General features: G+C 37.3%; 1 protein-coding gene and 2 pseudogenes across 1 annotated transcript; all 3 read left to right on the top strand.

Annotated features, from left to right (window-relative positions):
* Positions 1–32,680: 32,680 nt before the first annotated feature.
* LOC107824093 (IAA-amino acid hydrolase ILR1-like 6) lies at positions 32,681–40,258 on the top strand. The gene is made up of 5 exons (XM_016650818.2): positions 32,681–33,364; positions 34,052–34,177; positions 37,597–37,911; positions 38,397–38,525; positions 39,759–40,258. Exons 1-5 carry the CDS (start codon positions 32,849–32,851, stop codon positions 40,125–40,127), a joined length of 1,455 nt encoding a protein of 484 aa, XP_016506304.1. The 5' UTR covers positions 32,681–32,848; the 3' UTR covers positions 40,128–40,258.
* A 148-nt stretch (positions 40,259–40,406) lies between these two features.
* Positions 40,407–44,625, top strand: LOC107824094 (protein HYPER-SENSITIVITY-RELATED 4-like; annotated as a pseudogene).
* Positions 44,626–45,137: 512 nt separating this feature from the next.
* LOC107824092 (putative metal-nicotianamine transporter YSL7) lies at positions 45,138–51,903 on the top strand (annotated as a pseudogene).
* Positions 51,904–72,089: the final 20,186 nt, after the last annotated feature.

Here is a 72,089-nt window from a genome sequence, read left to right as displayed (position 1 = left end):
TACTGTTGCTATAGGGCGAGCATAGGTCGTCCTACATATGGGAGGGACAGTTACTGGCCCAGACGTTCCGCGCCAGGAGAGTCGACGATATGTGGGACTTTCTTAGGGCCCACTCTCTCCATCCCCGTATAGTTAGACGCCTCCAGGGTACGGATTTTTATAGGATTGTGGAGATCGGCCGGCTGCAGTTGGATTGGTTGTTGATCACGACCCTGATAGAGAGGTGGCGACCGGATACACACACATTCTATTTGTCCATTGGCGAGGCCATTATCAAGCTTCAGGACATAGAGGTCCTGTATGGGCTGCCCGTTGATGGACACCCTGTTGCTTTGCCGAATGCCATCAGAGAGTATACGGGTTTGCAGTACTTGGAGATGTTGCAGCGGCTCACCGATTTCCAGCCACCGGATGAGACTGCATTGATTGGGGCTAATCGTCTGCAGTTGACGCCCGTCCGGCAGCATTTGGAGACGATGCACGCTGACATCACAGATGATACACCGGAGCTTCATATTCACCGGTACACGAGGTTATTGTTGCTGCTTATGTTTGGAGGGGTTTTGTTCCTGAACACTTCGGGGAACCTAGTTAGCTTGAGATTTCTTCATTATCTTTAGCGGCTAGATGATTTACATCATTACTTGTACATGCAGATGTGTCGGGCGAGCATGGGCACCCAGCTAGATGTTGCAAGATTTTTGCCGCTGCAGCAGGTGAAAACATAGTCGAATACTCTCTTCATTATAACATACCTAGTAAAAATATACATTAAATTTTACATCCACGTTATATATTAGGTTTGGTCCTGGGGGCGGTTCCTGCAGTTGCATCCACCTTTACCACCCTTAGTCATATGGATGGGTGTATGAGGCTCGACATAATCTCCCATATTGTAGGGATTTGTTGGATTTGCTAGAGGGCGCACAAGTAAATGTATACCTAAGTTTACTTGGCCTGGCTTTATATGTGTTGGATATACTCACGTTTTCTGTTTTTACTTAATAGTTCATTTGGAGGCCATACAACGACGAGCTAATAGATGGTTTAGCCGATTATTGCTCGATCGGCCGAATTATGTGGATCTCTTCCATATTGTCAAGCATCATGCCACCGAGCGAGTACTTCGCCATTTTGGTCGCCCGCAACTTGTACCACCACCGCCCGCTTAGCATATGACACATTACCAGCGGGATGATCGTTCCAGGGTTGACCAGACATATGTGGCATGGCTAGAGGCACAAATCGAAATTTGGGACCAACGGTATGACATAATTCGGCCACCTCCTCCACCTGACCGTACGGATGGTGAGCATGCGTATATGGGCTGGTACCGCAGCATTACCTGACTTTTCTTTGGGAAACCCATTTAGCGCGCTAGCGGTCAGTACGTTCCATACGCTGGGAGGCACGAGGCACTGGTATGTTATTTGGTATACTTACTTGTAACGTTAACATAGCGTTCTGTAATTTTTATTTTACATGTTGTGCAGGCTATTGGCCTACATCTGTTCCACCAGTTGAGACTGCAGATGCAGTAGCATATCGGTGAGGGAGCAGCCGTTTTGCACGAGTATGGCCAGCAGGTTACCGATCAGGCTTCCCGGATATTGAGGCGAGCTTGAGATGATGAGCGCTTAGGATACGAGGTTAAGTATGTGGCGCCAGAGCAGTACCATCGTGGGCCACCAGTGGAGCCGGAACGTGGTCAACGTGGCAGGTGTGCCTAGAGAGGTAGGGATGTCCTACGGGGTCGTGGGGGTCGTTGAGGAGGTGGTCCCCAGCAAGGGGTCGTTTAGGCACCTGTTGAGGATGTTGGAGTTGATCAGTTGAGTGATCACCATGAGCCAGACCATGCTCCTAGAGATATGTCGTCTTCAGCCTTCAGCTTACTCTAGGGACTTCGCATATGACCCCTGTCAGCTCCATTGTTGATCGCGGGCACGACCATTACGCGATAGGAGTGGGATCAGTATTTTCCTGACCCATCCACCGTTGCTGATGATTGTCCAACACGAGATGTGGATAGTGGGCGCTGGCTGAGTTATGGCTTATCATCGAGGGATTCTGAGGATCTTTCAGAGGCGCAGGTTTGTTTGTATTACTATTATTTATATTTGTTTTTATCTCATTGATTAGTCATAAATATCTAAATGTTTTTTTAATGCTTCATCCTCTCCCGTCACGGAGGCCACCTTGTGCGATATTGACATGGCTGTGACGAATGATTATATTAAGGAGCCTCGCGAGACCATGGTAAGACAATTTAAATTTTTGTGACTTAACACGTACATTACTAATACATATTTCATATACTAAAATATGTTAGTCATATGTAGGTTACTGCTACGCCGACGGCCCCTTCTACCGAGCCTGCCAGCCTAACTGACGATCATGCTGCAGCACATCCTCCGGTAAAGAGGCGACGTGATGGGGATGATCCTGATAGTGTAGCTGGGTGGGATGGGATGCGCCTCAGGCCAACGGCTGCTTCAAAGCATACAGGATGTGGGACACATTTATTTTTATTTTATTTTATGTACTTATGACATTCAGTAAATAATAGCAATAATTTTTATTGTTTATATTATATGAGCATTATGTTTTTATTTCTCCGGTTTTTCGTTATTTAATACTACAACACAAATACAACAACTTAACATAATTTAAATTCAGTACGCTAGGTGACGGGCGTGAGGGCGTGCACCGAGGGGATTGTGACTTGGTCTGTCCCGTGAAACTATAAAGTTGAATAACTTGTTGTTAGCTATATGCTCTTTATGTGTTAAAGAAATTTGACTGTAAATCATGCTTAGGCTATGTGATACTATTGTTGGGACCCGCAGAGGTCTCGTACTTGTTGAATTATTTGCTAATTGATGTCTTGTACTCAGTCATGATTTTACTTGCGTATCATATCTCAGTCTTTCTTGATTTTTGTTGATAAACTATATTATCTTTGTTTGGGATGATCTTTGTGATTTCCGAGAGCCCGAGAGACTAGAGAGGTTGATGACTGAATAAGGTCGAGGGCCTATCGGTGAGGTATGGATATTATAGCACGTGCGTTGTCCGTGCAGCATGTGAGTTGTCCGTGCGGAATATTATGGCACGTGAGTTGTCTGTGCAGCACGTGAGTTGTCCGTGCGGATTATATCACTTGGGCTGTAGGAGCCCCTACAGAGTCTGTACATTCCCAGTAAGTGCGGGTACCCATTGAGTGTGAGTGCTGAGGGCTGAGAGCCGAGTGGTTGAGATGTTGTGACGAGTTGAGTGATTGTTCCCCTGAGAGGCTGTACTTACTTTTCATTATCGTTGCAGTTAGTTGATATATGTCATTGTTGTGAAATTCTCTGAAAGATTTTATATCCGGATTACATGAACTTGAACTGTATAAAATGGATTTGACTTAAACTGTTGGATTTGGAAGCATATTTATTCTTTGCTGGAATTACTGAAAGTGAACTATAACTGTGTAGCTCGTCACTATATTCAGTTCCTTATTTATTATTGTTACTTGCTGAGTTGGTTGTACTCATACTACACAGTGCACTTCATGTGCAGATCCAGGTGTTACCGGACATAGCAGGTTTTGATTCTTTCGCACGATTGACTTTTCGGAGATTCAGAGGTAGCTGTCGTGTTTCGTAGACCTTGCCTCTCCTTCCCTATCTCCTTGTTTACTGTATTTGATCTCAAACTATTATAGGCCGTATTTTCTAGACTTGTATTCAAATTAGATGCTCATGTACTCAGTGACACCAGGTTATGGGAGTATTTATATTTGTATTTGCGAGATTTCCTCCGCTGAATTTAATCATCATGTTTTAACTTAAAAGATATGGGAGTTTATTGAGATTGTCAGCTTGCGTAGTATTGAGATAGGTGCCATCACGACGGGTGAGATTTTGGGTTGTGAAAACCGCCTATTATTCTCTGCTCCAACCACTTAAATTTCTCCTCCATCCTATATTTTTCTTCTTCTGCCTCTTTTAGTTTCTCCTGCACTACCGCAACTTCTTGTTGTATTTCAGAGATCTGGCATTGGTATTCACCGTTCATATTCCAAACATACTGCAAACATGATTTGTAGTATTCCTAGTTAATGGATTCATCATACCATTCCTCAAACATATATTGATTTTCGTCATTGCGTCCAAACAATTGTTGACATATCCAATATCTGTGCCTAACATTACCATCTGACCAACATGCCTTCAAAATCGCACATTTGCCACAATAGCACCTTGGTTGGTCATTGCGTCCAGACATTTGTTAATGCAAGAAAAATAAAAAATTTATGGAATATTTTGCTATTGTTTTTGGTTAAGCGTAGATAATAACTAAAATGCTCTAGTTATTTATAGGCAACATAACACACATAACGTAGTAATTTTCCACGCTATGCTTCACGTGTTAAAGATTCTTTCGGGTACAAAACAGCTTTTCCAGAAGATAGCTTTTGATGGAGAGCAGATTTTTAGGTCGACAAGACAACACACATAACATAGTATTTCACCGTGCTATGCTTCGCGTGTTAAAGATTCTTTCGGGTATAATACATCTTTTCCAGAAGGTAGCTTTTGCAGACGAGCAGCTTTTCATGTCGACAAGACAACACACATAACATAATATTTCACCACGCTATGCTTCACGTGTTAAATATTCTTTTGGGTACAATACATCTTTTCCAGCAGATAGATTTTGCACGCGAGCATCTTTTCAGGTCGACAAGACAATTGTTTTTTATTAAATGGGTTTATGGTAGATTGTTATACTGAAGTATTAATGTTAAATATCAATAAGATTTAACAGCAATGGAAAAATAATTTTATTTCATACATTCTACAAGATAAATAAGTACATACACTTATTACAACCACATTACGAAAACAAAATACTACGTGTATCCTTGATAGTTGGGCACATTAGATGAACTTCCACCAGGAGCTGGATTACCACCACCACCCAAACCAGCTAAAGGACATTTACGATAGTCGTGTCCTATTTGCGAGCATATGCCACATTTGCGTGCATAAATAGTATCACCAACATCCATTTAGTTTCGTATACGTGTTCTTTTTTCCACTTGTCATTGACGTACATAGTCCTTATTACATACCATTTTAAATGGTTCCGGCGGCCAATAATGCTCAGCACCCACTAGCTGCAACTGCCCACTATAAGTGTTTAAGCATGCAGCAATACTATATTCTTTATCAACATAGTTGGTTGCCCTTAAACCTGTATGTTGAAAGCATTTGATAGCATATGAGCACGACATATGGTATATGGACTATTTCCCACAAGAGCATAACCTTCTGGCATCATTTACGGTGTGTGTATTATTCCCTTGATTTTGATGGATAGCGGTGCGAACTTCAAAAGTATTTCGCTCGTTGCAATACTGTAAATATGAATGCCAATGTGCTCGCCGCCTGTATTTCTCAAATCTTTTCATTGGTATTGGCATAAATTCAACACCCCTTTACATCAATGACGATGCACCTCCAGCCCTTTCAACAAACCTCTCCGCCATCTACTTGAATGACATCCACACCATGGCAGTGGTAGTCAATCCACGTGCAACCTTCAATAACCCGTTGAAAGACTCTGACACATTTTTAGTCAGAATTCCACATCTTCTTCCACTATCCGCATGCAAAGTCCACCTGTCAAGCTCATGTCGCATCAACCAACGATAGGATCCCTCATTTTCCTGCCTGATAGATTCCATGCGCCTCCTGAATTTACACTCTTGGTGATCTGTTGCAGCCATCCATATTAAATCATGCAAATCTTTGTTGGGATATGCCTTCTGGAAATTGGCCTTCAGGTGCCTCACATAGTAACGGTGGTAGGCATACGGTTCCTGCTATGCATGCAAATTCTGTACATAACTTAAAATACTACCATGCCGATCAGATATTAGACAAATACCTGAACGTTGTTTGATAACGTGCTCTTTCAAGTGGTTCAAAAATAGTGTCCACGTCTCTTGGATTTCATTGGTACAAATAACAAAAGCTAAGGGAAATATACTTCCATTAGCATCTACAGCAACGACGATCAACAACTAAATATCATACTTTCCATAGACATGAGTGTCGTCTATAGATATTACCGGTCGCCAATGCAGAAAATCATTAATTGCTGATTTAAATGCCCAGAACACATATTTAAATATATATTCTGGTATTTCCGGACTCCGCTCAAGCTTCCATTCAACAACAGTCCCGGGGTTAAAGTGTTGCAATCCAGCCATGTACCTGGGTAGAGATGCAAAGGACTTATCCCAGTTACCATAAACAATTTCAAATGCACGTTTGCACCAGAGAAATGCCTTTCTTTTGTTAATGGTGCACCAATATTCCTGGTGGACGGATGTTATACACTCTTTAATCTTTTACCTTATGGATGCTTCAATGTGTGGAATCAAGACCAGAGAAATCAAGTCAGCATTCAAGTTAAAATGATTCCCATTGAATGTGTCCATTTCACAATTTTAGGTGCCAATGTATTTACCCACAACCCATATATTTGTTTTCTTCTTCCTCACATGAAGCATCCAATTACAACCCATAAATCATCTACGACAGACTACCTTGTATACATCTGGAGATGACTTGCGTAATGTGATCTCACGACACTCTTTTACACTGTACATTTGCACCGCCCTGCTTAGGCGCACTTTATCAGGAAAAAGCATGCCCTTTGACAGCAATGTTGCTCTATATTCATCCCACATTGTTGTCCGAATTTCGTCAATATCCCTTGTGAGGGCATCCACATCCGGCATACTTGGCAAATGATCAAGGTAGGGAATCTCCCTTGAATGAAACGGCACGTGGGACTCGTACACTCTTGGTCTAACGGGGGTGAAGCATTCTCCCTCGTCAAATCAGGTCCAGCATTCTCTTCCTCATCATCATCACCCTCATCATGGAAGGGTGTGTCATCTCCAGACTCATCGGCATTGTTGTCATAATCACTATTCTCTTCCTGACTTTGTGCATCTGCCAAATCCCAATTAAATATGTCATCTTCGGGCAATTGAGTAAGGATATGACCTTCAGGATGCTCGTTTTCATTGCACAATCAACAAAATAATGAGTTACTCAAATTGATAAATACTTTACATAGAGATGTGTCACTTCACTTACAAATCGTAATGTGTTGATATCCCATGATGGACATTATCCTATTGGTGATGACTCCCGGATGGACCACCATGATCCAACACACCAGAACTAGGCATATTCTAACTGGGTGTTGGTTCATAACTTGTAAAATTTATATCTAGCCGATACCCCTATGGAATATATGAGTATTAATACAAATTCAATACAGCAAAAATAAACATGGTAACACAAAGGAAAACTGAAGTTTACCATGCATCTTGTGGATTATGTAAACTAGGAGAGAAATTATTTCCTCGCTCCTCATTCGCCCGTGGAGATAGGTTTAGATCAGGCCAAACTCTTTCAGTCGGAACCTGTTCGGCTAAAACTGCTCCAAAATAACAACCCGATGACTGAGGGATATCCCTACTTTGCGCAACCTCATTATTGCCAACGTCTTCAACCTTGATGTACATTTCAAACATTTTTATCATAAGAAATTCCCGGTATTCATTCGGAGTCCTCAAAAAATATCTCAAAGTTTCATCGTCCTAGATGTTAAACTCAGCATAACAAGCAAACACTTGCAGAGTGACAGAATACGGATATATTCCGGTTACTTTAAGGTTCACCAAACGTTTGCTCACACTTATTTTTTTGGATAACAACGATACTAATGTATGGTACTCTATTGTAAGTGGCAACATAACATGACACTGTGGAGATAAACAATAGGTTACTGAGTTATTCGTCACCACAACTTCACCTCCCCCCCCCCAATATAATGAAACCCTTATTCTTCGCTCTTCAGACATTATGACAAAATACAAAACAACTTAACAAAGAAAAATTTCAGAAAATTGTGAATGGATTTTTAGAAAATTCTTAACCTCTTTAAATAAGGCAAAAACCAATCCGGGGTACAATTTTTTTAAATATAGCGCTTTAAATAAGGGCGCTATACCCAGTTGAATTATTGTTATGTCAGTTAAGCCTAAAAGAATTATTAGTGGGATCACAAAATATGTATAGCGCGGTAAAGAAAGGCGTTATATATATAGCGCCCTTTAATAGGGCGTTATATATATTTTGGTCACTATATTTGTTTTTCACACATTTTGGTTCTTTGAGTTCAAAAGAACCATATTTTGGTTTCGGACTCGTTTAACTCCAATAGAAGCAAAAACAACACTAGCTAACCTTACACCATCGTTATTAAAAAGTGCACGCTAACTCATATTTTCTTAAAAGTGAGAGTTATGTGGTTTTCGAAGTAATAAAAACTAGTATTTTAAAAGGCGTGGGCATAAGGCGAGGCATTTTACATATGCCTCGGTAAGGCGTAAGCCCCGAGGCACGAGGCGTAAGCCCCATAGGTATTTAATTTTTAATATTTTATAAAATAATATAATGATAGTAAATATATATAAACAGGTAAAATTGCATAAAAATTAAAGAAAACTATAAATATGTGCGCTCTATCCCAAATAAACATTAGTCAAAACAATTTATTATACGCTGCTTACAAGCACAAGTAACTTGAGACTAAAAGAATAAAGATTTCTACATGGAGGAACAAAAGGATGATTAACCTGCAATTTGACCTTTGAACTTGTTGTTATGAAGGAGAGTGGAGTTCTCTTTGTATTTATAAAAACAAATTGAATATTTGTTGCTTTTGGGAGATATTAGCAGACTAGCAAAAAAGATAAAGAATTAGGAAAGACCATGAATTAGGGCTTCACTCAATAAAAAAGGTCTTGACTTTTAAATTTAATACTTTTGAGTAAACCTTTTGATATCACGACCCGAAACTCCCACAAGTGCACGAGCTTCTAGATTAATACATACAAGGGTCTGAAATAAATACAAAGTTATCTAAATGAAAATACACAGCTAAATAAAAATAAAGACGAGGACTTCAGGAGTTGCGGGCGCTGAGCAGTTGTACCTCAAATCTCCGCAGGTTGTCCAATATGAGCTCTCTAGTAGCTACTGTTAGGATCGACTCCAAAATCTACACAGTGTGCAGAGTGTAGTATCAATACAACCGACCCCATAAACTGGTAAGTGCCGATCCTAACCTCGACGAAGTAGTGACGAGGTTAAAGAGGGTCACCTACGCTACCACCTGAACACAGTATATGATAATGACAGAAAATGGGAATACTGAACAGAATTAAACAGCCAACTGAAAATAATAACCACAGCCTCAAGAATAAACCAATGTTGTCCAGAATTACCAATCTTTAATAATTCAGATACAAATACCGAAAACAAAACCAACACAGCTCAAGGAATGGAAACATATAGGTTGTTGCGGCGCGCGACCCGATCCCACCAGACAACACAAAATCTTCCCTTATTTCACCGTAATATTATCAACAATTGCAAATATATATATATATATATATATATATATATATATATATATATATATATATATATATCATGGGAACCGGAGTCTCCCATATGTCAATATCAGTGTCATTATTTACCCTTATTTCACCATGTCAATCCACCCTTATTCCACTTGTTGCGGCGTGCAACCCGAGCCCACCGTATAGTACAAATTCACCCTTATTCCACCACATTAATCCACCCTTATTACACATGTTTCGGCGTGCAGCCCGATCCCACCATATCAGTACCATGTACTCAATGCACAGTCAAATCAACAGTTCAGACCACAATAACCCTTACGATCAGTAAATACCAACTGAACCAAATGGAAACCTAGTACAATATTGAAATCTACACGAGTAGTACTTCACAGCGAGACCAATTCAGTAATTGACAATTAGAAGGTGCAAGTAAGTCAATTTAAGAAAATAGCAGGGAATCATGAAACTATGGAAGAACTAACGTCGTGAACATGAGAAGATTTTGAATAATAAGTAGCAGTTAAGCATGGAAAGGCATTTAGAGCAGATAACAATTAAGACAGGAAAGGAAATAATTAAGGAAAATGGTAAATCAAAGAAACAGATAATTCAGCGGCGTATAAGCACTCGTCACCTCGCATATACACCGCTCACATGGGAATCACATAGCACATAGTTCTAGGGTTCCTAATTCCCTCAAGTCAAGGTTAGACACAACACTTACCTCGCTCCAAAGACCACTCAAAGCTCAACCACAGCTTTACATTTCAAACCAACCTCCGAACCAACAATATCTAGCAAATTACCAACCAAACCGATTCAAAATAAGCCTTAGGATTCACCCACGATTGCAAAAGATTCAATTTAGGTCATTATTAAAGAAGTCAACAAAAGTCAACAACTGGGCCCGCTTGGTCCAAATTCGAAATTCGGACTAACACCCGATTACCCATTCACCCTCGAGCCCGATTATGTAATTTGTTTTGGAATCCGACCTCAATTTGAAGTCTAAATCGCCATTTTACCAAATCCCAAATTTCTACCCAAAAATCCCCAATTCCACCATGGAAACGTTAGATATTTGGTTGAAATCTTAGAAAAAGTTGTGAAAGATTGAAAGGAAATAAGTTAGAATCACTTACCAACGATTTGGGGAAGACAGAGTCTTGGAAAATTCGCCTCTAAGGTTTTAGGTTTTGGAAATTTCAAGAATGAACCAAAATCCCCGTCTAAGTCATATTTGATCAGTTGCAGATATCGCATTTGCGACTTGGGGTTCGCAAATGCGAGCCCAGCAAATGCTAAGAATTTATCATAAATGCGAGAATCATCACACCTCTTCTTTCTTTGCAAATGCAGAGAATAGTTCGCAAATGCGAACTCTGGCTTAATCGCAAATGCGACCTAGTGATCGCAAATGCGAAGAAGCGCCCTCCCAGCTCCCATCGCAAATGTGAAACATTGTTCGCAAATGTGAACTCTGGCCTCCCCATATACTCTTCGCAAATACAATGAATAGATCGCAAATGCGAACCCAACAGTGGTCGCAATTGTGAGATCTGAGGCCTGCAACAAACACTGAAGCACACCAGCAATGTTTTAAGCCTAAATTCACTTCGTAGCCTATCTGAAATTCACTCGAGCCCTCGGGACTCCAAACCAAACATGCACACAAGTCCTAAAATATCATATGAACTTGCTCGCGTGATCAAATAGCCAAAATAACATCTCGAACTACGAATTGAACACCAAATCAAATGAAGGTTTCAAGAAAACTTTGAAACTACTATTTTCACAACCGAACATCCGAATCACATCAAACCACCTCCGTTTCTCTCCAAATTTCACAAACAAGTCATAAATATGGTATTGGACCTATACCGGGCTCTGAAACCAAAATACGGATCTGATATCTAAAAAGTCAACTATAGGTCAAACATTTCAAATTCATTAAGCCTTTAGGTTTCATATTTCAACAAAGTCCGATATATCAGGGTAGGGACTTTCAAATTCGATTCCGAGCATACGCCCAAGTCCCAAATCACGATACGGACCCACTAGGGCCGTCAAACACGAATCTGGATCTGTTTGCTTAAAGCGTTGACCAAAGTCAACTCAAATGATTTTCAAAGCAAAATTTCATATTTTTTTTTACAGTTTTAACATAAAAGCTTTTCGAAAATACGCCCGAATTAGGCACACAAATCGAGGAGAGTAAAAATGAGATTTCTAAGGCTTCGAATCACAGAATTAGGTTTTAAAACATAAGATGACTTACCGGGTCATCATATTCTCCACCTCTAAAATAACCGTTCGTCCTCGAACGGACATAGAAAAGTATCTGAACTGATGAAAAGGTGGGGATATCTATTTCGTATGTCTGACTCGGACTCCCAAGTAAATGTCTCGACGGGCTGACCTCTCCACTGCACTCTGACTGAAAAGTAACTCTTCAACCTCAACTGATAAACCTGTCCGGCTAGAATAGCCACCGGTTCCTCCTCATAAGTCAAATCCTTGTCCAACTGGATAGAGCTGAAATCTAACACATAGGACGGATCGCCGTGATATTTCCGAAGCATGGACACTTGGAACACCGGATGAACTGATGATAACTCGGGTGGCAACGCAAGCCTATAAGCCACCTCTCCCACTCTCTCCAGAATCTCAAAGGGCCCGATATACCTAGGGCTCAACTTGCCCTTCTTTCCGAACCTCATTACACCTTTCATGGGTGATACCTGGAGCAACACTCTATCCCCGACCATGAATGCAACATCACGAACTCTACGGTCGACATAACTCTTCTGCCTGGACTGAGCTATGCAAAATCTATCCTGAATAATCTTGACCGTATCCAAGGCATCCTGCACCAAATCTGTACCCAATAAACGAGCCTCCCCCGGTTCAAACCATCCAATTGGTGATCGAAACTGTCTACCATATAATGCCTCATAGGGAGCCATCTAGATACTCGACTGGTAGTTGTTGTTGTAGGTGAACTCTGCAAGGGGAAAGAACTGATCCCATGATCCTCCGAAGTCTATAACACATGCGCGAAGCATATCCTCCAATACATGAATAGTACGCTCGGAATGTCCGTCAGTCTGAGAATGAAACGATGTGCTCAACTCAACTCGCGTGCCCAACTCACGATGTACTGCCCTGCAGAAGTGCGAGGTAAACTGCGTAACTCGATCAGAAGTGATAGACACGGGCACACCATGAAGACAGACGATATCGCGGATATAAATCTCTACCAACCGTTCCGAATAATAAGTAACTGCCACAGGAATGAAATACGCTGACTTAGTTAGCATGTCCACAATGACCCAAATTGCGTTGAACTTCCTTTGAGTCTGTGGGAGTCCAACAACGAAATCCATAGTGATACGCTCCCACTTCTACTCAGGAGCTCCCACTTCTACCCAAGAATCTCTATCTTCTGAAGCAAACCACCAGGTCTCTGATGCTCATACTTTACTTGCTGACAATTTAGACACCGAGCTACATAAGCAACTATATCCTTCTTCATCCTCCTCCACCAATAATATTGCCGCAAGTCCTGATACATCTTGGTGGCACCCGGATGAATAGAATATCGGGAACTGTGGGCCTCCTCAAGAATCAACTCACAAAGTCCATCCACATTAGGCATACAAACACGACCCTGCATCCTCAAAACTCTGTCATCTCCAGCAGTAACCTGCTTGGTACCACCGTGTCGCATTGTGTCCCTAAGGACCAACAAATGAGGGTCGTCATACTACCGATCTCTGATACTCTCAAACAAGGAAGACCGAGTGACTATAAATGCTAGAACACGGCTGGGCTTTGAAATATCCAACCTTACAAACTGGTTGGCCAATGTCTGAACATCTGATGCAAGCGGCATCTCACTGACTGGAATGAACGCAAGGTTGCCCATACTCGATGCCTTTCTACTCAATGCGTCGGCCACTACATTGGCCTTCCCATGATGATACAAGATGGTGATATCATAGTCTTTCAATAGCTCCAACCACCTCCTCTGCCTCAAATTGAGATCTTTTTGCTTGAACAAATACTGAAGGCTCTGATGATCCGTGAAGACCTCACATGACACACCGTAAAGATAGTGCCTCCAAATCTTCAGCGCATGAACAATGGTTGCCAACTCTAAGTTATGGACATGGTAATTCTTCTCATGAACCTTCAATTGCCGCGACGTATACGCAATCGCCCTGCCCTCCTGCATCAATACCGCACCGAGCCCAACACGGGACGCATTACAATATACCGTATATGATCCTGAACCTCTGGGCAACACCAACACCGGCATTGTAGTCAAAGCAGTCTTTAGCTTCTGAAAGCTCACCTCACACTCGTCTGACCATCTAAATACGGCACCCTTCTGGGTCAACCTGGTCAACGGGGCCATTATAGATGAAAACCCCTCCACAAATCGACGGTAATAGCCCGCCAAACCCAAAAAACTCCTGATATCTGTAGCTGAAGTCGGTCTAGGCCACTTCTAAACTGCCTCAATCTTCTTAGGATCTACCTGAATACCCTCTGCTGATATAACGTGCCCCAAGAAAGTGACTGAATCTAACCAAAACTCGCACTTTAAAAATTTAGCATACAACTGGCTGGCTCTCAGTGTCTGAAGTATAATCCTGAGATGCTGCTCATGCTCCTCTTGACTGTGGGAGTAGATCAAGATATCATTAATAAACACGATCACAAAGGAGTCCAAATAAGGCTTGAATACTTGGTTCATCAAATCCATGAATGCCGCTAGGGCATTTGTCAATCCAAAGGACATCACTAGAAACTCATAATGTATGTACTAAGTCCAAAAAGATGTCTTAGGGACATCGGATGCCCTAATCCTCAACTGATGGTAGCCAAATCTCAAATCAATCTTCGAAAACACCTTGGCACCCTCAAGCTGATCAAATAAATCATCAATCCTCGGCAATGGATACTTGTTCTTGATGGTGACTTTGTTCAACTGCCAATAATCTATACACATCCTCATCGATCCAGGTGCACCCTAGGGCGAGACACTAGGTCTAATAAAGCCCTTATCAAGCAAATCTTGCAACTGTTCCTTCAATTCGTTCAACTCTGGTGGGCCATACGGTATGGTGAAATGGAAATGGGTTGGGTGCCCGGATCCAAGTCAATACAGAAATCAATATCCCTGTCAGGTGGCATCCCCGGCAGGTCTGCAGGAAAAACCTCTGGAAACTCACAAACAACTGGCACTGAATCCATGGGAGGAACCTCCGCACTGGAATCGCGGACATAAACCAAATATGTTAGACACCCCTTCTCGACCATACGTTAAGGCTTCATATAAGAGATAAACCTACTGGTAGAATGGCCAGGAGTCCCTCTCCACTCTAATCGAGGAAACCCCGGCAAGGCTAAGGTCACCGTCTTGGCGTGACAATCCAATATAGCATGATAAGGTGACAGCCAATCCATACCCAAGATAACATCAAAATTGACCATATCGAGAAGTAGAAGATCTACACTAGTCTCAAGACACCCAATGGTGACCACACACGAACGATAAACACGATATACAACAATAGCATCTCCACAAGTGTGAACACATATACATGAGCACTCAAGGAATCACGAGGCACAACCAAATATGAAGCAAAATAGGATGACATATAGGATTAAGTAGAACCCGGATCAAATAGAACTGAAGCATCTCTATTGCAAACTGAAATAGTACCTGTGATAACAGCTTCAGATGACTCAGCCTCAGGCCTGGCTGGAAAAGCATAACATCAGGGCTGGGGGCCACCAGCCTGAACTACGTCCCTGGGATGACCTCTAGCTGGCTGGCCTCCACCTATAACGGCCTAACCTCCACCTCTAACAGTCTGACCTCTACCTTTGGCTGTCTGACCCCTGCCTCTGGCTGGTTGAGCAGGCGGTGCAGCAGCTAGTGCCGGAACGCCCAATAATCTCGAACAGGTCCTCCTGATATGCTCAAAACCACTACACTCGAAACATCTATCCTGGTACTGTAACTGTGGAACCTGAGACTGACCCGAACATGCCGGATGACCACGGTAATAACTCTGAATAGAAGGTGCACTGATAGGAGATGGTGGTGCACTGTAGGCTGGCTGCCTAAAATGAGGCACATAAGGACCATGACTTCCTAAAGCACTATGGGATGCCTGAAGCGCTGAATGAAACGGTCTGTGAGGATGGCCCCTACCAAAAGTACCCCTGCCACCAGATGAGGCACCGTTGAACCCACCGGAATGATGAGGTCTTTTGTCAGACCCCTGACCTCCCTGTGCAAGAGCCATCTCGACTCGCCTGGCGAAGTTGGAAGCCGCCTGAAAAGAAATCTCACTCCCAGTCTCCTTAGCCATCTGCAATCTGATAGGCTAAGCAAGTTCGTCAATAAACTTCCTCACCCTCTCTCTCTTTCTCGGTGGGAAGTAGAAGAAGAGCATGACGGACTAAATCCACAAAAGGGGTCTCATACTGAGTAACAGTCATACTTTCCTGGTGGAGATACTCGAACTGACGGCGATGCTCCTCTCTCAATGCGATAGGACGAAACTTCTCCCGGAAGAGTTGAGAGAACTGCACCCAAGTAAGAGCAGGTGGTCCATCTGGTCTGGTCAACAAATAAACTCTTCACCATTTCTTGGCGGAACCTGACATCTGAAATGCAACAAAATCTACCTTATTGGTTTCCACTATACCCATGTTCCGTAGCACCTTATGACAGCTGTCAAGATACGCCTGGGGATCCTATGAAGGAGCATCACTGATGTGAACTAGGAAGAGCTTGGTAAACCTGTCCAATCTCTATAAAGACTTAAAAGACATAGCTGACCCATCACCATCCTGTGCCGCAACAACCGGCAGAACAACTCCGACAGGATGAGTTGTTGGAGTCTGATACTAGGGAGCCATCTGCTCTGGAGTGTGAGTAGTAGGAGTCTGTGCTCCTCTTCTAGCTTGAGAGACGGTTGGTTCCATGAGGAATGCGCCAGTCTGGGCCACACTCTCCATAAGGCCCACCAAACAGACCAAAGCATCCTGATGCACTAGGGTGGCAATGAACCCCTCCGGTACCTGAGCTCGACCGACGGGCACAACCTGGGTTGGAACCTCCTCATTAAACTCTACATGAGGCTCCACCGCTAGTGCTGCTACTCGAGCTCTATGCTGAGCTCTTCCCCTGCCTCGGCCTCTAGCACGACCTCGACCTCAACCTCTGCCCCTCGTAAGAGCTGCAACTGGGGGCTCTGGCTATTGCTCAACTGAAGATGCGGTACGCGTTCTCGCCATCTGCGAGAGAACAAAATAGAAGGGTCCAACTAGCAATCATAGAATAAAATCGCACGACAGAGAAGAATAGAAGTGAAACTGTTCCTAACTTCATAGATTCTAGATGATAAGCACAAACATCTCCGTATCGATCTTCCAGACTCTACTAAGTTTGCTCGTAACTCGTGAGACCTATGTAACCTAGTGCTCTGATACCAACTTCTCACGACCCAAAATTCCTACCGTCGGGACTACGATGGCGCCTAACATTTTAATTGCTAGGCAAGCCAACGTTAGAACAATTTATCCTTTTTAACAATTTAAATTTAATTAATGAAGGATAATTGATTTAACTGCAATAATCCAAATATAAATGCGGAAGCTAAAACCATAAAAAAAACATTTGTTACAAATCCCTAAACCCGGTGTCACAAGTGCACGAGCTTCTAGAGTAATACATACAAGGGTCTGAAATAAATACAAAGTTGTCTGAATGAAAATACACAGCTAAATAAAAATAAAGACGGGGACTTCAGGAGCTGCGGGCGCTGAGCAGTTGTACCTCAAGTCTCTGCAGGCTATCCAATCCGAGCTCTCTAGTAGCTGCCGTCGGGACCAACTCCAAAATCTGCACAGTGTGCAAAGTATAGTATCAGTACAACCGACCCCATGTAATAGTAAGTGTCGAGCCTAACCTTGACGAAGTAGTGACGAGGCTAAGGTGGGTCACCTACGCTACCACCTGAACGCAATATATAAAAATGATAGAAAATGGGAATACTGAACAGAATTAAGCAGCCAACTAAAAATAATAACCACAGCCTAAAGAATAAACCAATGTTGTCCAGAATTACCAATCTTTAATAATTCAGATAAAAATACCGAAAAAAAACCAACACGGCTCAAGTAATGGAAACATATAGGTTGTTGCGGCGCGTGACCCGATCCCACCAGACAACACAAAATCCTCCCTTATTTCACCGTAATGAACCCGATCCCACAGTACATCTCATACTCCTCCCTTATTTCCTTATAATAACATAAACAAAAATGAATATATATATAAAAGTATTGCGGCGCGCAACCCGATCCCACCATATGTCAATATCAGTATCATAATTCACCTTTATTTCACCATGTCAATCCACCTGTATTCCACCTGCTACGGCGTGCAACTCGATCCTACCATATAGTATAAATTCACCATTATTCTGCCACATCAATCAACCCTTATTACACCTGCTGCAGCGTGCAGCCTGATCCCACCATACCCATACGATGTACTCAATGCACAGTCAAATCAACAGTTCAAACCACAATAACCCTAACGATCAACAAATACCAAACTGAACCAAAATGAAACCTAGTACAATATAGAAATCTACACGAGTAGTACTACACAACGATACCAATCTAGTAATTGACAATTAGAAGTTGCAAGTAAGTCAATTTAAGCAAATAGTAGGGAATTATGAAACTATGGAAGAACTAACGTCGTGAACAAGAGAAGATTTTGAATAACAAGTAGCAATTATGCATGGAAAGACATTTAGAGCATATAACAGTTAAGACAGGAAAGGAAATAATTAAGGAAAAAATGTAAATCGGGGAAAACAGATAATTCGGCGGCGTATAAGCACTCATCACCTCGCATATATGCCGCTCACATGGAAATCACATAGCACATAGTCTGAGGATTCCTAATTCCCTCAAGTCAAGGTTAGACACAACACTTACCTCGCTCCAAAGACCACTCAAACCTCAACCACATCTTTGCCTTTCAAACTAGCCTCTGAACCAACAATGTCTAGCAAATTACCAACCAAACGATTCAAAATAAGCCTTAGGATTCACTCACGATTGCAAAAGACTCAATTTAGGTCATTATTGAAAAAGTCAACACCCGAGATCGCTTGGTCCAAATCTGAAACTCGGACCAACACCCGATTACCCCTTCACCCCCGAGCCCAGTTATGTAATTTATTTTGGAATCCGACCTCAATTTGAGGTCTAAATCCCCAATTTACCAAATCCCTAATTTCTACCCAAAAGCCCCCAATTCCACCATGAAAACCTTAGATTTTTGGTTTAAATCTTGGAAAGAGTAGTGAAAGATTGAAAGGAAATAGGTTAGAATCACTTACCAACGATTTGGGGAAGAAAGAGTCTTGGAAAAATTGTCTCTAAGGTTTTAGGTTTTGAAAATTTGAAGAATGAACTAAAAATCCCTTCTAAGTCATATTTCATCAGTTGCAGATGTCGCATCTGCGACCTTGGGTTCGCAAATGCGAGCCCCGCATATGCAAGAATCATCACACATCTACTTTCTTTGCAAATGTGAAGAATAGTTCGCAAATGCGAACTCTGGCTTGATCGCAAATGCGACCCAGTGATCGCAAATGCGAAGTATCCCCCTTCCAGCTCCTATCGCAAATGCGAAACATTGTTCGCAAATGCGAACTCTGGCTTCCCCAGATACTCTTCGCAAATGCGATGAGTAGATCACAAATGCGATGAGTAGATCGCAAATGCGACCCCAATAGTGGTCGTAATTGCGATGATTGATCTCGCAATTGTGAGATCTGAGGCCTGCAACAAAAATTGAAGCACACCAGCAATATTCTAAGTCCAAATTCACTTCGTAGCCTATCCGAAACTCACCCGAGCCCTCGTGGCTCCAAACCAAACATGAACACAAGTCCTAAAACATCATACGAACTTGCTCGCACGATCAAATTGCCAAAATAACATCTAGAACTACGAATTGAACACCAAATCAAATAAAAGTTTCATGAAAACTTTGAAATATCTATTTTCACAACAGGACATCCGAATCACGTCAAACCAATTTTGTTTCTCACCAAATTTCACAGACAAGTAATAAATATGGTATTGGACCTATACCGGGCTCCGGAACCAAAATACGGACCCGATATCCAAAAAGTCAACTATGGGTCAAAACTTTCAAATTTATTAAGCCTTTAGCTTTCATATTTCAACAAAGTCCGATATCTCGGGCTAGGGATTTCCGAATTTGATTTCCGGCATACGCCTAAGTCCCAAATTATAATACGGACCCACCGGGATCGTCAAAATATGAATCCGGGTCCTTTTTCTCAAAGCGTTGATGAAAGTCAACTCAAATGGTTTTCAAAGCAAAATTTCATATTTTTCACAGTTTTTTAACATAAAAGCTTTTCGGAAACACACTTGAACTACGCATGCAAATCGAGGAGGGTAAAAATGAGATTTTATGGCTTCAGATCACAGAATTAGGTTTTAAAACATAAGATGACCTATCGGGTCATCACATTTGAGTAATTACCAAACTGAGTTTTGAGAATTTGGGTATTATATGAAGGACTTATTCAACAAATTTTGTTTTAATTTTAAAAAGTCTCTCGGACTTACTCCTCACTAAAACAAAGCACCTCGAACGTCCGATCGTACGCTCCGAACTCCCGGGCATATGCCCCGAATTCCTGGGCGTACACCTCTTGAGACTTTCGCCCCACACCATCGCCCCGGGGCTCTCCCCGAAAATGCCTTTTAAAATACTAATAAAAACACTATGATTTCGGGTAAATGTAGTTACAAGTTTGTAAATTCACATCCAAACTTTTGATTTTGATGAATTAATCGTCTCGTAAAAGAATGTGCCACATAAATTGTAATTGAGGGAGTATCAAGAAGAAATTTTAGCGTTAGGAGAGGAGTCCAAAACCTAATTGTGATATTTTTGGACTCAAACGACATAAATAGGTAAACAAGAAACTAAGTACCATTTTATATATAGCATGGTTATTCACCACGTTATACCTTAACGACACGTTTGTCCATTAAGGTATAGCGTGGTGAATAACCGCACTTAATTTGGACTAAAGATTGGCGGGAGGTATAGCGCACATATAGAAGACGCTATATTATAGGGCATTCTATATGTGCGTTATGCCTATATAAAAAATGTGACATCTCCTTCCCCCACCAGAACGCGAACCAGCAGACTCCAAAATCACCCCACCCCATTTGTTAAGGAAAAAATTCCATTGGAGCCCACCCGTCCCACAAAAAGTGTATTTTCTTCGTATTGTAGTAAGTTAACACCGGATTCAAGGCGTTGTCGTGTAGTGGATCCTATCGATTGCTAGTTTCATCCCCCAAATCATCAAATTTTAAGATTTCAAAAAACTTTAAATCGAGGTATTCCGACTTACTTTTTGGTAAAACGCATGTATATAAAATGCTTATTAGTTGTTATTTACTGTGGGCTATGAGTTCTTGTTATCGTTTTGTGATTTAATTAATTTGTTGTTTTTTTATCCGAATTAGATTATTTATGTGCAAAACAATGAGTAAAAAATATATATGGTTATTTTATGAATAATTATTATTATATGTAATTTTATTGTTGTACGTATATTAATATGTTACTTTATTGTTGTTTAGTGCCCTTTAATGTTATATTGTGCCCTTAATTGTTATGTAGTTCCCTTTAGCATAGTAAAAATAATAATACATTTTAGCAAATGGTAGTTGACTTTGTTCGTGGTCATTTAGAGTAGTGTTATTATAGTGCTTCTTAAGATTCCGTTGTGTAGAATAAAAACTAGGTGCTCTCCTTAACAAATTCGGATAGAGCACTCAATTATGGATTTAATATATCAGTATATAATTATCAAATATTAGATAGGAATCATAAAATAATCATTTGCCGGGAAATTTGAGAAAAATATGAAAGTTAACAAACAAATCGTTACGAAATAAATAAATTCAATAATATTTACTATTAAGTTTGTAATATTTTTTATATGATTAATTATTAAATAATTATAATATATCTTAGTAGTTATTAAATTAATTATTTAATAATCTTTTAATCCCAAAAATATCTGGAAAAATAATAATTGTTCAAACACAAAACCTCTCGAATTTTAGTCAACAATTTTAAAAAAATAACATAAAAACAACAATATAGAAAATTTGTCAAACAAAGTATACCCAAAAATAGCTGAGTAAGAAACAAACATATAAAATAATAAACTAACATATTAAATAATGTAATAAACTAACATATAAAATAATAATATAAAAAATATATCAATCCAATGGCACACCTCTTAACCGTTTGTTTATACGACATCTAGATTAAAAAATATAAGTGTCGGAAGAAGGGTCAATGATAGGGTGTCAAGCTAGCACCTCTTTGACTTTTCAAAAGTTGATATATTAAGGTCCTAGTCCGTCTTTCTATTCATTTTCCATATCACACGACCATAGAAACCCATAAACATATCCTTAAGCTCTCTTTTAGGGTTTCAAAGACGATTAACATCTTGGGTACGAAATCAAGAAGCGATAACATTAGAACGATCCCTATGACGTAAGTAACGCTATATCGCCTCTCTATTTCTTTGTAGTTTGAGTTTTGGAAGGTACTTCATAGTTAACAAAACGTTTAATTTCTGTATTTAAACTTTTAAATATCAAAGAAGGTTGATAAATTTGTTTCCTAATAGTTAAAACTCACGAGGCAGTGATTGGAAGCCGTGAGTTCGATTTATTTCACTTTTAGTGGACTGCTTTGTAGTCCACTCGTGTTGGCCTATTGTAATGTTAATTTATGGAGTTTAGAATAATGAAGGGAGTGGAGAAACACAACATGTGGTAGGGTAGTAGGATGGTCGCTCGTAGTTGCAATTTCAGGCTAATTGATAACTAGTTGATTGGGTGTGTTATGGTATATTTTGGGGTTTTGTTGTATTGAAGGTGCCGAATTGTAGTTGGGTTGTTTTTGAGTTATTGATTGTATTGTGTTTGTATCTAGCCTATAGTAGGCTTGAGGGAGCATTAAAATCAGGGGCATTGTTGCCCATTTTATTTTAGAATCAAATTATCGTACGGATTTTCCCTACTTCGATCCGCCGTTACGTGTATTTCGCAAAAGACGTGGGTTAGAGGAATTGTTAAGGGAATCGGCTCAGGTATGTTAAGGCTATCCCTTCTTTCCTTTTGGCATGATCCATATGATACAAACGAAATGAGCAAATGTGCAACTTTCATAAATGAATCTATTCATAGAAGTGCTAGGGGTGCCTATATGTTCTTGATTCCCCATGTCCTACTATCATATCGCATGTTCATGGGTCTCATGAAATTTTGAGAGATCTTATTGACTTACTTCATTATGCATTACATCCATTTATACATGTATACTGACCCATGACCATATGGCGTTATATACGCGTATAGTATATGTATATGGGGTATGGGAAAATATATATATATATATATATATGGGATATGGGAAAGGTTATGGCGTTATATATGCACCACCACCTGATCAGCTAGTATACGTTGATGATTTTGCCCACAGAGGCCGAGATGATTTGATGGTATGCCCTCAGAGGCTTGATGATGTTATGTATGCATATACCTATGCATGATATGACATTTATACGCATATGCATAACATTATAAATGTTTCATGATTCACAGAGTTATTCAGACTTACATGTTGAGTTCTTTACTCCATGTTTCTTTCATGTCAGAAGCAACCCTACGAGCACAAGGGCGCGGAAGTAAGTAACGAAGGATAATTATAGGCGAGTAAGAATATAAAAAATACTTTCGAGTATACGATGTAATAAGCTTGAAACTTTATAGGAGTCAAAGGGTCCCCCCTAAGTACTACAAAGAAAGACTAACTGAGGAAATAGGGAAAAAGGCTTCAACTTAAGCATAGTGACATAAAGAAAAAATGGTCTTGTAACAACAGTCTCACAACAACATTGTATGCACTCCATAAGAAAGTGGCACCTATCGTGGCTAATGAACGGGAAGAAAAAAATAATAATATTTGAGATCATGAGTTACAGGAAGTTCTAGTATTAGTAAGCAATGAGATAAGCCATGTATTCATGCAACAAGTGGCAGAACAACCAGGAAAAGTAATTGCTTATGTTTAAAGGCAATTGAGAAGCCACGAAAGGAAATATATGGTGCTAGCAAGTTAAATGAAGGTTGCGAGTAGTATGAATAGATATGTGCAGGTCGCAAGCTAAAGTATGGTAGAGCGACAAGGTTTTAGGTAGATAGGAGTAAGGACAAGAAAAGGTGAGTGAGAAGGCGACGAGAATAAGTAAGTCATCAGTATTAAACCCATCAAAATAAGAGAGTTGATGGCTTCCGTAAGTTATAGAAAGATCGGTATAGCCTTAATGAATGCAAAGGAGTCTAAGACTAGTAGTAGTTAGAAGAGATGGAATGCTTCCCTAGTAGTAGAATAAGGGTGTAATGGTGATAAATAAGAGGATGATGTTTAGACCTTTGATTGAGTAACAATTTTGAGAAAAGGTATCTCATGATTTGCACGGGATTAGAACCCATATGATGAATCACTTTGGAATGCTATGAAATACGGTTATTGAAGTATTGTATCGTCCCTAGGTGGATCAGGAAAATCACTTCAAATGTTCCCCAATGAGACGTGAGCCTTAGTGACAATGTATTATGTAAGAAGTTTCAAGTTATTAGTGGTAGATTATGGATCAGAATTAAGGTGAATCAACAATGGATGGATAAAAGTTACAAAGTATGATATGGGATTAGGCCGTTATTCTTAAGATGAAAAGTAATGAGGAAGAACTAAAGGACTTAGATTTATACATATAGGATAAGCAGCGAGAGAGTAACCTGGAGTTGGGTAGCAGACCTAGGTAGTAATAAACCGAAGTAAGAGTTATGGTATAGTATGACCTACCTAGTTGTAGTAAAACCATAAGCATAGATAACCGAGGCTATGAAACAAGATATAGCAATAGTCGTAAGTTAGACAAAGTACCAAGTGAAGAACTTCAGTACACCTATAGATTCCCAGAGGGGTAGCTTGTCATAGTGTTGTATATGTTCACAAAGTGAGGCCTAGAGATTGGCTAAAAGCTAGACGAAAAAGGAGAGAAGATTCGCATAGGCGCACATACAAGGACAAAGTCATACAAGCTACATGATAGAAGGTAGCAACAGTTAAGAGATTGGAAGAATTCCGATCACAAGTCGTGGTGTGAGAAAGAGGTCTAAAGGCGGGAATGCCCTGACCTTTGGATTTATTCACAAAATAATTGCCTAGATGGAAAGGACAATATTAAAGTATTCTCAAGAGATATAGGTTATGAGACTAATAAGCACATCAGTCAACATTCGAGAACGAATGTTCCAAAGGAGGGAATGATGTTACACCACATGTTTTCGTACGTAAGAGTACGTTGTAAGACAATTGATGTAAACTCATAAATAAGATAATTTTTGAAAGTACATATGATAGGTTAATAATGTTACCTTGGAGGCTACAAATCTTTAAGATCATGGATAACAAGTACCAAGAGGGATGGAAATCTTAGATGCTAAACGAATTGAAGAAAATAAGTTCGTCGAAAGTCGACAAGTTTGTAATGTTATAACATGTACTTTTGGGGTGAGACTAGGGTACTTAACATGATAAGGATGTTATTTTATGAGTTATTTTAGTTGTATGATAGTCGCGTGTTACGTTTTGAAGTCAAGCGAGTTGTGAAACAAAAGTTGGCAGAGGTCAACACAAGTTACATTCATAAATGTGCTGAAGATTGGGTTAAATATAGCGGAGCTTTTCTCCCAATATACTTGGAATTACGGGATTATACATATATAAGATTGAATATCTATGAGTCTATTTTCTAACGCATTAAACCGTGTGTTGATACGCCATTGGATTAGAGAGATATTTTCAGTTTTGGGAGACTGTGCAGACTGCATATGTGACAAGTAGGTGTGTCACTGAAGCTTTTTGAGAAATAAATTTTGTATGTTATATGAAGTATTTTTGGACATATTATATACAAAATTAAAGGTCTTTTAATTTAGTTTCCAACTCTCTTAATCGTTCGTTTATACGACATCCAGATAAAAAGATATAAGCGTCAGAATAAGGGCCAATGATGAGGAGCTAAGGTCTTAGGTCGTCTTTATCTTCATTTTTCCATAGCACGCGACCAGAGAACACCCATAAACATATCCTTAAGCTCTCTTCTAGGGTTTCAAAGATGATTAATATCCTGGGTATGAAATCAAGAAGCGATAACATTAGAACGATCCCTATGACGTAAGTATCGCTATATCGCCTCTCCTTTTTTTTTTGTAGTTTGAGTTTTGGAAGGTACTTAATAGTTAAGAAAACGTATACTTTCTGTATTTAAACTTTTAAATATCAAGGAAGGTTGATAAATTCATTTCCTAATAGTTAGAACTCACGGGATGGTGATTGGAAGCCATGCATTTGATTTATTTCACTTTTAGTAGACTGTTTTGTAGTCCACTCGTGTTGGCCTATTGTACTGCTAATATATGGAGTTTAGATGGATGAAGGGCATGGAGAAACGCAACATGTGGTAGGGGTAGTAGGCTGGTCGCTATTCGTTGCAATTTCAGGCTAATTGATAACTTGTTGATTGGGTGTGTTATGGTATATTTGGGGGTTTTTTTGTATTGAAGGTGTCGAATTGTAGTTGGATTGTTTTTGAGTTGCTGATTATATTGTGTTTGTATATCGCCTATAGTAGGGTTGAGGGAGAAGTCAAATCAGGGGAAATGCTGCCCGTTTTATTTTAAAATCGAGTTATCGTTTGAGATACGTGATATACTAGTGCTATCTAAGTTGTACATGCATTTATTTGTTATAGGGTTGGCGCTCTAGTTTTCATAAGCTTGTTGTTGAGTTGCATTGACGACTTGAGGTATATTAAGTCTATCCCTTCTTTTCTTTTGTCATGATCCATATGATACAAACTAAACGAGCAAATGTGCAACTTTCTTAAATGACTTTATTCATAGAAGTACTAGAGGTGCCTATGTTATTGATTCCCAATGTCCTACTATCATATCGCATGTTCATGGGTCTCATGAAATTTTGAGAGATCTTATTGACTTACTTCATTATGCATTACATCCATTTATACATGTATACTGACCCATGACCATATGGCGTTATATACGCGTATAGTATATGTATATGGGGTATGGGAAAATATTATGGCGTTATATACGCACCACCACCTGATCAGCCGGTATACGTTGATAATTTCTCCCACATAAGCCAAGATGATATAATGGGATGCCCTCAGAGGCTTGATGATGTTATGTACGCATACACCTATGCATGATATGATATTTATATGCATATGCATGACATTATAAATGTTTCATGATTCATAGAGCTATTCAAACTTATAAGTTGAGTTCTTTACTCCATGTTTCTTTCATCTCTTATATATACTGCTTTTCATGCCTTACATACTCGATATTTTATTTGTACTGACGTTCCTTTTACCTGGGGATGTTGCGTTTCATGCCCGCAGGTCCCGATAGACAGGTTGACAGTCCTCCTAGTAGGCTATCAGCTCAGCGGAAGGTGTTGGTGCACTCCACTTACTTCGAAGTTGCCTATTTCGTCAGTATGATTTGGACATGTATTGATTGGTATGGCGGGGACCTGTCCCGGCCTTTATAACATTTATGTACTCTTAGAGGCTTGTAGACAGATGTCATGTATATGGATACTTGTATGGCCTATAGTTTGAGTGTACAAATGATCATGTCAGCCTTATAGGCCCATATGTCACATATATAAGTTTCTATATCATGTTGGATCGTCCTATGTCTAGTATTCCCTTATATTTTATTCTCACTATCTCATGACGACGCGTCTGGCCCACGTACCCATGACGGTATGATAAGAAAGATATGTTACATTGGTACTCGATTGTGCAAGGCACCGGGTGCCCGTCGCGACCCTGCGGTTTGGGTCGTGACAGATTGAGCATTGTTCACGGCTATGATAGAGCGGTGGTGACCGGAGACACACACGTTTCATCTACCCATCGGCGAGGCTATTATCACGCTTGAGGACGTAGAGGTTATTTTTGGGCTGCATGTCGATGGATTACCTGTAGCTTACTCGCATGCTCTTAGAAACTATAGGGGAGTGGATTACCTACATATGTTGCAGAATCTCACCGGTTTCCAGCCAGCAGAGCCGACTGCATTGAGTGGGGCTAGTCAATTATAGCTGACACCCGTACGGCAGCATCTGGCGGTGATGGATATGGATATTGCGGATGATTCACCGTCAGAGGATTTCGACCGACACACGAGATTATTGTTGTTGTTGATGTTTGGTGGTGTATTGTTCCCAAACACTTCGGAAAACCTAGTCAGTTTGAGATTTCTACATCATCTGGAGTAGCTAGATGATTTACCTGGTTATAGCTATTCTAGGTTACCTGTATATACAGATATGTCGGGCGTGCATGGGCACCCAGAGAAACGTTGCCGGATTTTTACCGCTGCTGCAGGTGAAAACATAGTCAACTCTTTTCATGATTATAACATACATAGTAAAAATATAACTTAAATTTTACGTCCACAATCTATATTAGGTTTGGGCCTGGGAGCGGTTCCTGCAGTTCCATCCACCTCTACCACCGATCGCACCAGATGCACCACCTCCACTGTTTCTCCCTTTAGCTTGGCGGTGGGTTGATAGGAGAGGCTACGCACACGAGGTCGAGGCTCGACACCATCTCCATTATTACAGGGATTTGTTGGATTTACTTAAAGGCGCGCAGGCACATATATACTTAAGTTTACTTGGCCTGGATTTATATGTGTTGCATTTACTCATGATTCTTGTGTTTAATAAATAGTTCGTATGGAGGCCATAAACCGACGCACTCATAGCTAGTTTGCCCGATTATTGCTCCCGTGGCCGAGCTATGTTGAGCTCTTTCGCCCCACTGATATGTCTTGCCATAGTCAAGCATCATGCCACAGAGCGAGTCCTTCGTCAGTTTGGTTGCCCGCAGCTTGTACCTATTCCGCCCACTTGGCACGAGACACATTACCAGCGGGATGATCGTTGCAGGGTTAACCAGACATACATGGCATGGCTAGAGTTCGAGATTGATGTTTGGGACCAAAGGTGTGACCTGATTCCACCATACCTTCCACATAATCGTATGGATGGCGAGCATGAGTACATGGGTTGGTATCGCAGAGTTACCCGACTTCTAATCAGGAATCCCGTTCATCGCGCAGGTAGTCGGTACATTCCATACGTCGGGAGGCATGTGGCACCAGTATGTTAATTGTTATACATACTTATAACGTTACATTATTCTTCCGTAATTAATATTTAAATGTTATGCATACTATTGGCTTACATAAATTCTACCAGCTGGGACTGCAGATGCTGCAGCATATAGGCGAGGGAGCGTCAGCTTTGCACGTCTTTGGCCGTTGAGTTACTGATCTTGCTGCCAACACATTGAGAAGTGTCCGAGAGGATGGGCTCTTAGGATACGAGGCTGCTTATATGCCGCCCAAGGAGTACCATCATGGGCCACTAGTAGAGCCTGAACGTGATAGACGTGGCAGACGTGGCCAAAGAGGAAGGGCTAGCCCACGAGGTTGTGGTAGTCGGCGAGGACGGGGTCCCCAGCAAGGGGGCGTTGAGGCACCCGTGGAGGGTATTAGAGATGATCAACCATGTGTTCACCCTGAGCCACACGATGCTCCTCGTGATATGTCGTCATTCAGCTTTCAGCTTATGCCAGGGATTTCGCAGGTGACCCCGTCTGCTCCATTGTTGATTGCAGGCAAGACCTTTACGCAGTAGGGGTATAATTATTTCATGTATAACACATGCATATTAGGCGCTATATATGTAGCACGCATACTACGTGCGCTATACCCATATGAATTATTGGTAGGTCAGTAAAGTGCAGCTGAATTAATTGTGGGGTAGGAAAGTTCAAGTATAGCGCGGTTATTCAGCGCGCTATACCTTAACGGACAAACATGTCGTTAAGGTATAGCGCGGTGAATAACTGCGCTATATATAAAATGATAGTCAATTTTTTTGCACCTATTTTTATCGTTTGAGTCCAAAAGAATCACACTTTGGTTCCAGACTCGTTAGGGGAGGATGTTTGGTTGTGCCGAAGATGAGTCTACTTTAGGCCAAATATATACGCGGACACCTAAACTTGTCCAAAATTTTTATTTAGACACTTGAACTCGGGCTAGTACCTATTGAACACCTAAAGTCCTCCAAAAGTGTATTAATTAGAAATATTTTGCTGAGATAGCCAAAAAATAAAGTGCGTGCATTTCAAATGCAATTGACCTGGCAAAACAAACCAATGAGACAGAGACACTTGGAATTTGATCCCAAAAAATTAGGAAAAAAAGTTTTGAGGGGAAAATAAAAAACTCCATTATAGCTACCATCCCCCAAACAAAACTCTCTTTCTCTCTTCCGATATTTCCTTTCAATTTTTCCAGTAACGTTTTCTTAAATTTGCATGAGCTTTTTGCAGCTTAAACACATGAAGAATTAGTTGCTGTAGTATTAAAACGAAGTTATTAGCAGAAATTGGGAACTAGAATTGATATAGAGGAGATCTTGATGCAACCATCACTAACCCAGGTGGAAGCTCCATTAACAGAGAAAAAACAATGCTTATAAAATATGTAAAGAGGATAGATAAATAAGGAAAATGTCTCTACTTAGCTATTCTGAATTTCAAATAAGTTTCTGCTTGACAATTTCAAATCTTTAAATTTCTCTTACCTTAATCGTCTCACCAACTCCCATAACAAATGCAAATTTCTGATTTCAGTACACATATCCAGCAATCGATTTTGACTCTGGTTTTCTATTATCAAATTTACAAGGAAAACTTTAGCTGATGGTGGTGTTACAATTGGGTGGGATTGGGAAAACCAGATCTAATATTTTTTTGGAGTGTTCTTGGCGGAGAAGGGAGAAGCGGGCTTGCTTCCGGGCCGGCCATGAAAATTTCTGGCAAGGTAGGCCGACCTTCAGGCAAAACCAGAGTAAAAGAAAAAATATGAAAAAAGAAAAAGAGAAAGAAAAAAGAAAAAAATGAGTTTACTATTTTTTGAGATACTAAACGCGCTTTAAGAGAGTGAAAAATACACATTTTGTCATGTCAGCAAAATATGTCTAATTGGAATATTTTTAAAATAGTTTTGGTGTTCAATAGGTACCGACCGAAGTTTAAGTGTCTAAACAAAAAATTCGGACAAATTAAAGTGCCTCCGCATGTATTTGGCCTCTACTTTATTGAAACAACGGGATTTGCACATACACCCTACTCTATATCGCATTATTTCAACACGTGGTCTACTTTGTGTTGGTAAAAGCTCAACTTCAACAACTGTACATTCATTTACAACCCTGTTGTCTTGTTTTACGTGGTAGTTTTGATTGGACGCAAAACATTAAAAAAAATTTGATCTGAAAAAACTATAAACATTAGTTATAAATTATATTATTAAAGATAAAATAAGGAGTCTAAAATTAAATTTTTAAATATAAAAATAATATTAATTTTTATGTACAGACTAAAAAAAATCATACAAGCTAATGTATATGATTCGATCGATTAGACAACTACAACAAGATAATTCTCGGCTGTAGTTCATATGTCATATGTGAGAGTCATCAACTTATGGATTCTCGAAGTATGGTTTTGAATGGACAATGAGCACTGAGCAGTCTTAAATTTGTCAACACTAAGTAAATTCTATATTAATTTTTTAAAAATAAATATATTTAAATAGGAATATTAAAAGCGTCTACATGTTGTCATTTCTACTTCCTAAAGCCCACAAAATACGGTTCTATATAGGCGAATTTGTTATTTTAACCCTTTCAATTTCTGAAATATCTTCCAAACATATCAAAACTTCTACGTGTCTCGTTGAAATTAACTAAATGCAACATTCAAACGCCTATCCCCTATGTCATTCTTGAGTTCAATTTAATTTCATCGGTTCTGACTTTATCAGACATTAATATTATTTAGAAAGTCAAATATTTTTCTTTATCACAATTTTTTATATATTTTTAATTAAAAAAAAGTTACTCCCTCTAATTTTAAAAGAAAGTAGAAAGATCTTTTATACATACAAATGTAACCCTCGTGGTATTTTGACATACTATGACATTTCTATAAATGACTAGTTTAAATTTAAAGAGTTTTTAAATATAAAAAATAAACTTTTTTTTGGTAAATACATGATTTTATTAAATTAGTATTAATAATTCTTTCCCTTTTCCTTTAAAACGAAGCATGGAAACCGTACCACGTGTTTATACTTATTTTGGAAAGAAATACTTATCGTATATTTCTGTCTTCAATTTTCCTCCACCCATCTTTTGCCAAGTACCTATGCCTAATCCCACCACAGACCACACTCGTAGCCGAATTCAATGAGAGGACAAATTGGTGGGTCCTTTCTCTTTTAGACTTTTGTAGTTATGGCTATTTACGCAATCAATTCCACCACGTGACTCAATTCACTAAACTCCTTTTACTTTCTCTTATAGTATTATATATCACCACGTGTTGTTCCTATTCCCCTTGTGGCCTCTGTCCCTCTCCTACCCCACCTCCCATTCACTCGCGGTTTTTAGTTCGACAGATTATTTCATATAGAGTTTAATTTTTTTTTTTAAAATTTATATTTTTAATAGTTTAAGGGGTAAAAGTTTTGTGAGCTAATAATATTTGTGTGATTATAAAAGTTTATCATTAAGATAAAATAAAAAGTTTAAAATTAAATTAATTTCAATTATAAAAATATATCATTGTTTTTAAAACGGACTAATAAGTTAAGTTTGTTAACACATAAAATGGCAAATTATGCATTCAAATTTGTTATTTATAGAAATTTTATAAGTATTTACGCAAAAAATTATATTCAACTTCAAAAATATCTTTATACCTTCAAAAAGAAAAAAAAATACGTCAAAAGTATTAGAGTTCGCATGTGCCCCTAGTTATCACTCTCTCTTTCCCACACATATACTCACTCTACTAAATTACTTTTATCTAATCTCCATTGATTCATTTCTCAAACACAAACTTTCATCTTCTTATTATCTCTCTTGAATCTTCATATCTCTATCTTTCTTCCATCAAAATGGATACCCTAGTGAAGTTATTTCCAATAACTTGTAAAAAAGCAATTTTTTTTGCCATATTTCTTGGTTTCATTTTAACTAATCCATTAAAGGGAGCAAAAACCTCTGCTTCCTCTTCCTCTGATCAACATGATTTCACATACTTCAAATCCATTACTTTATTAAAAAATCCCAATAATATGGTCCTTCAAAACCAAACAAGAACATCAAAACTCAAACTTTTTACCTCCTCGGACTGCTCAATTTGGACAAAAGAATGCTCAAATGAAATTCTGAAAATTGCCCAGAAGAAAGAGCATGTGAAATGGATAAAATCAGTGAGGAGAAAAATACATGAATACCCTGAACTTGCTTTTGAAGAATATGAAACTAGTGAACTGGTTCGTCAAGAACTTGAGAAAATGGAGATTCCTTATCAGTTTCCGTTAGCTACTACCGGAATTCGAGCCATGATCGGCTCCGGCCAGCCGCCGTTTGTTGCTCTCAGAGCTGATATGGATGCCCTTCCAATTCAGGTTTCTATTTTAATTTTTTAAAATTTTTATTTCTTATTTTTGTTTTCTTCCATTTCCTAATTTCCAAATGTTACTAGAAAATTGAAAATAGAAAACTTTCTATCCTTGGGCTACTCGTTTTTTCTTTACTTGTTAATCTGATAAAATTAACAGTTTAATTAAGTGAGAAAAAAATATGAAAGAACATGGTCCTTAGAATATGATATTTACCACTGAATATTGAAATTATTAGCTTGAAAATCTATTACTCTAATTATTTTTTTGATTTATATGTGGGGCATAGTTTCTCATATCTATTTTGAGAAAAGTGCCAATCTTTATCTTCCATTCTACTTCTAAGATACGTGTCTTGTTCACGTTTCACAACAATGTCACATTTTTATATTTTTATATATTTTTACAGCACGTGTCTTACTTATATTTAAAAATAATTATAATTTTTTTTACTAAGTATCATTTTTTTTTGTCTCACTTATATCTGACGTCAGCTGCTGCTTTTCTGACCGAGTCTTACATTTATGTTTAAACACGTGATAATTTATTAGTACAACAAATAGAAAATATTTATCTTTAAATAAGGACCACACCCATTATGGTTTTTATTTTATTTTCTTACATACTTTGTTTTGTTTAAATTTTAAAATTGTTGCAAATCTTCATTTATATTTTTGTTATATCCCAATACAGGAAGCTGTTGAATGGGAGCACAAGAGCAAAATTGCGGGCAAAATGCACGCTTGTGGTCACGACGCTCATGTGGCTATGCTCATAGGTGCAGCCAAGATTTTAAAGGCTCGTGAGAAGAACTTAAAGGTATGTTTTATAATAAACATCATTCAGAGAAATGTTACTCAAATTTTAGGGGCATATTTTGAATTTTAAAATTTTCACCTACAGTTTATTTATTCTTATATTTTTTATTTTCTTCAGGAAAACTACTCTTTATTTTTTTTTTTTCTCCTTAAAAATATCTTTTCATTTCTAGTCATATAATGTTATTCTCTTTATTAATTCCCCCAATTTTTTTTTAAAGGACCTGGTCTAAAGAATAAACCAAGTGTGGACTATCAAATCAAGTTTATTCTTGTGACTCAAAGAAGAAGAAAACGTTGTTCTTGTGACTGCTTAAAATATTCTTTTGTCCTCCATATAGTGGTTTCCATGATTTTGGGCATAATATTTGGAGAATATTGGAGCACCAAGCTCCGATTGTTTGTTTTTTAATTGGTCGTGGGTAATTGAGTATCTGGGGCTATTTTATTTGCAATAATGAGAATAGCACCTAAACTTTTTGGCTAAATGGTAAATCTAGTGATCTGCATTTAGTTTTTTGATACTTTTTAGAGTTGGGCACTTCGTACGAACAACATTAGTTATAGTTATAATACTTCAAATATAAGCAGAGTATCTACTTTGTGATGGTTCTTTTAGAGCTTTTTGCCAGGCTGAAGGTAATTACATTGGATTCTTTTAGTTCTACTTTTGACTTTTTTTCTCCATTGCAAGTGCGTTTTGGGTGGTCTTTGCATTGTTAAACTTACAAAATTTCAATGAAAATTTTAGTATCATTCATATATTGGAATATACGAAGAAACCATAGGCAGGGGCGGATCTAATGTTATGATACGAGCTGGTTCATCTGAACTTAGTACTTTTGATTCATAGTTTAAATTTATGTATAAAATTTACTAAAATTGCAACAAACAATAGATATGTACCCATAACTTAATGAGTATAATGAGTTCAAAGCTAAAAAATTAAAAAGATGAACTCATAGAGGTCAAATCCTAACTCCGCCTCTGACCAGAGGCGGATTTAGTGGGGCGGACCCGAACCCCCTTCGCCGAAAAATTACACTGTATATATAAGGCAAAATCTGTTTTTACCTATATATTTTATGTTTTGAATCCCTTTGATATAACCCAAAAGCAGGGGGCGGCCCAAGAAGATTGGTGGCCTAAAGCCAATTTTTAATTTGGGGCCTTTCAGAAGGAAAAAAAAAATTATCATAACATCGATGATTCATTGCGATGTTCCTACACATAGAACAACACAATTTAGCGCAATTGTCGCACAATAACTCGCTTAAATCAACAAAATATAGGGCGAGTAATGTGCTAAAAGTATAGAATTTTGGCCGAACATCAGTTGTTAATAGTTTTTTTTATAAATAATTTAGTCTCTGCTAAGATATTGTTGATCTTAGATAATAGAACCAAATTCATATAGATACCTCACTAATGATGTCACTCGTAAAATTTAAATAATGAAAAGTTTTATATTCGCGACAAGGGTTTAGGGGGAGTGATTCTCTTTCTCCATTTTTTGCTCAAACGATTATATCACTACTAAATCAAAAGTTATCTTGAATTTTTATAAAATATTTTATTTTTTATTTTAACATACCCAATATATTTAGACCCTGCTTCTAAAGATTATTGTGGGATGTATTTGATCCAACTTACCTTAATTAAATATATTGGGTTCGAGTCCTGTGGTTAAAAAAAATCCTGTTAAAACGTGTTCTCTCTTTTACTAAGTCTTACGCGGTACGAATCTAAATTAGTTGGGGCCTCAATACAAATACGAGTAGAAAAATAAAAGAAAAATTTGGGGGCCTCAAAATTTAGTGGCCTAAAGCCTTTGCTTTAGTGGCTTGCCCTTGGGCCGCCCGTGCCCAAAAACATAGCTTAGTGGTTAAGTGGTTCAAAATTTTTTTTCTTTTTTGAATTGGTTTGAAAGAAAATAACTGGAACGAAAGAGAATTGAATTGGTTTGAAAGAAAAGAACTGGAACGAAAGAGAATTGTCATGAAATAATAAGTCACAACCAGTCTTTTATTCCCCTTCTATTCCTCCCTCCCCTCAGAGACGGGGGCCAAGATCCCATCTTTTCGTTGCCTTTTCAAGTGCAAATATGTCCCCTAAACCTTTATGCGTCAATTAGTTTAGAAACACGAACAAGTTGGTATTTGATTAATCTTAGGTATCTTTACTTAGTACTATGATTATCACTATGTTATACTAAAAATAGTTGAGAGAGGAGAGAGAGAACTGGTTCCATGTCAATTAAATTATAGCTTGTTCATACAGTTGGACTGGTAGTTACATGACCAAGTCAACTAAAAACAAAAAGAAGTAATTGCAGTAATATATATATATGAGAGGTATGTATATTATATCGAGATTCTGCTTTTAAATAAAATCTTATATTTAAAAATTTCCCTTTTCTTTTTGGTAAGCTATCTAAGAGTATTTGTTGCGGTCTTGAGGATGAGGATGACAGCCAACAACTCATTGAGAGTAATTGGGACCATGGAATTATGAAATGCATTTTTATTTATTTCAAGTCATTTTCAACACTTGAGGACCTTGGGAAAAAAAGAGGCAAAAATCCTGTAATTTGTAAGGATCAAATGGTTTAATAAATGGGAAGATAAAGCACCTTTATAGTGCCTTTGTTTATAGAGGTTTTCTTGTCTTTTATCTTTCCAATATAATAGAGATGCCCACTATCTCTCCGATATCAAATCCGTTCCATTTTGATGCTGAATGGCATTGAATATTTTAGTCGTTTGTTAATGAGAAGATGGAGATTTTCGTCAATTGAGATTTTATTGTAAAGAATGACGCTCGTATGATCTTATCATGTAAACTTCATTTATACTTATCTCATTTATTAATTCCAATAGAATTTCAACCAACTTAGGTGCATTAATTTCAAATATAGCCCGCCAAAACTTAAACAAAAAAGAAGAAATGTGCTTAGCTTCTTTTGTTTTTGCTTGAATTTGAACGCTAGCATAAATACAATCATTCCTTGAGTGCAATTATAAAAGTATAGAATAGCATACATTCTGAAAAGGAAAAAAGAAAGAGAAAAAAATACAATTATTTCTTTCCAATTGTCAAGTTGCCTACTTCTATAATCAATTACAACATGTGATATGTGGGACCAGAGGCGGAGTCAAGGGACTGCAATACTTTTAGTTACTGAGTTCTAAATTAATAAATTGAACATATTCAATGAATTTCTTAAGATAAATACATGATTTGAACAAAACCTACTAGGTTCGGCCGAACCCGCATCTCGCGTTCTACCTCCGCTCCTGTGTGGGAGAAACAGCAAAATAATAATGTGCTTAATAGCAATCCCCTCTTCCATTTTCTTCAGAACCTTGTATTAAGAGCTGTAGTTGTCCTTGAACTAATTATGCTATTGATGTTTACCAGGGGACAGTGATTCTAATATTTCAGCCAGCAGAGGAAGCAGGGAATGGAGCAAAAAGGATGATAAAAAATGGAGCTTTAGAAAATGTAGAGGCTATATTTGCTGTTCATGTTTCACATCAGCATCCAACTGGTGTAATTGGTTCAAGACCTGGGCCTCTTCTTGCTGGATGTGGCTTTTTTAGAGCTGTCATTAGTGGTAAGACAGGCCAAGCAAGCAATCCCCACCACTCTATTGACCCTGTACTTGCTGCTTCTGCTGCTGTTATCAGCTTGCAAAGTATTGTTTCTCGCGAATCCAATCCCTTGGATTCTCAGGTGTGCTACTTAACTAGTAATCACCAAGCTTTTAAGTTTATCGTTTCTTTTCATGTCGGTGTTGTCCCGACTAATTTGCGTGCATCTCGACCGTCTTATCAAAAATTGTTACTTTCCGCCCGTCAGCTAAGACACCGGGTAACTATGCTTGTCTAGCTTGAGAATGATGAAGAGAAATCACATAGCGTTTTGAGGAAAAGAGAAAGACAATAGTCACAGCACCCAAGGCTATAACCGTCGAGGAAGTTGGTGAAAATTCTAGGAGACCATGGTTCAAATCTTACCAGAAACAAAAAAAACTTTAGTCAATTTTTTCTTATCCGGCTAAGATGTGATGGAAAATTAGAAGTTACCTGGTGTCTATACCATTGGGAAGTAATAGGGGCGCGTAAAATGGCTAATACATCACTATTATAAACAAAAATTGTAACAGCTTCAAGAACTGATTTTTTTTTGACATTCTGTTTTTTGTGAATTCATTTTAGGTGGTGTCGGTGACATCGTTCAATGCCGGAGATAAGTTTGATGTGATACCAGAAGCAGTTACTCTCAGTGGTACTTTCAGGGCTTTCTCCAGCACCAACTTTTATCAGCTTCTTAGAAGAATAAGAGAGGTTAGTAATAGTAGATATATTGTGACCAACATGAGTGCATTCACAAATCTCACCCCAAAAGTTTCAGCTCAATCATGACTCCGGACTTATCCTAAACGGCAAAGGGCCAAATATATCCTTATACTATGAGAAAAAGTTTAAATATACCTTTCGTTATACTTTGGGTTCAAATATATTCTTGCCGTAATACTATTGGTTCAAATATACCCCTTTTCTGTTAAGTTTGTCCAAGGTGGACATTCAATCCTACGTGATACTGATATTTGATGAGTTGGATGCCACATGACATGTCACCTCAGCGCCCCTAATCCATATATAAAAGACTAAAATTTGAAATACAATATTTTTTATGGTAGCGGCAATGGTAGCAATAATGGTTGGGGGAAGAAAATTTTAGTGGTGGAAAAAAAATAGGAGGGGTAAAATGGGTTAGGGGTGTTGAGGTGGCAAGCCATGCGGCTCATCAAATGTCAGTGCCACGTAGGATTGAATGTTCACTTTGGACAAATTTAACTGAAAAATGTATATTTGAACTAATAGTATAACGATATGAGTATATTTGGACTCAAAGTATAACAATAAGGATATATTTGGACTCAAAGTATAACGAGAGGTACATTTAAACCTTTTATGATATTACAAGGGTATATTTGCCTTTTCCGTATCCTAAATCTTGCCGAGTCACAAGATAACTCTGTTTTAGCCAATATTATAGGACCCAATGTTGGTCATGTCCTCAAAAAATGCCAAGATTTGATTGACGAATTACACACCATGTGGTCTATTATAGATTCGTGAATTAGAACCAAAAGCTTTTACTATTGCAAAAATAAAATCAACCACTCCTAGATGTGGATACTGCACCATATGTAAGGAGGACAAGTCGTTTCACCAATTTTGTAAAAGATCTAATCCTTTACGGTAGAACAAGAAAACATACCAAAAACGTGCATGCTAAAATATTCCATGGTCCTACAACAAGGTATACTTTGTAGTACTCCATTCGCTTCAGTTTATGTGCAAAATTTGATATGTCACAAAGTCTAAGAAAGAAAAATATTTGGAACTTGTGGTCAAATTTCTTACTATAAAAGCCATACTATTAAGAATAAATGAAAAATAAAGTTAAATTGTTCTCAATATATAAATTGATACTATTCTTTTTTAAATGAACTAGTAAGGAAAGAGTGACACAAGGACTTGTACTAATTTCTACATGACTTTTAACAACAGGTATTCACAGAACAAGCTAGTGTGTTCAGATGCAGTGCAACAGTGGAGTTTTTCGAAGACAAGGACACAATCTATCCTCCGACAGTGAACGACGACAGAATGTACGAACATGTGAAGAAGGTCGCCGGTGATTTGGTTGGTCCGACGAACTTTAAGGTAGTTCCACCGATGATGGGAGCCGAGGACTTCTCCTTCTACTCTGAACTGATACCTGCAGCATTCTTCTATATAGGGATAAGGAATGAGACATTAGGATCATATCACACAGGACACTCTCCTCATTTCATGATTGATGAAGATGTATTGCCTATTGGTGCAGCAACTCATGCTGCAATTGCGGAAAGATACCTTTATGAGTATGGATCTTGATAGTTAAACTTCATTTTGAAGTGAAATAGGAATTTTGTTTTATGCAATTCTTCTTTTTTTTCACCTTTTTTTTCTTCGACTTCTACCTAGCATGCCAACCTATGTTATGATTAACTACTAAGAGTCCCATCGAGAATGGTTGTACTATTTTTTTTCTTAAATGTTTTTTCATGAGGTTGGTCACATGAATTATGGAGAAAAGAAGATATATGATATTATAAAGTTCTTTTGCTAGAATTTGAACTCTGTACATAAATGATGTATGATGAAGTTGCAACTATTAGACTGTAACTACTGTCTTTGGTCACATGAGAAACAATTATCTGGGGAAGTTCTCTATATTCTTTGATATTCTTAGATGTTAAAGGAAAGTGTATCTCAGACAACATTTAGATGTAATGTGTACTATGTACAAATTAATGAAGGTCTTGTTACTAACAAACTGATCGAATCTTATCTTACTCATAACATAAGGTAAACTTAACTACGTTAGAGAACAAACTAAGATGGCCCGATAACCAAGTTATAAAGATGTAGTATATATTAACTAGCAAAATTGCCGCGAAAAGTTCCAGGTATACTATTAATATTTCAAAGAACTCATATCTGGGATTGGGTATAAAGCATTTCCACCTTAAGAAGTTCCATGGAAACTCCTATATAATGATTTGCAATAAACAAAAACACCAAAAGAATCAATATTTGGGCTTTCCAATCTTCTTTAAACTTTTTCTGGCTTTTCAATCTTCTTTCCTTCGACATTTCATTAATTAGCACGTTCCTAATTACTTGTCAAAAGGAAAAGCACCTTTTTTAATTTAATCATCCATTAGCTGCCTTTCAAGATTCTATTCCCATTTTAATCCCCTATTCCAAGAGATATATAAAAATCAAAACAGGGGAAGAGGGAGCTATCTACAATCAATTTGCTCAATTCACAATAATCCCATTATCCCAATTTCTTAGCAATTAATATGTCGACTTCTGGTGAATCAAATATGGCAATTGCCAAAACCATAATATCAGCAGTTGGCTCTGCTGCTGCAATGGTGATGGTAACCTCCCTCCAGAAGTCCAAGACTATCTTTTTTTCGGGATAAGAAACCTCTTTATTAAATTCTCAAATCAGCTAACAATAGTAATTGATGAATTTGATGGCATGGTAAGCAACGAAGTATACGAGTCAGCACAAATTTACTTGGGCTCCAAGCTCTCTCCTAACTCACGTCGCTTCAAAATCAGCAAACCGGAGAAGGAAAAGAATTTCAATATGAGCATGGAACGCAACGAGGAAGTTACTGATTGTTTCAAAGGTCAGAAATTCAAGTGGATATGGGTTTGTAGGCAAGTTCAGTCAAAAGATTATTTCTATAATCCGCGTGACATGAACTCCACTCTAAAATCCGAGGTTAGATCCTATGAACTCACGTTTCACCGAAAAAACAACGACTTTGTCCTCGAATGTTACTTGCCCTACATTATTAACAAGGCAAAATTGCGAAAACAAGAAATCAGGACACTAAAGATCCACACTGTGGATTATGAGAATATGCATGACCTAAGTGCAGTGTGGACGCCAGTAAATCTTGATCATCCTGCTACGTTTGAGACTCTGGCAATGGATGTGGAACAAAAGGAAAGGATTGTGAAGGATTTGGACAGGTTTGTGAAGAGGAAAGAGTATTATAGGAAAGTTGGGAAAGCATGGAAAAGAGGGTATTTGTTGTATGGTCCACCAGGTACTGGTAAATCTAGTTTGATTGCTGCTATGGCTAATTATTTGAACTTTGATATATATGATTTGGAGTTGACCGAGGTGAAGAAGAATACGGACTTGCGGCGGCTGCTGGTGGCCACTGCTAATAAGTCCATATTGGTGGTGGAAGACATTGATGCTACCATTGATTTGCAAGAAAAGTTGTCTAGCCGTGTAGCTGCTCCTTCTAATGACTCTCATGAGGAAGAAAGCAAGGTTAGAATCTTTAAAAACAATATTCCGCTTCTTTCACATTTTGTTAAATGTTGAAAGAATTTGAAAACACACTTTTCTTAATTAGTTAATTATATTCTTCAACACGAAGTTATTACTCCTTTCGTCCCAATTTATGTAGCACCATGCGGATATCGAGAGCCAAACGGTTTGGGGTAGGGCTGCTTATCGGACGGATCGGTCGGTTATTTACTCTTAACGGCTCGGCTTATCGGTTATCTGCTTTTAAATGTATTAATCCGTTAACCACCCGATAAGATATCGGGCGGATTGGTATCGATTTAGCTATTATTGGGCGGTTTATCGGCCGGTTTATCGGCCTAGTTCAATTTGTATTACAGAGGATTATTTTGGTCCTTCAAGTTATACGGTTACTAGTAATTAGTAAATACCTAACGGTGCTTCAGCTAACATAACAGTTAACACTTCCTAACATGGCAATTACATCTCTCAAAATGAGTCCAGAATACAACTAGAGATAAAATAAAAACTTAGACATAAAATCTAGAATAATTGGAGACATCCAAAATACAACTGTTGTAGCTAACCCCTAGCAGTGCTTCAATTTCTGCAGCTTCAAAGTTCAAAAAACTTGCAAGTTCTATTGGCTCCTAAGTATCCTTGTCACCCCACTCCACCAGAACACTGTACATTAATTCCGTATAAGTCAAAAAAGAAACATAGCATCGCTCTCCAACCTATTTCCCGTTTGCTTCCACTACTCTTCTATATCTTCCAACTTGAAATTGCTTCATCTAGTGTTCTTAAAATTTATTTCCCAGATTTCGCTTTCTTTGCTTTCATGACTGTTGTTTCCTATATATTTTCCCATAATTTCACCAAATAAGAAGAGGAAAGAGAAATTAACAGCAAGATGCAACATGATATGTGCATATGCATGCTATCCCACTAAAGATTCAACCATCAAGTAGAGATTCGAAAAGGAGAAGAAAGAAACTTACCATCTGCTGCTCTGGCTATGGCCGTAAGCTCGTAACTGGGGTTCTGAGATCTGGTTCTGAGAAGTGTGTTGAGATTGTGAGACGGCGAGAGGGAGAGGCGAGACTCGAGAGGGCTGGGCAGTGGGTTGCTGTTACTTATGAGATCTGAGGGAAATAAGGAATTTTAGATGTTAGGGTTTCTATTTTCTAATAGAGTAATAGTGTAATAGGGCTGGGCAGTACCGGGTAAGTGTAAGTGTCGAAAGGATTTTTATTATTTAATACAACAGAAAAAATAAAAATTCTTCAACAGTGGATAAGTGGAACTGTGGAAGGGATATATATGTATATTTAACGAGTTAACAGTTTATCCGATAAGAAAATTGAATAATCCGCTCCCAAACCGATAAGCCGTTAATAATAAAATTTCAATCTGTTTCCCATCCGTTAAATCGATCACCCGTTATCAATAAGCCATTAAGTCATTTTTACGGTTCAATTTTTGATTTCGGTTCGATTTTGAACACCCTGGGGGCTCATACTAGCTTAAAGATAATACTCTTAAAATAATTACATTTGGACAAGCTTCCTCCTATGTGCTCTCCAACTGGTCCAAGTGTTCCAATCAACCTGGCCGCTCCGCCCCATTCACTATTTCCATAATCATTCATCAAATCATCCGCTATGATACTAATTTGTCGGTCTTTTTTCAGTCCATGAACACATTTAACATAGCGTGATATTATTTTTCTCAAAAAACTACCGTAACTTAAATTCATACTGAATGTCCATATGATTTTGTTCTGTCTTTTATTGTTATAGGTGACATTGTCTGGTCTGCTGAACTTCATTGATGGCTTGTGGTCAAGTTGTGGAGACGAAAGAATCATAATTTTCACAACAAATCACGTCGAAAAGCTTGATCCTGCATTGTTGCGACCAGGTCGAATGGACGTGCACGTTCATATGGCATATTGCACTTCTTGTGGCTTTAGGCTTCTTGCTTCCAATTACCTTGGGATCAGAGAGCATCAACTATTTGAAGAAATCGAGGAGTTGATTGGAAATACGGCAGTGACACCAGCTGAGGTTGCAGAGCAGCTGATGAAGGAAGATGAAGTTGACATTGCACTTAAAAACTTGATTGAGTTTCTTCATAAAAGGAGGAAAGAAGAGGAAGAGACAAGGCTCAAAGTACTCAAGAGGAAGAAAAATAAGTAGAAACAAGGAAGTCGGGGAGAATGTTGCAAATGAAAATTAGGACTCACTTGACTTTGTGAAATAACAACATGGTCCCACCTATCTATGTTTGATATTTGACTAACTTTTGGGAAATAATTGTGCATCTTAGAGTAGATATGTAATGTTTGGCTCTAAAAGTAATGAGTGTGTAATTAAGCACCCATAACTCATAGAGTAGATATGCCATTGTGTTTGATCATAAATGGATTAGATTAATATTTCACATTCTAAGAAATATTTATTACTCCATTGGAATATAGGGGTGGAAGAACGTTGAGGAAAAGTAGATGTATTAAAAATTTGAACGATAGTACTGCTTTTAAATTAAATTGAAGAATAACAAGAATATGATCGTCTACTTTAAGCGCCAATTGTTTCATTGTGTATTTAGTGTCCTAATTAGCTTAGGATAGTAACTTGGAAGTTTTACCTAGTAGGTTTAGGATTACTCCTTGGGAGTTAATTCACGAAAGACCACAGAAACTACTCCTAAACCATTTTGGTTTTGGTTAAAAAATAAGCCATCCCTTGCAGCTATAAATATACCAACTAAGTAGAAGAAGAAATCATCAAATACTACAAACTTTGATCTTTCTTTCTTCCTTTTAATCATATTTGAAAGAACCCAAAGAAAGAAGAAAAAAAGAGTAGTGCGCGTGTGTGTGTGAATTATCAATGGGCGTGGAAAGTGGAGATAATGAATCAACAGAATATGCATTCAGGGATAAAGAAGTACCACCGTGGAAGAAGCAAATAACGTTGAGGTCAATGGTGACTGGTTTGATCCTGAGCATCGTGTTCAACTTCATTGTTTGCAAACTGAATCTCACGACTGGTGTTATCCCTTCTCTTAACGTGGCCGCGGGGCTCTTGGGGTTTGCTATGATTAGGTCATGGACTGCTGTTATTGAGAAGTTTGGAAAATTGAAGCAGCCTTTTACTAGGCAAGAGAATACCGTCATCCAGACGTGCGTTGTTGCTTCTTCTGGCATTGCTTTTAGCAGCGGGACAGCAAGTTATATGTTGGGAATGAGTCCATTCATAGCAGCTCAGGCTGATGCAGGAAATACCCCAAATAATACTAAGAAGCTTGATATTAGTTGGATGCTTCCCTTTCTTCTTGTTGTCAGCTTTGCTGGTCTCTTCTCAATTGTCGCACTAAGAAAGTTGATGATTATGAAGTACAAGTTGACATATCCGAGTGGAACTGCAACTGCTTACCTTATCAATTGTTTCCACACTCCTAAAGGAGCAAAGCTGGCCAAGAAACAAGTTGGTTCATTGTTCAAATCCTTTGGCTTCAGCTTTATATTTGGGGCTGTTCAGTGGATATTTGCACGTGAAGATGGCTGCGGATTTGGTAGCTTGCCTACATTTGGTTTCAATGCCTATGCCAAGAGGTTCTATTTTGATTTCTCCTCAACATATGTTGGAGTTGGTATGCTCTGCCCCTACATGGTTAATGTTTCGTTGCTAATTGGTGCCATTATATCGTGGGCTATCATGTGGCCTATGATCGAAGCGAAGAAAGGCGACTGGTACTCTGACCACTTATCCGCGTCAAGTCTTCATGGTATCCAAGGATATAGGGTATTTATCGCAATTGCCATGATGCTTGGAGATGGTCTATTCCATTTTGCTTACATGTTGGTGGTCACAGCCTTAAGTTTCAAAAAGAGGAAATCATCAGGAGAGGAAGATTATTCAGGTGAAGAGTCCTCAGAAGACTATGACACGAAGAGACAAAACGAGTACTTCTTGAAAGACCAGATCCCCATCTGGGCAGCCATCGGCAGATACTGTTGCGAAAACCAAATGTATATAGTGTGAATGAGTCACAACTACTATATCAAAAATTATGACAACCACTAAATAATAAACAAGACAATAAGACAACAATAAAAGAACACCAGAATTTACGAGGTTCGGCCAATTTTGCCTACTTCCTCGGACACAATCAATATTTTATTCCACTCCAAAATTACAAGTGAAATAATACTAAAGAGAGAAGTTACAAATGCCTTAAGAAGATAAAAAAGGCAAATGAGAGGTGTGTTTAAATCCTAAATATTAGGCTTCCTTTTATAGGGTGAAATTCCCATTCAAAATTGTCATCCACCGATGTGGGACTTTTGACAATTTCAACAAATCTCCACCTTGGCAAAATTCCACATCTTCAATTTTCTCTCAATAACAAATTTTGGTTGTGTCTTCATCTTCAATCTTTAGTGTTCAACAATGTTGATCAAATCCAAACAATGTTGAAACTTGACCGCAGTCATCACTTTTGTCAGCATATCAGCAGGGTTCTCCGTAGTATGAATTTTCTTCACCGTGACTCCACCTTCTTCTATGATTTCTCGTACGAAATGATATCGAACATCAATGTGCTTCGTCCTTGCATGATAAACTTGGTTCTTCGCTAATTGAATAGCACTTTGACTATCACAAAAAATTGTAATATTTTTTTGTTCAATACCAAGCTCCTTTAGCAACTCCTGAAGCCAAATTGCCTCCTTCACAGCCTCTGTAATAGCTATGTACTCTGCCTCTGTTGTAGAAAAAGCAACTGTTGACTGCAAAGTAGACTTCCAACTAACTGGTGCCTTTGCAAAAGTAAACACATAACCAGTAGTTGACTTTCGTTTGTCCAGATCACCCGCAAAATCTGAGTCACAATATCCAACTACAGACCGATTGCCTTCCTGCTCAAAAACTAACCCAACATCTACAGTACTATGAATATACCGTAGAATCCATTTCACAGCTTGCCAATACTCCTTTCCTGGATTATGCATATATCTGCTAATAACTCCAACGGCTTGTGAAATGTCAGGTCTCGTACAAACCATTGCATACATCAAGCAACCAACAACATTTGCGTATGGTACCCTTGACATATACTCCTGTTCAGTTTCATCCTTTGGCGACATAGTAGTACTTAGCTTAAAATGGGGAGCAAGTGGCGTACTAATTGGCTTAGTCTTCTTATCTATGCCAAAACGCTGTAGTACTCTCTTCAAATATTCTTTCTGAGATAAACAGAGTTTCTTTGAACGTCTATCTCTTATTATCTCCATGCCAAGAATTTTCTTTGCCTCACCCAGATCCTTCATCTCGAACTCCTCCTTTAGTTGAATCTTCAACTTATCAATTTCTTCCGAATTCTTGGAAGTAATCAACATATCATCAACATATAGGAGAAGAAATACAAAGGAACCATCATTAAGTTTGCGCAAATACACACAATGATCGTATTTGGTTCTCTTGTACCCTTGCCGCAACATAAACTTGTCAAATCGCTTGTACCATTGTCTAGAAGATTGTTTCAATCCGTACAACGATTTTTCAAGTTTGCATACCATATTTTCTTTTCCAGCAACTTTGAATCCTTCTGGCTGATTCATGTAGATTTCCTCCTCCAAGTTTCCATGTAAAAATGCAGTTTTTACATCCATCTGAACTAGTTCCAAATCCAACTGTGCTACCAAAGCCAACATAATTCTAATAGAGGAATGTTTTACAACTGGAGAAAATACTTCATTGTAATCAATTCCCTCCTTCTGAGCATATCCTTTGGTCACCAATCTTGCTTTGTAGCGAACATCTTCTTGGTTAGGAAATCCTTCTTTCTTTGCAAATACCCATTTTCACCCAATTGTTTTCTTTTCCTTCGGGAGATTGGCCAATTTCCATGTATGATTCTGATGAAGGGACTGCATTTCTTCATTCATGGCAATCCTCCACTTATCTTCTTCTGAACTTTGGATTGCGTCTTTATAAGTGGTAGGAACACCATCAGCTACAATTGAGGTTGCGCAAGCAACCGTCTCTATGAGACGAACAGGTTTCGTTATTGTCCTTTTTGGCCTGCTGGTTGCTATTGATTCAAGTTGTTATCGAGGTTCCTGAGTTGGAATCTCCCTCTCTACTGGCTCTTCTTCCAGAGGGTAATCTTCATGAGTTTCCTCCTCTGCTTCTTGTGTAGGAAAAATAAACTTTCCCTCAAACTCCACCTGCTTTGATGCACCACCAGTTTGTTTGACATCTTCAACTGTCACCTTATCTGTTATGGCAGATTCATCAAAGGTAATATCTCTGCTGAATATAATATTCCTTGTCTCTGAACACCATAAGCGGTATCCTTTGACTCCAGAAGTAATCCCCATAAATATAGCCTTCTTTGCTCTCGGATCCAATTTTGACTCTTTCACATGATAGTATGCAATTGAGCCAAATACGTGCAAAGAGTCATAATCTACAGCAGGTTTTCCATACCATTTTTCAAATGGTGTCTTGCCATCAATAGCAGCAGATGGTAGACGATTAATGAGGTGGCATGCATATGTAATTGCCTCAGCCCAAAATTCTTTGCCCAAGCCAGCATTGGACAACATACACCGTACCTTCTCCAGTAAAGTCCGATTCATATGTTCTGCCACTCCATTCTGTTGTGGTGTATGTCTGACAGTGAAGTGTCGAACGATGCCATCATTTTCACAGACCTTATTGAAATGATCATTTTTGTATTCACCTCCATTGTCTGTGCGAATACACTTGATCCTCCTGCCTGTTTGATTCTCCACCATCGTCTTCCATTTGAGAAAAATTCCCAACACTTCATCTTTCCTCTTCATTGTATACACCCACACTCTTCGGGAAAAATCATCAACAAAGGTTACAAAATAGTGCTTCCCACCCAATAAAGGTGTTTTGGAAGAACCCCAAACATCAGAGTGTACATAATCCAAAATGCCTTTAGCATTATGGATCGCTGTACCAAATTTAACCCTTGTCTGTTTCCCTTTGACACAATGCTCGCAAAACTCCAAGTTGCAAGTCTTTACGCCTTTTAACAATCCTTGATTAGATAGAGCTTTCAAGGATTTCCCTCCAGCATGTCCCAAGCGCATGTGCCATAGCCTGGTTGCTTCTGCCTCTTTGTCATCACTGGATGTCACTGTTGCTGTCCCAATAACTGTACTACCACGATAGCGGTACATGTTATTGTTCTTCCGATTGGCCTTCATTACCACTAGTGCACCGGAGCATATTCTCATCACTCCATTTTCTGCAATGATTTTGAACCCTTTTGATTCTAGGGCTCCCACAGAGATGAGATTCTTCTTCAAACCCGGTACATATCGAACATCTGTTAATGTTCTGATCATTCCATCATGGCTCCTTAATCTTATTGAACCAATGCCATATGAGGTAAGAGGGCTGTTATCCGCTGTGTGGATGACTCCATATTCTCCTTCTTGAAAATTCACGAACCAGTCCTTGTTGGGACACATATGATAGCTACAAGCCGAGTCCATCAACCATATGTCTGATGATGTTGATAACTCTGTTGTAACTAATGAGAAGTCTGAATCATCACAATCAGCTACATTTGAATCCATAATGGCCTTTCCATTGTTATGTCTGGCCTTATTCTTCAACTTCGGACAGTCTTTCTTCCAGTGCCCCTTTTCTCAACAAAAGGCACATTCATCTTTGCTGGGTCTAGATCTCGACTTGGATCTTCCCTTCTTAGTCCTCGTTTGATTTTGAGGACGACCCCTCACAATTAGTTCTTCTGCTTCTCCGCCCTTCTGTTTTTCTCCCTTTCTTTGTTCATAGCTGTACAAAGCCGAACAAACTTCTCTGAGAGAAATTTCGTCATTTCCATGGAGTAGAGTAGTTTCAAGGTGCTCGTACTCATTAGGAAGTGACCCCAACAACATCAAGGCCAAGTCACCATCATCAAAAGCTGCATCCATGTTTTGCAAATCTGTGACCAACTTATTGAAACTGGTGATATGTTCATTCATTGTGGTACCAGGAACATAGGTGAAGCGAAACAGTCTCTTCTTCATGTACAATTTATTTTGACTGTTTTTCTTCAAAAATTTATCCTCCAGTGCTTTCCATAATTTACTTGCAGAAGTTTCCTTTGTGTATGGATATTTCTGCTTTCTAGCAAGGTAGGATCGAATGGTACCGCAAGCAACACGATTGATAATTTTTCAATCTTCTTCTCCAATAACATCTGGCTTCTTTTCTTCAATGGCAAGATCTAGCCCTTGTTGAAAAAAAACATCTAGAACCTCGCCTTGCCACATCCCAAAATGTCCTGACCCGTCAAAAATTTCTATCGCAAATTTCGCATTTGACACAATTCTTGTCATAAGCGAAGATGCCAACGATGACGTATTATTGACACTTGATGTAGATTCTTCTTGTTTATTGTCTTCCATTTTGACACAAATATTATTTAGTAGCTGACGACACAAATCAAGATTATTTCCTTTCTGGTATGGAAGATCAGACTAAGCTGCAACCACAGAGCATACTCAGACAGAACCTTGACTCAGTTACCAAGATAGATCTTTTCTGATGTGGAAGATCAGACTATGCTGTAACCACAGAGCATACTTAGACAGAAACTTGGCTCTGATACCAATTGTTGCGGAAGCCAAATGTATATAGTGTGAATGAGTCACAACTACTATACCAAAAATTATGACAACCACTAAATAATAAACAAGACAATAAGACAACAATAAAAGAACACCAGAATTTACGAGGTTCGGCCAATTTTGCCTACTTCCTCGGACACAATCAATATTTTATTTCACTCCAAAATTACAAGTGAAATAATACTAAAGAGAGAAGTTACAAATGCCTTAAGAAGATAAAAAAGGCAAATGAGAGGTGTGTTTAAATCCTAAACATTAGGCCTCCTTTTATAGGGTGAAATTCTCATTCAAAATTGTCATTCACCGATGTGACACTTTTGACAATTTCAACAGATACGTTGGTATTGCCGTCATATCTATCATTGTGGTGCCAATTATCTTCCACTCACTGAAATGGTATCACATTCTGGTTGCCTATGTAATTGCTCCAGTTTTGGCCTTCTGCAATTCTTATGGAAGTGGCCTCACAGATTGGTCTTTGGCCTCAAATTACGGAAAAATTGCAATCCTTACATTTAGTTATTGGGTTGGTTTGCAAAATGGTGGAGTGATTGCTGGCCTTGCTTCATGTGGATTGGTGATGAGCATACTCGACACAGCTGCTGGCTTGATGGGAGATTTCAAGACTGGTTACTTAACGCTAACATCGCCGCGTTCCATGTTCTTTAGCCAAGTCATTGGAACTGCCATGGGCTGTGTGATAACACCACTAGTTTTCTGGATTTTCCACAGTGCCTATAAATTGGGTGATCCAGAAGGTTCATACCCTGCACCGTATGCATTGATGTATTTGGTTCTTTGTGGCTGCGATTGTGATCAACTTACTGACTCAGCTGCTGAAAAAATTCGAGACCAAGTATAGGATTTATCGGTTCGTGCCGAGTCCAATGTGCATGGCCATACCATTTTATCTTGGAGGGTACTTTGCCATTGACATGTGTATAGGGTCATTGATTCTATTCATTTGGGAAATGGTGAACAAGCAGCAAGCTAAAGATTTTGGACCTGCAGTGGCTTCTGGTCTAATATGTGGTGAATCCTTGTGGGGAATTCCAGCATCTGTTCTTGCCCTAGCTGGTGTCAAAGCTCCCTTTTGCATGAAAGTACATCACTGATTTTAGTCCCACTTTCCTCCTATTCCTGATCATAAAATCCTTGTACAAATTAATTTTTTATTTTTATTTTTTATCTCCCTTTATCTAAGTTTTTAGTTTTTTGGTTATTTTAGTCTTGTTAGCGTAACATGACATGTTTTTAAGTTGTCTATTTTATTGTAGTAGTAGAACTAATACAAGTTGTGTTTATGTTCTTGACGTATTTTGCGTGTTTCAAATTTCGTTTGTACCAGCTACTAATGGATTATGATTTTAGTTAGTAACGTCAATATATTGTGTAGTTTGTTTCTTCTTTTAATTAAGATGTTCATATAACGTCAATGTATTGTGTAGTTTGTTTCTTCTTTTAATTAAGATGTTCATATATCCTGCTAAAAAAAAAAAAAAAAAAGAGTTAACAACAGATAGAGTAAACAGAGATATAAAACGTAACTATGAGTTTGGTTCTTGTAAAAATGGCTTCTTGCACCAGCTGGAAGATGTTGCAGACTAAAATAATAGTAGGAAATTTGCTCCAGAGTAATTAATGTCTTCAATGCTTCTCTTCATCTTTTTTGTTATCAGTGGTCTGGTTTTTAGAGAGTGTGATTCTAGTTTTATGTTGTGACCATTGTTAATACACCAGTCAAATGCCTATTAAATATCCTGAAGGCAATAAAGGTAAATGAAGCTAAAACGTTAATACCTGGACTGCAGATGTTGTCGGATTGCATAGAGGTGTTCATAACACACAGCGGAAGACAATAACAATCCCTGCTATCAATTCTTTGATCAATGAAATTCCGCGAACAAATTGATTGAAAATATTGTGTTGAAATTTTTCTCAAAAATCTCAATTCAAAGGTAGAAGAACAAGAAATAATTTTCTTGTACTAGTATTTTCTATCTTGCTTTGTATTGCACTATTACTTTCTCAAAGTAATTTTCTTCTCAAGAATAACTCTCTTAGTTTTTACAATATGTATATGATATATTTTTACCCTCATTCTTAATTAGGACTCACACATATATATACACCTAATTTTCATTGAAAAATACAAATAACATGCTTTATGGTAAATATTAAAAAAATATGTAACTAATTTATGGAATTCAATTCTAAATTGAATTCTACAAATATTAATTATAATTACCAAGTGCATATAAATATATCAACCAAGAGATGTAATTTAATTTTCTTATTTAAAATAGAAAACTTCAACTTGTCCACAATATTAATTATATCCTCTGTTCTAGCAAAGAATATAATAATATTTTATTTGGACTAATAACTAAATTTATTTGACTAATTAAATTCTTTAATTTAATTATCAAATAATAAAGTAATTAATCCTTTAGCAAAGATCAGAACACTCGTTAGTGTGCGACCCCATAGGTTCAATACTAAACCGGTAGTAAATTGATCACATCAATATACTAATCAAGGGTGGCGTCTAGCAACACTCCTTAACGACCGAATAACATGAGGTATATAATTTACTCTCAAGAACTTGTAGAAGAATAATGCATTAATTTCTTCTGTCCTTATAGCTCTGGGTCACCCTAGGATATGGTTCAACTGTCAAATCCTAATAGGCGGCCGACTATGTATTCATGTCAAAAATAATCTACCATTGAATGACCTAAGAAACTCCTTTCTTCTTTCATTCAATCGCCCCGGCCAAGGTCTTGTTTGGTCGGTTATAATTTATAACAACATGGAGCTTAAACTCATTACCAAGAGTTGACAGATTCCATCTTAGATCAATTACTAATTCTACAAGTATTTAATCGTACCCAATATCCTTTCAACTATCGCCCTAGGGCCATAAGTGTCTAGTATCAAAGCACAATAAATAACTTGTCAATTACTATGACGATCTCAGGTCAAAGAAAACTCTTACATCACATTCTTCAAGAGAATATCCTATTGACAGTTTATGGTAATTCTAACCATTAGTAATTATCCAATGAATTGGTTCAATGATCATATCTCTATATGCATCATCTATTTATATTATTTAGTTAATGAGATCAACTAATCTTTATCCCATAAAGACGATCACATAAATATTGATCTAACCGGATTACTAATGTCCAAATTAATAATCCTACGATCAAGAACAAAATTTAGATTAAATTGTAAGAGACTTTACTCTCATTATCATGATCTCCATCATGATGACAAGTCTCAAAATTTAATCAAGGACCTTATTAAATTAATGAAGCAATTAATAATAACTATGATAAACGAATATCAAATTCCATATATTTTTATATCAAATAACATTCACAAAAATACTTCAGGCGTGCTTTAGGTTCACTAGCGCTCATACTAGTAGATGGTCCTGCTGGGACATCAATTCGGATAGGCACATTCTCTGCAGGGATATGTGACTTAGTTATCCTTTTCAAATCAGTAAATGCGTCTAGCATTTGATTTGCTATATTTTGTAAATAGATGATCTTCTGGACCTCCTAATTACATATAGGGGTACGTGGATCAAAATGAGATAATGATAAAACTTTTCACACAATTTCTCTTTTGATTTCCTTTTTCTCTCCCCCTAATTGTGGGAAATTTGTCATCAAACCGACAATCTGCAAATCGAGAAGTAAATAAATCTCCTGTCAATGGTTTAAGATAGCGAATAATAGAGGGTGATTCAAACTCAACATATATTCCTAACCTTCTATGTGATCCTATCTTACTGCGCTGTGGTGGTACTACTGGCACATATACATCATATCCAAAAATTCGTAGATGGGCAATATCTGGTTCATGACCAAAAACTAATTGTGACAGATAATATTTATTATAATGTGTCGGTCTGAGACGGATAAGTGATGCTACATACAAGATAGAATGGCCCCAAACAGTAGTGGGCAATTTTATTTTCATAAGCAGTGGTCTTGCTATCAATTGCAGGCATTTAATAAATGACTCTGCAAGACCATTTTAATTATGAACATAAGCTACATGATGTTCAACTTTTATCCCAACTGATAGACAATAATCATCAAAAGTTTGAGATGAGAATTCTTCAGCATTATCAAGGCGAATAGCCTTTATAGGATAATCTGGGAATTGTGCCCTTAATCAAATTATTTGGGCTAATAGCTTTGCAAATGCCAGGTTGCGAGATGATAGTAGACACACATGAGACCATCTTGAAGATGCATCTATTAGGACAATAAAATATCTAAACAACCCACTTGGTGGGTGAATAAGTCCACATATATTCCCATATATACGTTCTAAAAAGGCAGGGAATTCAATGCCAACCTTCATTGGTGATGTTCTAGTAATTATTTTTCCATGATAACAAGCATCACAAGAAAATTCATTAATGTAAGAATCTTCAGGTTCTTTAATGGGTGCTCACTCGAATTTTCAGTAATTCGTCTCATCATTATTGATCCAGAATGGCCCAAACGACCATGCCAAAGCACTAAAATATTTGAATCAGTAAACATCTGGATTACAATAGAGTGTGCTTCAACTGTACTAATCTTTGAATAGTATACGCCAGAAGATAAAGTTGGTAACTTTTCTACAATGCACTTCTGGCCAGAAACATTCTTTGTAATACAAAGATATTTCATATTCATTTTATCTATCATCTCAACATGATATCCATTTCGGCGGATATCTATAAAACTCAACAAGTTTCTTTGGGACTTGGAGGAGAATACTGCATTGTCTATTATAAGTTTTGTTCCCTTAGACATAAATATAGTGGCTCTTTCAGAGCCTTCAATCAAACTTATATTACAGAATGAACTGAAATCTCCTTTATTTATAGAAGAAAAGAAGCTGCTGTATAAGCTGCTTCTGCAAGTTATTGTGTAAGCTACTTGTAAGTTGCTCTCGTACCAAATATAGATAATATTCTACCAGGGGTGATGTTTATCCATAATAGAGTAAAGAAAGGATAAGCTCATTGTACCAGATATAGATAATCTTCTACTGTACCAAAGTATTTGCTCGAGATGAAAGAGTCTCGTGTTGATAACGTGTTATGAAATAAAGACTGTAAAATAAAGACAAGAATATAGATAAACTGATATCTGGTAGAAGATTACCCCCAGTAGAAGATTATCTATATCTGGTACAATAAGCTTATCCTTTCGGTACTCTATTATGGATAAACATCACTCCCGGTAGAATATTATCTATATCTGGTACAGTACCAGCTTACAAGGAGCTTACACAGCAGCTTGCAGAAGCAACTTACACAACAGCTTCCTTTCTTCTATAAATAGAGGAGATTTCAGTTCATTATGTAATATAAGTTTGATTGAAGGCTCCGGAAGAGCCACTATATTTCTGTCTAAGGGGACAAAACTTATAATAGATAATGCATTATTTTTCTCCAAGTCCCGAAGAAACTTGTTGAGTTTTATAAATATCCTCCGAAATGGATATCATGTCGAGACAATAGATGAAATGAATATGGAATATCTTTGTATTACAAAGAACGTTTCTCGTCAGAAGTGCATTGTAGAAAAGTTACCAACTTTATCTTCTAGCTTATATTATTCAAAGATTAGTACAGTTGAAGCACACTCTATCGTAAACTAGAAGTTTACTTCATTCCCAATTTCTACTTATGCTTGTCAAACTCATTTGCTCCAAGTGCTTTAGTGAATGGGTCTGCAGCATTTTCTTTTCCATCAATCTTTGAATTTCGACGTCTCCACGTTCAATGATCTCTCTTATCAAGTGATACCTTCGCAGGACATGTTTGGATTTTTGGTGTGATCTTGGTTCTTTTGCTTGAGCAATGGCTCCAGTATTGTCACATAATAATGGAATTGCACCTTCTATTGAAGGAACCACACCAAGTTCATTTAAGAACTTTTTCATCCATACAGCTTCCTTAGCAGCTTCACTAGCTGCTATATATTCTGCTTTAGTCACTGAATCAGCTACTGTAGCTTATTTGGAACTTTTCCAACTCACTGCCCCACCATTTAAGATGAATACATAACCAGAAATAGATTTGCTATCATCTCTATCTGAAGAGAAACTTGCATCAGTATAACCTTCAAGTTTCAACTCAGAATCTCCATAAATGAGGAATTGGTCTTTAGTTCTTCTTAAGTACTTAAGAATGGTCTTCACCACCTTCCAATGTTCCTCACAGGATTTGCCTGATATCGGCTAGTCACTCCTAGTGCATAAGCCACATCAGGACGTGTACATGTCATGGTATACATGATAGCTCCCACTGCACTAGCGTATGGGATCCTACTCATGCGTTCTCTCTATTCAGATGTTTTAGGACAATCCTCCCTACTGAGAGTAATTCTAGTGCCTATCGGTAGATAGCCTCTTTTGGAATTATCCATGTTATACCTCTTTAAGATGCTATCAATGTACAAGGACTGGGAAAGCCCAAGCAGCTTCCTAGATCTATCTCTATAGATCTTTATTCCCAATATATAAGCTGCTTCTCCCAAGTCTTTCGTGGAGAACTATTCAGATAGCCAAATCTTGGTACTTTGCAATGCCGGTATATCATTTCCTATGAGCAATATATCATCAACATAAAGTATTAAGAATATAATTGTGCTCCCACTAACCTTTTTGTACACACAAGGTTCTTTTTCGCATTTAACAAAATTGAACTTTTCAATTATCTTGTTAAAGCGAATATTCCAACTTCGAGAAGCTTGCTTTAGTCCATAAATGGATCTTTGAAGCTTGCAAATTTTATTATGATCAGACGGAGATGTGAAACCTTCAGGTTGTGTCATGTACACATCCTCTTCTAGCTCACCATTAAGGAAAGCTGTTTTCACATCCATTTGCCATATTTCATAATCATAGTAGGCTGCTACAACAAGCAAAATCTGAATTGATTTGAGCATTGCCACGGGAGAGAAAGTCTCATCATAGTCGACTCCTTCTTTCTGACGATATCCCTTGGCAACAAGACGGGCTTTGTAGGTCTCCACCTTTCCGTCTGCTCCAATCTTTTTCTTAAAAACCAATTTACAACCTATAGGTTTTATATCCTTTGAAGGTTCAACTAAAGTCCATACTTTATTTTCCTTCATGGATTCCATTTCAGATTCCATGGCCTTTTGCCATTTCTCATAATCAGAACTTTGTATAGCCTCTTCATAGGTCTTAAGGTCATTATCATTATGATCAACCTCATTTGATATATCATCTTGTACCATTAAATTTAATCTAGTTGGTACATGACGTTCTCATGTAGAAAGGTTCTTCAACTTGTGTCTGATGATCTTGATTTTGTGTTGATTCATTAGTTTCTTGAACTTCATCAAGTTCTATTTCTCCACAATAATTTCCTTCCAAAAGAAATTCCCTTTCCAAAAAGGTTGCTCCTCTAGCCACAAACACTTTATAGTCAGAAGGGTGATAAAAATAATATCCCATTATTTCTTTGGGATACCCAATGAACCTACACTTATAAGATCTTGAGTTAAGTTTATCAGATTGAAGTCTCTTAACATAAGCTGGACAACCCCAAACTTTAATATGCTTAAGATTAGGCTTACGTCCTTTCCATATCTCATATGGTGTTGTAGAGACTGACTTAGTGGGAACTTTATTAAGTAAGTATGTTGCTGCTTCTAAAGCATATCCCCATAAATTTATTGGAAGATCAGTGAACCCCATCATAGATCTCACCATATCTAATAAGGTTCGATTTCTCCTTTCAGACACACCATTGTGTTGTGGTATTCCTGGAGGTGTCCACTGTGAGAGAATCCCATTCTCTTTGAGATACCTAGTAAAATTTTTACTAGGATATTTTTCACCTCTATCAGACCTTAGTACTTTAATACTTTTACCAGTCTGTTTCTCAACTTCACTACGGAACCTTTTGAACATTTGAAAAGATTCATATTTGTGTTTCATAAGATACACAAATCCATATCTTGACATATCATCGTGAAGATGATGAAGTAAGAATATCCACCTCTAGATTGAATTTTCATGGGCCCACAAACATATGTATGAATTAGTCCCAATAATTCAGTAGCTCTTTCTCCACTTCCAGTAAATGGAGATTTAGTCATTTTTCCTTTGAGACAAGATTCACAAGTTGGATATGATTCAAAATTATACTTGTCAATGTACCCTTCCTTGTACAACTTGTTAATTCTTTTCTCTCCTATATGACCAAGTCTACAAAGGTATGTATGATTTACTTGATCATCTCTTTTCCTATTAAGACTTGAAACATGCATAATCGAATTAGCATTCACATTTAGTAAGACATAAACATCATGCTGGAGATAGCCATTCACATATAAATTATCACCATAATAAATAGAGCAAATACCATTGCTTATAATAATGCGAAAACCATGTTTGTCTAACATAGAAGCTGAAATTATGTTCGAAACAAATTTAGGAACGTAATAACAATCATATAACATAAGTACTTTGCCCATAGGCATTGTTAAAGAAAATGATCCTACAGCTACGGCCGCAACTTTTGCACCATTTTCAACTTGTAGATTAATTTCTCCTTTCTTCAATCTTCTACTTATTTGGAACCCCTGCAACATATTGTAGATGTTATAACCACTGCCAGTATCTAATACCCACAATGAAGAATCAATAGTAGTTAAAAAAACTTTGAAAATATTTTTCATTTGAGTCTTACCTTGTTTCTTGTCATTTAGAGTTGCAAGATACTCCTGACAGTTTCTCTTCCAATGTCCTATCTTCTTACAATGGAAACATTCAACATCGAATTGGTCAGCTTTGCCTCTTTTGCCTTTGGGTTTGGTCACACCACCCTTAGGCGCAATAGGCTTATTCTTGGATTTATTTTTACCCTTACCCTTCTTCTTAGAAGAGTTTCCAACCAACATGACAGTTCCTTTCTTCTTCTCAGATGCAAGTTGATTCTCATAATAAATTAGCATATTAAGCATCTCATGAAGATCACAATCAATTTTATGCATATTAAAATTAATAATAAATTGTGAAAAGGATTCAGAGAGTGATTGTAAGATCAAATCTTGAGAAAACTCTTTACCTAGTTTGCACCCCAACTTCTCAAGTTCTTCAATAAGATCAATCATATGATTGACATAGGGTCCAACTGGAGAGTTTTCAATCAATTTGGATCCAAATAAACCCTTAGATAGCTGGTATCTAGCCGTCCTGCTTTGTGTACCAAACATCTTCTTAAGATGTTCAATGATTGCAGTTGGATCAATATCCTGATGTTTCCTCTGGAGCTCAAAACTCATAGAAGCGAGAATGATGCATTTGGTAGTAAGACATTCTTCCAAGTATTTCTGATAAATCTTGGTGGCATCATCATCATCCTCATTTGGGACTTCCTTGGCAGGCTTATCGATCACATTAATAAGCTTTTCATGCATGAGAACAATTCTCAAATTTCTGTACCAATCATCAAAGTTTGATCTAACCAACTTGTTGGCCTCAAGTATTCCACGCAGTGATATAACATGCATATTGAGAAATCTAAAATATGGAAAAGAAAAGGCAATAATATAAGAACATATTTACATATATATCATAAAGACATGAACTTTTATTTAAATGATATTTTCACTAATTATTTTAAACTATTTACCCTCATTATAGTTTAAGAAATCTCTATTTCTTTTAGTGGAGTAAAGGAATCCTTTAACAATATGTATGAGCCCCTTGGATGTCAAGTCATTTCTCACGTATATTTTAAAGGTAGATACTTTTACCAATTGTATCCCCATACAATATCCTTAAATAACTCTATGTCATATAGTCCCCTGGTAGTCAGGTCGATCCTATTGGCATAGTTGAGTTCAACCATCATGAAAGCAAAGAACTTATTAAATTTTATACTCCCCCGGGTAGTCCAAGCGTCTAGTGTAAAATTAAATAATTCTTCCAATCCATATATCTAATTCAATAAATAATTTTACCATATTCTCGAACTATAAGTCTCCTAGTTGTTAGGCCGCTCCTTATAAACAAGAAATAAATAAAATTATTTATTTTGATGGATAGCTTTACAATATAATATCTTATATTTTATTATTTAAGAACTCAAATTTTAGTAAGAGGGAATTGTTACTAAAAATAATTTTAATAATATAAAGATCAAATCTTTTATAGCATGTGAATTTAGTTCAAGTTGTCTACATGCTTAATCCTTAATTAATTTATATCACATGTAATAAATAATTCAAAATTATGTAATGAACAAACACGTGACATAAAAACGAAATTCAACATCGATCTTCTAACATGTTTATCTTATATGTCACATAAAATAATTCATGCTAGAAAATTATTATTAATTTATATCTCATAAATTAATAACAATTAAAATAATTGTATAATCTAATAACCTATTATAGATTACCGTCTTATCTTGTACGAAATTTCAAGTTACGAACTATCTTAATAGTTTAACTTATATGAATACATATTTTATTCACAATAAAATAATATTAATTCATATGCATTCAAACAATTTGACTATTGCACAAGACACATGTATTATGGTTTGCAGAGGCGGACCCGGGATTTGAGCATTACGGGGGCACTATTATATTAAGCGTACCAATTACTGGCCAATGGCGGATCCATAATTTTCGTTAAGGGGTTTCCAAATATATATAAGTAAACATATCAGAAAATTAAGGGGAGTCAATACATAGTATAAATACATATAATTATGATAAATTATCAGCAAAATACAAACTTTAATTTTATTAAATATCATTACTTATATACGTAAATACCATATTGTTACCAAGTGGACAACAAAGTTATCCCATGACCAAAATCCATTTGTAAGAAATGAATATTATTATACTACACACTTTATTAATAAAAACAGTTCCAATGTTCAAGTTATAATAAGATTTTAATGCTTACTACTTTGTTAATAAAAACAGTTTCAATGTTCAAGTTATAATAAAATTTTAAGGCTTACTACTTAACCTAACTACTATGGGAACAAGTATTAATTAAATTAAACAAATTCGAAATTTCACCCTAGTCCTATAAAAGATATCCTAATTCGAAGTTCTGCTTTTATACTAATTTCACAATTTTGTTTGAAGACAAATACTTCACTAAAAGAATATTTCAAATTAACATTAGCACTCAATTTTTAAATGCCTACTAGCTACGACATTAATTTGGCGTTCTCTTTTAACTCGGCTCTTTGCAGAAAGCAAAAGTTCGATAGCAGATTATTTTGCTAAGTTAATATCTTCAAAAGAAAAAAAACTTACTAAGGGTATGTTTCAGCTGAGAAGAGTCTCAAACTGAGTCACCGTCGCTGATTCGTATACACTCAGAGTTCAGCAAATGCAAAAAAAGGTTAAAACAATCAATTGAAAAAAATATTTATTTTTAAGCAGAAGGGGTGAGCGAGGGGTTTTTAAAAAGGTTAAAAATTTAGGTTGAGTCTTGGTACAAGCATTAAAGAAATCAGAAAAGATAAAATAAAAAAAATAGTAGATTAGTACTAAGTAAACAATCGTTGAATTAAAAAAGATAAAGGGAAGGACTGAGGAAGGGGTGAGCGAAGGTTTTTTAAAAAGGTTAAAAATTTAGGTTGAGTATTGGTACAAGCATTAAAGAAATCAGAAAAGATAAAATAAAAAAAATAGTAGATTAGTATACTAAGTAACAATCGTTGAATTAAAAAAGATAAAGGGAAGGAGTGGAGTTTCGAACCTGGGTCCATCAACTAACTGAAGCACTTGAGCAGGCTACAAAACCAGCACTTCTGTCCGGCTTTTATTTCTTAAGGGGGCCAGGTAAATTATTTGAGGGGTCCCAGTGTATATACAAATGTGCATAATATATTTTTTTAGTATTTTTGCTAAAGCTAACGGGTTCCGGTGACCCCCTACCTCCAAGGTAGGTCCGCCTTTGATGGTTTGAACTCTTCAAATATAATCTTAAAATATTTCGTAAATAAATTTTAGACACAATAAATCATGGCTCTGATACCACTGAAGGATTGCATATAGGTGTTCGTAACACGCAGCAGAAGACAATAACAATCCTAGGCAGATCTTTTCGTGTTTAAAGTTTATTTTGCATGTCAAAGATCGGATCTAAGACGTACCTGGTGAAGAGAGTCTCGTTTTAAATTTCTTCGATAGTGCGAAGACGCTATGCGTATCCACACCGAGACTGATCCTTGCTATCAACTCTTTGATCAATGAAATCCCGCGAACAAATTGAATGAAAATATTGTGTTAAATATTTCTCATAAATCTCAACTCAAAGGTAGAAGAACAAGAAATAATTTTCTTGTACTAGTATTTTCTATCTTGGCTTTGTATTGCACTATTACTTTCTCAAAGTAATTTTCTTCTCAAGAATAACTCTCTTGGTTTTTACAATATGTATATGATATATTTTCACCCTCATTCTTAATTAGAACTCACACATATATACACACATAATTTCCATTGGAAAATATAAATCACATGCTTTATGGTAAATATTAAAAAAATATATAACTAATTTATGAAATTCAATTCTAAATTGAATTCTACAACTTAGTCATACTTTTAAAATAAAAACATGTAACTCATTTATGGAATTCAATTCTAAATTGAATTCTATAACTTAGTCAATATTTTAAAATAAAAACATGTAACTCATTTATGGAATTCAATTCTACAACTTAGTCATACTTTTAAAATAAAAACATGTAACTCATTTATGGAATTCAATTCTAAATTGAATTCTACAACTTAATCATACTTTTAAAATAAAAACATGTAACTCATTTATGGAATTCAATTCTAAATTGAATTCTACAAATATTAATTATAATTACCAAGTGCATATATACACAAATATTAATTATAATTACCAAGTACATATATATATATATATCAACCAAGAGATGTAATTTAATTTTCTTATTTAAAATAGAAAACTTCAACTTGTCCACAATATTAATTATATCCTCTGTTCTAGCAAAGAATATAATAATATTTCATTTGGACTAATAACTAAATTTATTTGACTAATTAAATTCTTTAATTTAATTATCAAATAATAAAGTAATTAATCCTTTAGCAAAGATCAGAACACTCGTTAGTGTGCGACCCCATAGGTTCAATACTAAACCGGTAGTAAATTGATCACATCAATATACTAATCAAGGGTGGCGTCTAGCAACACTCCTTAACGACCAGATAGCATGAAGTATATAATTTACTCTCAAGAACCTGTAGAAGAATAATGTATTAATTCCTTCTGTCCTTATAGCTCTGGGACACCCTAGGATATGGTTCAACTGTCAAATCCTAATAGGCGGCCGACTATGTATTCATATCAAAAATAATCTACCATTGAATGACCTAAGAAACTCCTTTCTTCTTTCATTCAATCTCCCTAGCCAAGGTCTTAGTTTGGTCGGTTATAATTTATAACAACATGGAGCTTAAACTCATTACCAAGAGTTGACAGATTCTATCTTGATCAATCACTAATTCTACAAGTATTTAATCGTACCCAATATCCTTTCAACTATCGCCCTAGGGCCATAGGTATCTAGTATCAAAGCACAATAACTAATTTGTCAATTACTATGATGATATCAGGTCAAAAGAAATTCTTACATCACATTCTTCAAGAGAATATCCTATTGACAGTTTATGGTAATTCTAACCATTAGGAATTATCCAATGAATCGGTTCAATGATCATATCTCTAAATGCATCATCTATTTATATTATTTAGTTAATGAGATCAATTAATCTGTATCCCATAAAGACGATCACATAAATATTGATCTAACCGGATTACTAATGTCCAAATTAATAATCCTACGATCAAGAACAAAATTTAGATTAAATTGTAAGAGACTTTACTCTCATTATCATGATCTCCATCATGATGACAAGTCTCAAAATTTAATCAAGGACCTTATTAAATTAATCAAGCAATTAATAATAACTATGATAAACGAATATCAATTGCCATATATTTTTATATCAAATAACATTCACAAAAATATGTTCAAATCATCAAATATGAGATTGGATCTAGGACATATCTAATATATCCCTAACAGATGTATCCTGGTTCATTCAGTACTAATGTTTATATTGCTTACAGATTATCATTTTGTCTCTGCACCAAGGACAAGATACTAAGGTCATGTCGCTAGGGAAGGCAGGCGATGATGGCACTCAAGTTGATAACTCTATTAATGTCTGCTAATGGCCACATGGAACAAGATTTAGATTTGTTCACAGCAGGTACACTGGATCCTATATTTTTCTCAAGTCACAAAGAACGCCTTAGTATTGAGATGATTGGTTGGGAGCACCCGAGTCTCACTGTTCTTGACTCGAACCTTGAGGACAAGGTTCTTTTTGAGGATGGAGGAATTGTTATGAACGATATTGGCCAAAAGACTAAGGGCGTGTTTGGAATATTAGAGAACTTTGTGTGGAACCGTGGCAAGGGAGTCCATGTGCAACATGAGCAATTAAAAAGGGAATCAAGTGCTGCAGAAGGGTTATGCGAATTATGTTGAAGCTTTGTCTCACTCTGTTCTTCTCACTTCCTCTTCTTGAGTGTCCGTATCCTCTCATCCTCATTCTCTAAGTCTGATCTTCTCATCATCGTTCTTATTTCTATCCTTAGTTACTTGTTATTTCGGTATTTTCTATTGTAATTCAGTAGTTTGAGTGTTGCAATTATTATCCCAAAGCTGAAATCATGTTCCAGTTCTTACTAATATAGTGGGGAGTTTGTCTATTTGTTACATATGCAAATTCCACTTTCCATTATGTATGAACTCCTGAAAGTACAACTACTATATATTACCTTCATTGTCCCTTGTCAGAAGCATTTGATTTTGGGATGTGATCCTACGCAATTTTTGGCTCTACGAAATTCAGACCAAATAATTGGGAAAATCTTCATAAGAAGAGGAAAAAACAGGAAGAGAACCAGGCTGAAGGAGTATGTTTGATATTTGACTAACTTTTGGAAAATAATTAAGTTATTACGATTATCATCCTTTAAATGGTCCGATTTAAAGGTTTTCGAATTTTGATGTTTGATGGAAAGCTTAGCTCCACATGGTCCGTTTCGATATGATCTACAAAGCCTCTCCAGACCATTAAACAAAGGCTGTAGGAACTTTGCAGAAATTTTGATCTTCGTATTAGCATAAACATTTCTATAGCTTGACGTTGTATAAATATTCTATAGCTTGACGTTTTATGGAAGCTATAGGTGTTTGCGTATGCAGCCACACTATATTTATTATCAACATACCTCGTGCAAACCCAGCATATTGAAAGCACTTCATGGCATGTGAGCATGGAAAATGATAAATCGATCATTTCCCACATGAACATAATCGCCTGGATTCATTGATGGTGTAGTTATTATTACCGCGGTTTTGATGCAAATTGGTGCGAACTTCAAAAATATTTCGATAGCTGCAATATTACAAATATGTATGCCACTGCACCCCTTTTCTTATATTTATCAAATCGTTTCATTGATTGTGGCATGTTAGTCCCGCCAATATTGCTGTATTTGTAAATAATAATTCTGGAAAATATAAGTAATCGTAATAAAACAGTAATTAATTCGAGCCCACTGAATTCACAGTGTTTCCTTAAGGAATTTAATCCCCTCCTAGTACCCAAGGTTATGGATTATTTCCTCCCAGGATAGAACGAATCACACACTGGTGTAGCGGTACTTCAAACCCCAGTGTTTCAGCGAACACAAAGTTCGGTAGCAAATCACACTTACAGTTGCTTTGTTTGAAGTTAAAACAATGCAGAACAAAGGAGTAGAAACTCAGAAAATCGTATGGAAATGCTGAGAGGAAGGAGTGCAATGTATAGCCAAAGTTGAGCGTTTTCAGTTTGGTGTATCTTTCTTCAACAGCTGCTATACATATTTATAGCAGTTAACTTTGAAGATGAACGACCCTCCACCCTCCATGGTGGAGCATGCACTAGCTTGTTTGTGGAGCAAGCACTTGGCCATGGTGGGAAGAGCATTAGGCGGCTGCTATTGCAGCTGGTGGTCAATACACGGATTAAAACATATCCGTTACAAATGCGGATAATCTTACGTTAATATTTACTATTAATAAATAAATTTGGTCCAAAATATTAGTCAATCAATCGATCATTTGACCAAATCCAAATCCAAATCCAAATCCAAATCCAAATCCGAAGCCGAGCAGAGCGAGCGACGACGACGACGGCGCGAGGCTTGCTTTCTTCTTAACTCTTTAAGAGCTACAAGAAGAGCAATTATATATATACCCATCAAAAATCTTTTTCTCTTCCAATATGGGATAATGTCTCATTGTCAAGAGGGGAAAACTTAAAATTTTACTCAAAAATTTTATTTTTTCCTCCATTTCCCATTCACCCTCATTTTAAGACTTTCATCTTAAATAACACTAACCTCAACAATCCCCCATATGAATGGGGAATGGCTATATCACGGAAGTATGCATGGAAAAACTGTGTGATTTGCAAGCAAGGATTAACCGCATCTAGATACGTAGGTTTTCCTTTGAACTTTCCATAGTGAACTTATGTCGGATATACTCGGTCAATCGGTAGATTTGATATCTTTGAACCGTCGATCTTTGGTGTATACCTAGACAAACATAAGTCACACAATCAACCCTTAACTGTCTTTGGTTCTCATTGTTATGTTCGTTTCAGCCATGAACACCGCCTGGTTTCATAAGTGCGTAGAGAACTAGCCTTACAAAGTTCTCCTTGAAGCGGCTAACACTTCACACTTACATAGGTGATTCCTAAATGTGTCATCCTGTAGATACACTATTTGATATACCCCGTATCAAATTTAGAAAATCATTAAAAAGCCTTAATGCTTTATCCTTGGTACTGAACATTATCTCATCACGAGAACGGACTAAAATTTTATTTGACAATGTTGAACCGTCATTAATGACTTTGTTTGATCTCCTTGAACCTAGATCTTGGGATCTCCAGTCTTCTAGGTAGAGTTACCGCCAAAATGACTTGTTCTCGGTCATAGCCCCATTCCCCTTGATGATTTCTCAACTACCTCTCTAGTTAGGCCTTTTGTAAGTGGATCCGACACATTATCACTTGACTTTTCATAGTCAATCGTGATAATTCCTCTAGAGAGTAATTGCCTAACGTTTTATGTCTTCGTCGTATATGACGAGATTTACCGTTATACATAATGCTCCCAGCCCTTCCAATTGCCGCTTGACTATCGCAATGTATGCATATTGGTGCCAACAGTTTGGGCCAAAATGGAATGTCTTCCAAGAAATTTCGGAGCCATTCAACTTCTTCACCGGCTTTATCTAAGGCTATGAATTCAGCCTCCATTGTAGAGCAGGCAATACATGTTTGTTTGGACGACTTCCAAGATACCGCTCCTCCACTAATAGTGAATACATATCCACTCGTGGACTTAGAATCAGTTGAACCGGTGATCCAATTTATATCACAGTATCCCTCAATCACCGCAGGGAATTTACTGTAGTGCAAGTCAAAGTTCTGGGTATGTTCTAAATATCCCAAAACTCGTTTCATTGCCATCCAATGAGATTGTCCTGGATTGCTCGTATATCGACTCAGTTTACTTATAGCACAAGCTATATCTGGTCGTGTACAATTCATGATATACATTAAGCATCCCAACACACGAGCATAATCCAATTGTGATATGCTTTGGCCTTTATTCTTTGCTAATGCAAGATTCACGTCAATTGGAGTCTTTGCAACTTTAAAGCTCAAGTGCTTGAATTTTTCAAGTACTGTCTTAATATAATGAGATTGTGACAATGCCAGACCTTGAGGAGTCTTATGGATCTTAATTCCCAGAATTAAATCAGCAACTCCCAAGTCTTTCATATCAAACTTGCTATTGAGCATACGCTTAGTAGCATTTATGTTGGCAATGTCATTACTCATTATCAGCATATCATCCACATATAGGCAAACAATGACTATGTTATTTGGAACATTTTTAATGTACACACATTTATCACATTTATTTATCTTAAAACCATTTGACAACATTGTTTGGTCAAATTTCGCATGCCATTGTTTGGGTGCTTGTTTTAGTCCGTAAAGAGACTTAACAAGTCTACATACCTTCTTTTCTTTACCTGGAACCACAAACCCTTCAGGTTGTTCCATGTAAATTTCTTCCTCCAACTCTTCATTTAAGAAGGCCGTCTTAACATCCATTTGATGAATTTCAAGACCATACACTGTAGCTAATGCTACTAACATCCGTATAGATGTAATTCTTGTAACTGGAGAGTATGTATCAAAGTATTCTAGACCTTCTCGTTGTCTATACCCTTTGACTACGAGTCTTGCCTTGAATTTATCAATAGTGCCATCATCTTTGATTTTTCTCTTAAAAATCCATTTAGAACCCAAAGGTTTATTTCTAGGAGGAAGATCAACCAATTCCCATATATGGTTGTTCAATATGGATTCTATTTCACTATTGACTGCCTCTTTCCAAAACAATGATTCGGAAGAAGTCATAGTTTCTTTAAATGTTTGAGGCTCATTCTCCAATTAGAAAGTCACAAAATCTGGTCCAAATGAAGTAGACATTCTTTGACGTTTACTACGTCTTGGATCCTCCTGATTACATATACTTTATTTTGTTTCTTCCCGAGGTCATTTAGATCCTTCACCAAACGACTCACATTCCTTTTTTATACGGATATATATTTTAAAAGAGCTCAGCATTATCTGATTCTATAACCGTATTATTATGAATGTCAGGATTTTCTGATTTATGAACCAGAAATCGATATGCTTTACTATTTGTCGCATATCCTATGAAAACACAATCAACGGTTTTCGGTCCTATCTTTACCCTTTTGGGTTTAGGAACTTGCACTTTTGCCAAACACCCCCACACTTTAAAATAATTCAAGTTGGGCTTCCTTCCTTTCCATTTTTCATATGGAATGGATTGTGTTTTTCTATGGGGCACTCGATTTAATATTCGATTAGCCGTAAGAATGGCTTTCCCCCACAAGTTCTGTGGCAAACTAGAACTTATCAACAACGCGTTCATCATCTCCTTTAATGTGCGATTCTTTCTTTCCGCCATCCCATTAGATTGGGGCATGTAAGGGGCTGTTGTTTGATGAATAATTCCATATTCTAGACATATTTCTTCAAAAGGAGATTCATATTCACCACCCCTATCACTTCTTATCATTTTTACTTTCTTGTTAAGTTGCGTTTCAACTTCATTTTTGTATTGCCTGAATGCGTCTATTGCTTCATCTTTACTATTCAGTAAGTAAACATAGCAATATCGAGTACCATCGTCAATAAAAGTTATGAAATACTTCTTTCCACCGCGAGATGGTATTGACTTCATGTCACAAATATCTATGTGAATTAAGTCTAAATGATTTGAATTCCTTTCAACTGACTTATAAGGATGTTTAACATACTTAGATTCCACACATGTTTGATGTTTTGATTTTTCTCATTCAAACTTAGGCAGTACTTCCAAGTTAATTATTTTTTGCAATATTTTATAATTGACATAACTCAAACGTACATGCCATAAATCATTTGACTCAAGTAAATAAGAAGAAGCTGAAATATTATTATTGTTTTCCACAACCATTACATTTAGATTGAAAAGGCCCTCGGTGAGGTAACCTTTTCCTACATATATTTCATTCTTACTTATGACAACCTTGTCGGACACAAAAACGCACTTAAAATCGTGCTTAACAAGAAGTCCAGTAGAGACTAAATTCTTTCTCATTTCGGGAACATGAAGGACATTGTTCAAAGTCATGACCTTGCCAGAAGTCATTTTCAGAAATATCTTCCCATATCCTTCAACTTTTGCTGTTGAAGCATTTCCCATATAAACTGTCTCTCCGGGTCCAGCAGGAGCATAAGTAGCAAAAGCTTCTCTAACTGCACAAACATGGCGAGTGGCTCCAGAATCAAACCACCACTGTTTAGGATTTCCCACCAAGTTACATTCAGAAAGCATGGCACACAAGTTATCAACATCATCATGCTTTACTACCATGTTTGCTTGACCCCTTTTCTTGTCTTTCTTCGGAGCACGACACTCCGTAGATTTGTGTCCGATTTTTCCACAGTTGTAGCAGTTTTCACTGAACCGCTTCTTGCTTGGGTTGTATTTTGGAACAGAAGCCTTCTTCCTCTTTTTATTATCTTCAACAATATTTGCTCCCATTATTGTTAAATTTCCACGGCCTCTCCTTTCAGCAGCTTTATTGTCCTCTTCGATTCTCAACCTAACAATGAGATCTTCAAGGGACATTTCCTTTTGTTTGTGTTTCAAATAATTTTTGAAGTCCTTCCACAACGGAGGCAACTTCTCAATCATTGATGCTACTTGGAATGCTTCATTGATGACAAGACCTTCATCAAGTAGATCATGAATAATCACTTGCAATTCCTGGACTTGGGTAATAACAGACTTGCTATCTACCATTTTGTAGTCCAAAAATTTTGCGGCAACGAATTTCTTCATCTCGGCATCTTCAGTTTTATATTTCTTTTCAAGCGCATTCCACAATTCTTTTGACGTCTCCACGCCACTGTATACATTATACAGATTATCATCCAGTCTGCTAAGAATATAATTCTTGCATAAAAAATCAGAATGCTTCCACGCTTCAATCACGACAAAACGTTCATTCTCTGGAATTTTATCTGGCAGATCAGGAACATCTTCCTTGATGAACTTCTGTAGACATAACGTAGTTAAGTAGAAGAACATCTTCTTCTGCCAGCGCTTGAAATCAATCCCGGAAAATTTTTCGGGTTTTTTTGCCGGTGCCAACGCCGGTGTTCAGCTTGTCGATGCATTGGCAGTCACCGTCGGAACATCTTGGTTTTCGCTTTCAGTCGTCATTTTTTCTGTAAAAGAATGACACAAACAAACGTTTAATAAACGTTTTCAAACTGGAGTAAAAATCACGTAGATTTTAATCTCCAACAAAATGCCACAAAGGCTTTACTCTCCAAAATGGGAGTACATAAAACCACAAAGATTTTAGTTTGCAGAATAATAAGAATAACACAAATACAGAAATAAATATTAAATTCCTTAAGATTGTTAGTCCCGCCAATATTGCTGTATTTGTAAATAATAATTCTGGAAAATATAAGTTATCGTAATAAAACAGTAATTAATTCGAGCCCACTGAATTCAT

This window comes from Nicotiana tabacum, chromosome 24, assembly GCF_000715075.1.
Source record: "Nicotiana tabacum cultivar K326 chromosome 24, ASM71507v2, whole genome shotgun sequence".
NCBI classification, from domain to species: domain Eukaryota; kingdom Viridiplantae; phylum Streptophyta; class Magnoliopsida; order Solanales; family Solanaceae; genus Nicotiana; species Nicotiana tabacum.
Note: the sequence above shows the minus strand (reverse complement) of the source record. Positions and strands in the feature narration are given on the sequence as shown.

Bases quoted from the DNA above. Each gene is read 5' to 3' on its own strand.
- LOC107824093 (XM_016650818.2), top strand. From the start codon at position 32,849: ATGGATACCCTAGTGAAGTTATTTCCAATAACTTGTAAAAAAGCAATT. The intron at 34,178-37,596 runs GTATGTTTTATA...GATGTTTACCAG, and splicing joins CTCGTGAGAAGAACTTAAAG to GGGACAGTGATTCTAATATT. The intron at 38,526-39,758 runs GTTAGTAATAGT...TTTTAACAACAG, and splicing joins TTCTTAGAAGAATAAGAGAG to GTATTCACAGAACAAGCTAG.